Here is a 53991-nt window from a genome sequence, read left to right as displayed (position 1 = left end):
GGATTGCAAAAAATTATTTTTGTGAGGATTAGCAACGGGAAAAAAAATTTATAGCGACGAAAAAAATAATATGTCGCTAAAATTAGCAATGGAAATAATATTCCGTCTCTAAATTTTAATAATAAAAAAAATAAAAAATTAAATTTTTATATAGAGATGGAATTTGTTTTATGTCGTTAATTTTAGCGATGGAACCTTATTTAGTTGTAAATATTAGCGATGGAAAATAAATTCAGTCACTAAATTTTAAAATAAAATTTTAATTTTAATATTAATTTAAATAAAAAAAATAAAAAATTAATTTTAGCAACGGATTTAATATTTTATCGCTAAATTTTAGTGACAAAAAATTATTTCCATCATTAAAAAATAAAATTTTAAATTTAAATTTTTTATTATTAAATTTTAGTAACGAAAAGTTATTTCCATTGCTAAAATTAACGATGGAAAATTATTTTCATCGCTAACTTTAAAATAAAAATTAAAATTTAATATTAATTTAAATAACAAAAAAATAAAAAAGTTAAAAATTAAAGTTAGCGACAAATTATCCAAATTCGTCGCTAACATTAATTTTTAATTTTTAATTTTTTTATTTAATTAATTTATAAATATTTAAATTTGGGATAAATATTTAAATATATAAATAATTAAATTTTATAAAAAATTAAATATATTAATTTATATTTAAAAAATAATTTAAATAAATATATTAGGTTTAAAAATCATAATATTGTTAAATTCTAAATATATCAATTAATATATTTCATGCGCATAAAATAAAAAATATATTAAATGTATAATAATTAATTTATAATATTTATTAAATATGTACAAAATGTAAACAAACACTACATTTGAAAAATAAATAAAAAGTTTAAAAATCATAATATTATTAAAAATTTTATTATTTTAAATTTTAAAAATCATAAAAATAAAACAATATAGAAAAGAGTTTACAAGCTATCTTGCCAATCTCTCTCTATAAATAAGAGAATTTTTCGTTAAGCTAAAAAGTTTAAAACCATAATATATGAATGGCATTGTATTATATACTTGATAACGGTATCATATGTCACTATCTAATATATAGACATTGTAGCACAATTAAATGTACAATTAAGTCATTCATAATAAATAACTAGAGAAGTGACATGTATTATTCTTGTTAAAAAATAAATAAATATTTATTTAAAATATTTAGCTAGCGTTTGTTAAAATGAGTAGAATAAAGAGTATCAATATCGATAAGTCCAGAATGATTTTAGGACGAATATATGAAATAGTTTTCCCCTTTAATAGTTATACTATAAAAACAAATTATAGGGGTTAATTTTTATTTTTGAAGTTTAAGTGTTATGTATAAAATGCTAATGTTGACCAAGAAAAAAATAAATATATTTTCATATAAATTTAAAATTCTAATCCAGATCTCTCTCTCTCGATTTACCCTAAGTGCAGTGAAAGTTTTCGATTTTTATTTTTTAAATTTTTTTTGTGAAACTCGAGATTTACCCTAATAATTTGTAGATGTTCTGTAGGTTTCATTTAATATAATTTTTATTTATGGAAAAAAATTAATTATTTGAGATAACAAACTATTAATAAATAATTCAATATATCAAACTAATCTATTATAATTATTAAATTTATAATATAATTATACTTTTAAATAAATATTAATTTGAAATACAATAATTTAAATTATTTTATTATCACATTTTAGATGATTACAATAAGATTTTATTTAAATTACATTATTTTTATTAATTAAACAATTATTAATATTATTTTTATAAATTAAATTATTTTTTATTTAATTATTAAATATTAAAAAATAAATAAATAAATTGAAGAGGCAAGAATCTCCCTTCCTCTTTCCTGGTCAAATCTCTCCCTACCCAAAAAAAAAAAAATTCCTAAGTCCCCAAACCTCCCCCAAATCCTTAAGTGCCATCTTTTTGGCTTTCTAGCTCGTTCTCTTGCCCTTGTCTTTCTCCTTCGTTCTCGCATCTTGCTCTCTGCCTTGCCCTCGCTCTCGCCCTCGTTGTCTAACTCGCTACTCGCCCTTGCTCTCTTGCTCTCACTTGCTACCTTGCCCTTGTCCTCGCTCTCGCTTGCTGCTCGCCCTCGCTCTCTCCCTTTTGCTTCCTACCTCGCCCTCGCCCTTGCCTTCGCCTCTCACTTGTTGCCCCGCCCTCACCCTTGCCTCTTGTTTGCTGCCTCGCCCTTGCTCTAGCCTCTCGATTGCTCGCGGCTCACCCTCGCTCGCCTCTCAATTATTTTTTATTTTTTGGATATTTATTTTTCTTTTTATTTTTAAAATTTGTCTGTTGCTCATATATGTTAAATTTAGTAAATTTATAGTGTTTTCAATCTTAATTTTTTTTTGTTTAATTCTTTTTATGTTCCTTCCTTTCTTTTTTGTATTATTTGTTTGTTTATATACTTTGCTTGCAACCTTGGCCCGTCCAGTGAGTTATTAGAAATGTTAATTTCTTTTTTTTTATGTTTTTTTCTTTTTTTTTGAATTGTTTTATTAGAAATTTGTTTATTGCTTTGTTTGCTGCTCATATAATTTTTATGTTTCTTTCTTTCCATTTTTACGTAGTCTTGTTTGTTAATATATTTTGTTTATTTTTAGTAAATTATTAGAAATGTTTGTTCGGATTGTAATTTTATTCTTTTTTTGGTTATATTTAAAATTTAAATATTTAAGTATTAATTAATTATTTTTTTAATAATTTTATGTTTGTTAGGATTGTAGTGTTTTTTTCTAATGTAGCGAAAATATTTTTTTATTTTTTAATTATTTTTAATTTATTATTTTTAATTTTTGTATTTTTTAATATGTTTTGGTGACTGATTATTTTTGTTGCTAAATAATTTTTATTTTTTTTATTTTTAATATATTTTATCAACAACAATTTTATTAAAAATATAAAAAAATAGAGACAGAATATTCTGTCGCTCAAATAATTTTTTTTATTTTTTATTTTTTTTTAAAAAAAAATAGCGACAGAAGTATCCATCGCTAAATTAAAAAAAATACATTTAGCGATGCAAATATTTCGTTACTAATCCATCACTAAATTGATTTAGCGACAAATTTTTGGCTTTAGCGACGAAATATTTCTGTCACTAAAACCCGAAATTCTTGTAAAAAAATACTTCAATCAATATGTTTCACGTAATTAACAAGTATAATGCAGCGCTAACACGTTCTATATATGTTTCACTCAACAGTCACAATTTCGTCGTTTTTGAGGCATGCGTTGGTTGGCCGGCAAGAAAATTAATTTAAGTGCATAAATCCTAAACAAAGACTTATTATGATGACCATTAGCTCCTTTTCTATTTCTCTTAAATCTAACTCAAAGGTGAACTACTTAATCTATAGGACATTTGCGGCATTATATATAAGAGGAAGGTAATGCTACCTAAAGAAACATCAAAGCCATTTAAAGACCATAGCCTACCATTCAAAGTAAGGTGAGATAATTCGATCATGTCAAGCGTTTCAACAGTCCCAGCTACTACTCCAAGGTATGCCGCATCTATATGTGCATATGCTAAGTAACAGCAGCAGCTTAATAAATTAAAGTGTTTCATTTCAAAGGAAAACAAAAAAGAACAATAAACACAATCACGAAGATCATCACTATCACAATGATCCTTCTTCAAGTGAATCCTACATATCTTCAGTTCTTGCATCATTTACAAACTGTTTTTGTCGCCCAATTGTAGGCAATATTATCCTACTTAATTTTATTTATTAGAACGCCAAGTAAATTACATGTATACTGAAAAATGGTTAGTCTTATCCAGATTAGAGGGCAAGGTGGCAATAATTACTGGACGTGCACGTGGAATTGGCGAGTCAATAGCAAGATTATTCACCAAACATTGGGCGAAAGTAATTATTGCGGACATCTTAGACGATTTGGGTAATTCTGTGTGTGAGGACTTGGGGCTTCAACTAGCTTCTTTTGTACACTGTGATGTAACAATTGAATCAGACGTAGAAAATGCTGTCAACACTGCCGTTGCCAAGCATGGAAAGCTTGACATAATTGTCAACAATGCTGTTGTAATAGACAAAGCAAAACCCAGCATTCTTGACAATGACATGTCCGATTTTGAGAAGGTAATTAGTGTTAACTTAACAGGCGTGTTTCTAGGCACTAAACACGCAGCCCGCGCAATGATTCAGCACGAAAGGGTAGCATTATTATGGTCGGCAGCGTTTCTTCAAGTATCGGTGGGGTGGCAAGCCATGCATACAGAGCCTCTAAGCACGCAGTGACAACATTGCCAAACACGACGATGGTCGTGATAACATTGCCAAAAGAAAAAGGCAAACTATAGAACTGATAATATTGTTGATGATCAGTGACAACGATGGTTGCCAAACACGACGGGTCCTAACTCATCGATATCGTCTGGGAGTGGCATCTGACTACTACTAGTGTCATCAGGGTGAGGTAGAGAAGTAGCCTCAGAGAAACTAGAGAGTGAGACGTTCTTTGGGATGATGAGAAGTTCAGAACTCCGATTTGGGTTTGGATCAGGATGAGAAATAGGTTGGGGATGTGAAGAATAGTGTACGAATAGTGAAACCTACAATAGAGCTCGATAAACTTGCAGATCACTAACATGTTGTTGAAGAGCAAGAATATGGGATGCACATCCATAGACAGGATCCTGAAGCTGGACCTGAAATTCAATGAAGAGTGTATCGACAGCCCAAAATCGGTCACTTACCGAAAGCTGACCTAGGAGGTTGAAGGCATTTCTGGTACCAAAAACATCACGGATGGAGCCAAAACGAGTAATACCATCCTCACGACAGAAGTAAGGGGCAAAGATGCACAATGGGTAACAGCCTCTATTCAAGACTAGACAGGCACCACATCGAGACCGAACTCTTAGCATGATAAATCTAGGTTCTAGCTAAATCTAAGCAAATCAGATATGGGTCAGATCTAATTGGATGAGTTGAAAAAAATATGGGTTAGATCTAATTGGATGGGTTAAATTAAGTATAGGTCAGATCTAATAGGTCGAATCAGGGATGGGTCAAACCTGAAGCGGGTCGGGTTAGGCCGACCGGGTCTGATCGACCCAGATCTGGCAGTAGCGATAGAAGCGACGATGGTCGTTGTGGCGGTCGGGGGAAGTCAAGCAGTGGCCGGTGGCTGCGTGTGGGAGATCAGGAGGCGGCAGCGGCCGGCGATCACACTGCAACTGGAGGCAGTCGAAGGTCATGGCGATGGGTTGCAACAGCTAGGGACGTTGTGCACGTAGGAGATCGAGACCGTAGAGGCGTAGGTAGGTGGTGCGATCGCAAGGCCGATGGAGTCAGCCCGAGGCGGACGCAATAGCTGCAGCGAAGGCCAGAGGTGGCTGGGTTGTGCACGAGTAGTAGGCGTTCGATCAGGAGAAAACTATAAGAAGAAGGAAGAAAAAGAAGAAGAAAAGAAAAAAAAAAAGAAAAAGAAAAGAAAAAAATAGTGTAGAACTTTTTTTATGGAAAAACGTGTTTTATTATTTCGGAGATTTTGACAAAAAGAAAAAAATTATCCGGACACCCGAAAGTTGAGTTCGGGGCTTTTCGGATATTTATAGTCCCGACCCTATGTTTTGAAACATGGAGCAACGTAGGGTTTGAAATAAAATTATGGGAATTAGGTTTCGAAATAGGATGCTAGGATGTTTTAAAATAAGATGTTTGACAAGCTGTTATCAGATGGTCGTGATGGGACACTCCGAAATAGTTGTGTCCATAATAGGACTCGTGAGAATAGTCTAATGAGAATGATCTGCCATATGCAATAAGAGCTTGTGATAGCACAAAGGATCGGGTTGCATGTTAGTGCAACATGAACGAATGATTACGTGTGGATTACACCAAGGAACAAAGAGAACTACCCGATGTATAACTTGGAGCTGGCAGCTGGGGTATATGCTCTTGAGGTTATGGAGACACTACCGAAATGGTGGGACATTTGATGTGCTCATGAACCACGAGGAGCCTAAGGTATGGGTTCTCGTAGAATGAGCTAAACGAGAGGTAGTGGCGGTGGATGGAGTTCCTTGAGCACTATGACTGTACTACTTCGTATCACCCAGGGCGTGGCAAAGAGGTGCCTGACGCATGACCTGGGTGGATAACTGTGAGTGTCAGATGTTGGAGGCTTGTTGACCTGCTAACTATGAGTATAGTGCCGAATGGATCATCTATTTTTATCGCTAGCCTGACAGTTTAGCTGGATCTGGTGAACAAGATATGGAAGGGATGTGTGGTTGACAAATGAATTTGTCTATAGATTGATGATCATGGCCAGCCCAAGGGTTCTGATTGTTAAGATGTGAGTTGGCATCCTCAAGTGTCGGGTAGGACTTACATGCCTGAAAGTTTGGGAGACGTGTGATTGTCTATAGAACCACAACAAAAAAGGCTATGAAAGACACCGCATGCTCATAGGCATGGGATGTGTAAGGAATACAAACTTAGGGTGTTTGTTAAGGATCGAATCGATATGTGATCGAGGTGTTCAGGTAGTAAGCTGAGTTTTGTCTTAATTACTTGATCAGTCAGATACAAATTTCGATGACGAAATTTCTTTAAAAAGGGGTGTAATACCCCATATCAGTGTGAGGTCATCGCGTAATTTGGGCAAGTTTAAAATACCAAAAAGTGGGTTTGATAGTAAAATAGATCACGGGAACGACCGAAGGGAGTGACTCGGACCCTAGATAATTAATAAAAATGGTATAATATCATCGAGTAAAATAAATTATGATTTTTGGTGATGAAAGAAATTGGATCGGGAACAGTTTTTGATACAGTTGTCGACCGGGCTGAGAAAATCGAATCGATGTAGGAGATGTCCGAAAGTCAACGAAGCATGTCAGTGACTAATATTTTATGTATAGAACAACCCTTAAGTGATTTCGGGTTGAATCGAGTGGATTTAAGGTCAAAACGATCAATCGGGCCTAAGTGTAATTTTTTGAATTTGCCCGATGTAGGTCAAAACAGTAATTTTTTGCAAGTGTAACATCCCGTTCGAGCGATAGGAAGGACCGGAACAACTTATCCTGATGGGCCTACATGAACTTCCCAGGGGGGTCACCCATCCCTGGATTACCCCAGGTTAAGCACGCTTAACTTGGGAGTTCTTTGCCAACATTCAGCCCAAAAGGTATTCAGCTGGTGTTGTTTCCTTTCTTACACTATCCTCGATATATACTAACTTCTCTGGGCTCTCGGGGTATTATAAGTTTCAAGGGAGAAATGAGAAGTACCAATATTGAGAGTCTTAGTGATGGTGCTGGGAAGATCCCTGCTTGAGGATAAGGGCCAAAATGTAAAAGAAAGTTTAAGGCGGGGCAAACTGCAATTTTCAAAAAACTGCCAAAGCATGGCAGATCTGGCCATGATTTTGGCCTGAAAATCCAGAGATTTGGGCAGCAAATCTCGTCAGGGCATAGCCAAGGATAGTCTAGAAGGCGTGGGGGAGAAGTTGTGGTCGGAAATTAGCCACGTGGGGGTCGATTTTGGCCTATAAATAGCCAAGGATTTTAGCCAAATTTGGAGCATCAAATTGCTTGATTTTGAGGGCGAATCAAGGGAAGCCAATAAGGGGCTTTTGATCCTTGAGTCGAGATGAGCGTTTCTAAAAAGTTTGGTGAATTTTCGAGGTGGTTTGAAGCGGTTTCGAGGGTCGACGGAAAGTTGCGGGCGGTGGTCGAAACGAGCCTGATTTTGCTCGATTTAGAGGCCCTCTGGTGGTTGTTTCGGGCTCCGAAGGGTGCCATCGTGATCGACTTGAAGAAGGCTTCCAGAAGGTGTGGTCGGGGTCAAATTCCGGTCCTCGGCCCACGACTAACTCGTCGGAGAAGATGATGCGCGTGCAGTACACGCGTTGTCTTCACTCACAGCACCACTCGCCCACGTGTGAGGGCTCAGGTATTTTTGGAATTTTTTTTATTATTTTCAGAAAATTATTTTATGAATTATTATGTAAAAATATTTGAGAAAATAGTTGTGTAAATAATTATTTTAGATTATTAGTGATAAAAAAAAGGAGAAAAATGAGAAAATGTGAGAAAAATTAAGGAAAAAATTATATTTTGATGGTTATTGGATGATTAGGGTACCTTGCGGCTTAAGGTGAGATGACTCACGCGAAGTTCGAGGTGGGCACGCAAATTGAGGCATACCGCGCTTTTCAAGGAATTTGAATTGCGCCTAAAGGTGAGTGGTTCTATAAAAAAAAACTCGTTTGTGGCATATAAATGGTTTACTGTGAGTGTTCATCCCCATTGCTAGGTTTATTGATAGTTTTACAAATGATTATTTACACCTGTATCAGATTTTGTACATTGAGATGTTAATTTTATGCACGTCACGATTTTTTTGCATTGGCATGTTGTGTTGTCCATGTGGGACGTGGGTTGAAATCCTGTGACGTAGCCCTCGAGTGACAACACTCGGGATGTGTGCCGAGGATTAATGTTATGTGACCCACTTGGGACAGGGCTGAGACGGACTTCACCCTACGGTACTCAAGTGGTGGGGCTGAGAGTGGACACCACCCCGGTTGTTGGCTCAAGTGGCGGGGCTGAGAGTGGACACCACCCCAGGTTCCTTTGAGCAATAGTATTAATACCGAGATGTCGTTGATTCCGGGGATAGTGCTGATGTGATACTCTTGGGGCTAGGGTGGCATTGGATTTTGGAATGCTTTTGAGTATGAGCGTAATGCCTAACAATGACAATGGGGTGATTCCTGGGTTCATATGTCAAGGTTGTCCCTCTTAAGTAAGATTGTGTTTGCCAATGGGTCGATGTGGTTGTGTCGCCTTTAGAGAGATTGCATTTTCCCCGATTAGGGCTAAGTGTTATGTGAGATTCTCTTAGGCTGGGGCATGTCAAGATTTGTCGGTTTTATATATGATTTTGCATATCTGCATGAAAATATTTTTGAACTCTCACTTAGATAATTCAGCATCTAATTTGGACTATGTCCCTAGAATATTCAAATGTTTCAGATGAAAGTAGTGGCGCCAAGGGAAAGAATATCATCGAGATGTAGCTGCTATGTGTAGTGTTCGTAGGTTTTTGTCTATGATTACGATGTTCAGAGGTTATGTAAAATTTTGATATTTTCATGTGAAACATCAATCTGGATATTTAATTGTAAGAGGAATTGGTCGGCTATATATCATTGAGGTTTCAATCTTGCTTTCGCTGATATGATTGATAATACCTGTCTTAGTTTATTAATTTTTAAATTTCGATATGCTGAGAAGGTATAATTGGGATTGTCAGGAAATGATTATAGACTTATGTTGTGTGTATGATGATATTGAAATATATATATATATATATATATTCCCGAAATCTCGAGTTAACGCACGCTTGGGAAAAGTGGGGCGTTACAAGGGGTGAATGTAATATCCAAGAAATTAGGATTATTTGAAAATAAACGTTTTATTAGAAAAATAAAATTTCAGGGAAGATTGGTATCTAAATAGCCCAAAAAATTGATTGAATCGACTGTAGAGACTGCTCTGGAGTCGAGATGTCAAAGGAAAATGATATGGGAGTTATGAGTATTTTGAGGCATGATTTATGGCATCGAAAGAAACCGAATCAGGAACGATTTTTGATACAGCTAAAATGTAGCTGCGATTTAGGCTGCAAAATCGAATTATCGTATGGGGTTTCTAGGAAATCAACGGAACATTTAGGGAGTTTATATTCGATATGTAGGATAACCCTTTAGCGGTTTCAGGAAGAAACAACAAGGTTTACAGCCAAAACGAAGATTCGGGCCTAAGTACAGTTTTTTCGAAATTGCCAGAGAGAGGTCGAAATGATATTTTTCGGAAATCTTCAGGAATGAAATGGATGTTTTAGGACTTGAGGGTCTTAAATGCAATTATACAAAGTTGAGGAGCTTTGTGGAAAGGGTCAAAATGGCATTTCAAAGATTCAATGGGTGAAAGTGTAATTTTCAAAAAAAGCATCCATGGTCGACCAACCTTCCAATCACTGAAATCGACCATGGGAGACCTGAGGAAGTGGCTGGGGGGCTTCGGGGTAAGGCCAAGACAAGCTTCTTGGCCAACAAATGACCAAAAACACATCGAAATCTGGTCAACTTTCAGTCGAAAGTGGCCAAAAGTTTGGTCGTTGAGATAGCAAAGATGGAGTTGCTTTCGGTGGGTTTTGGGGCAATCTGAGGGAGGTAGAGGCTCTAGGGGAGTCGGGTTGTCTGAGCAAGGGCATTTGAAGCATTGAAATGGCCTATATGTAATATCCCATATCTGGGTAAGGTCGTCATGTAATTTGGATGAGTTTATAATATCGAAAAGTAGGTTTGATAATAAAATAAATCGCCGAATTAGCTGCAAGGAATGTCCCGAGGTTGAGATTTCAAAGGAAAATAATATATCGTTGCTAAGCCTCCCGAGATAGGATTTTTAGTATCAAAAGAAATCGGATCGGAGTTATTTTTTGGTACAACTTCAGTTCGGGCTGAAAATTGAATTGTCGATAAGGAGCGTCTTGGAATTTAGATATTTAAAAGAAATGATATATTAGATTATAGTTATTTTTTTATAAAAGATATTATACCTTATCATGTCAAAAAAAAAAATCAGATTTGCAGCGTGAGGCATGGCCGCCTGCTGCAAATTGTGGAAGGCAAAATCGGCCATGGGACAGCTGTTCTTTGACAGGGCATGGTCGAGTATGGGCCGAGGTCGCGAAAGGGCGAAGAAACGACCTCTGTGCAGTCGGAAAACGGGCAAATTTGGCTATAAATAGTCGAGTTTTGGTCGAGGGTTTGCATCAAAGATTTTACTTCAGATTTCTCACATTTGGGAGCAAATCAGAGGTCGGGGATAAGGGCCTTTTGTTCCCCAGGTTGTGAGGAGCAATTCTGGGAATTTTGAGAGTTTTTTGAGTAATGTAGGGAGTGTTTTCGCCTATATATACATTCGTCCGTATATATATATATATACATATTGCATGAGTATTTAAATCGGGTTATAGAGTGATCGATCGAATGATCTATTCAGGGAGTTTGGTGGCGGGTGGCTTGGGCGGGCTGTTTTCGGCCAAATCAGAAGGCTTCCGGTGGTTTTTTCTAACCAAGATGAGTATCATTGGGATCGACTAAGGGAGAGGAGCAACTTGGTGTCGTCGCTTCAATTTTTCGGTGTGCCGTCGCCGGAGAAGATGACCAGAGGTATTTTCTGTATTTTGTAAATGCTGAAAATATATAAAATTTAAGAAAAAATAGAATTAAAGGAATTAAAATTCTGGAAAAATATCCATAAATTCAAGGAAAAGGAATAGTTTATTTTTATGAATTTTTATCTTGGAAATTTCTTGAGGAGATAATTATTTTTTATTTTTGAAAGGAAATGTAAATGGAAAATAAATATGAGGGATTTTTATAAAATTATTAAAAAAATTCCAGAAGGATAAGGAATTTATTTTATAAGTTTTGGTGATTTTTCTTGGAGGATATTCGAAGGAAATCAAGGAGAAATAAATTTTTCTCAAGGAAAAGTAATTATGGAAATTTGAGAAAATAGGAAAAAAATCTGAAAATTTTCCATAAAATTCCAGAGGCTTATAAATATTATTTTATTAATTCTTGTGGAGAAAAATTTAGAAAAAATGCTTGAAGAGGTATTTATTTGGAATTATCGAGAGAAAATTAGGAAGAAAATTAGAGAAAATTTATGAGAAAATTGGGAAAATAGATATTGATTTTCCTTTGAATACATATGATGTCTAGGGTATCGTTGAGGCTCGAATTTGAATTATAGAGCGTCTGGCACGAGAATCGAGGTCGGGCACGCATTTCGAGGAATCTTGAACTTAGCCCGAAAGGTGAGTGTTCGTCCCTATGGTTTGGTTTATTGTGATGGTTTGTCCAAACGATTATTTACACAAGTATTAAATTTTGTATGTTAATTGCACACATTGAAATGTTGATTTTATATGCATGTTATGATTTTCGGCATTGGCATGTTATGTATTATCCATGTGGGACGTGGGTTGTTAACCCGTGATGTAGCCTCGAGTGACAGCACTCAGGATGCGCACTAGGAATTAATTCTATGTGACCCACTTGGGATGGAGCTGAGAAGGACTTCACCCTATAGTACTCAAGTGGCGGGGCTAAGAGTAGACACCACCCTGGTTGTTGGCTCAAGTGGCGGGGCTGAGAGTGGACACCACCCCAGGTTCCTTTGAGCAATAGCATTAATACCGAGGTGTCGTTGATTCCGGGGATAGTGCTGATGTGATACTCTTGGGGCTAGGGTTGCGTTGGGTTTGGAATGATTTTGAGTAGGAGCGTAATGCCTAACAATGATAATGGGGTGATTCCCGAGTTCATGTGTCGATATTGTCCCTCTTAAGCAGAACTGTGTTTGCCAATGGGTCGATGTGGTCGTGTCGCCTTTAGAGAGATTGTATTTTCCCCGATTAGGGCTAAGTCTTATATGGGATTCTCTTAGGCTGGGGCATGTCAGGATTTATCAGTTTTATGATTTTGCATATATTCATGAAAATGTTTTTGAACTCTCACTTAGATGATTCAGCATCTAATTTGGACTATGTCCCTGGAATATTCAAACGTTCCAGGTGAAAGTAGTGGCACCAAGGCAAAGAATGTCATCGAGATGTAGCTGTTATGTTTAGTTTTCATAGGTTTTGTCTATGATTACGATGTTCAGAGGTTATGTAATATTTTGATATTTTCATGTGAAACATCAATTTGGATATTTAGTTGTAAGAGGAATTAGTCGGTTATATATCATTGAGGTTCCGATCTTACTTCCGCTGATGTGATTGATAATACATGTCTTAGTCTATTATTTTCTTAAATTTTAATATGCTGAGAAGGTATAATTGGGATTGTCGGGAAATAATTATGATGAGAGTATGTATATCGAGAGGCTTATGTTGTGTTGAAAAAAAAAAAAAATCCCGAAATCTCGAGGTAACGCGCGTTCTTGGAAGACGGGGCGTTACACTATAAATAGGGGTTTCGCAATGGCCGAATTGGGAGGAGTTTTTGGCTTCAAATTAGGCGAGATTTTGAACGAATTGGCGTTTCAAACCATAGGGCTTTTGTTTCTCATGGCCTAAGGAAACATTCTAGAAAATTTGATGCATTTTAGTTGAGGTTTTGTGGGGTTTCTATGCTTCGCCGGAGAAGAAGGCCTTCGGCCAAGCCGAAGCTTTGGCAGGCCGGTTGAGGGCTCTCGGGTGTTCCTTTCAGGCCGAAACCTATGCCATGAGGATCAACTGGATGAGGGATTTCCAGAGGTGCAAAGACCCAGCATCGCCGGCTAACCGACTCTGGAGAAGATGACCGGTGCGTGGGCCACACGAGCTGGTCAACACGCACAGCCCACGAGCTAACATGTGGGAACTTGGAAAATTGTGCAAAAAAATTTAGAAAAATGTTTTATCGAGGTTTGTGCAAGAAAAATTGGATTTGGCCTTCCCGATGTCTCAATTTTTACATCGATCAATCTCGTTTTACGTGAAAATGCAGTATCCAAGTAAGTTCAGTAATTTTCTCTTGAAGTTCATAGGTTATTATGAATTGTTATGAAAAGAGATTTGAGAAAATAGTCCCGAGGGTATTTATTCGGATTTTTAGAAAGGAAAATAAAAGAAAATGAAGGAAAATATAAAGAAATTAAAGTATTGAGATATTTTGTGATAAAATATCATTTAATAGGATTGTTGTGCTCGAGATAAAGTGATTGGTGCAACTTTTGAGGCCCGTCACGCATATCGAGGCTATGCACGTTTTTAGAGATATTTCGAACTTCATGCCAAGGTTAGTGGTTTTATCTCGAGAACCCATATATAACATGTTTGCTTCATTATGCATGATATTTACTGAAGTTATGATCATTTTATCATATTGCATGGAAAGTCAAGATTTTTGCATGGCACGATATTATTGGCATATTGATACTCGTGCATGGGATTGGGATGTCGCCCCAATAGTGTAGCCATAATTCCCCAAGAGCAAATAATGGAACAACGTTAGGATTATCTTGAAAGCAGGTCAGGATTCTGCCTAGGGTTCTGTGTCGAGCTAGTGGGCCAGGGAAGTTACATTAGGGCATATGATTGTTTATGTTATTGTATCATGTATTCATGTATCATGTTTCTAAACCCTCACTAGAAGATTCATCTTCTAATTGGGTTATGCCTTTGAAACATTTAAACGTTCCAGTTAGGATTTGCAGTTGTGGCAAAGGGATGATTGATGACATGGATGATAGGTTCAGTGAATTGTTCTGCTATATGCTCATTCATGAGGATTCAGGATATGTTTTTAGTCATGTTTAAAAGATTATACTATATTGAAGATCATGTATAATTGTTACAATTGAATGTATTTCTGAGGAATTGTCAGGTTATACAGATAAGTTTTCATGTATTTAAGTATTTGATAATATGATGGTACAGATTCTTATGTTATGATTAAGTGAATTCAGTTATATACTATATCGGGTTTCAATTTTAAGCTTCGGCATTTATGATAATTACCTATCATACCTTATTAATTCTTATTTAGTATGCTGGGAAGGTAGAACGAAATTGTTGGAAAATAATTTATATTGAAAAAAAAAATTATTCTCGAAATTCTTAAATTATTTAACGCTCAGAAAAGTAGGGCATTACAGATTGCCAGTTACCACCCAAGTAGCACCCTCACTTTCCAAGAAAAGCGCCCTCGAATCTCGAGACCACGCGCGACGTAGACCGGCGCGTAAAAGATATTGCCCAGCTTACTCGTCTAGGGTTAACCTCAAAATGACCTAGAGTCATAACCACAGCAAAAACAAAATTGGCTCAATCAACCACCTTGGCCCCATCTAATCCGACTCTCCAAAATTGCCAAGCACGGCAAAAATCGCTCAGGCTCCTCTTTTCTAACTCGAATGCTCGTTGCTCGAGCATCCGACTTGGGGGGCTGTGGACCATCCAGGCCCAATCTCGATCCTTCCCTCAGGCCTAATGCCAGCCCTTCCCTTAGGCCCAATCTCAACCCAATCTGATCTCCCTTCTAGACCTAGTTTTGGCCCAACGCCAGCCTGCTACGACATTATTGCAAACCCACTAAATATTCGTGCAACCGTCTCAGATCTCATCCTTATTAATGGCATATCTCATCCACATTAATGAGGGTCTCGTTGCCACCATGCTACTACCTGGGAATCTCCACCAGCGTCGAATAATTAACCAGTCCCATCACTTGCAAGCTCACGTCTCATGCATGTAGGAGGATATCTCCTCCTCCTATATCAACCAGCTCTATTCATAGCCAATGTATGTTCTAACATCTGACCTACTAATACACTACATCATCTTACTCTCTTACTTACTCGACCATCGGAGTGTTTGCAGGTGCCAGCCGCCCTCAGGAATGATCCGTCATCGGAGCCCGTGCCTTGCCTCCGATCGCCCCCTATTGGTCAAGAAGGAACAATTATTAATTTTGTGTATGTGCGTATTTGTTAAATTTTTTGTATTTAATTATTAATTTTGTTTATGTATGTATGTAATTATTTTGTATATTTAATTATTATTTTATATATTTGATGAGGTGGCAATGTTGACGAGGCAAAGTTAACGCCTCTTTTAACGATAGTTAAGTCAATGATGAAAAATACATAAAAATATTTGATCCAAAGATGAATAGTGAGTACAAAATATTTAGGTCTTTAAAGTCATTTTTTTTATTAGTCTACGGACAAAATAATGCATTAAGCCTAAATTTTATTATGTTTAAATGTCTATTGATAATATAAATTTAGTCATATATTCATGATGATTGTAGGCTAACTTTCAAATGTAATAATATAGGAGACATCTTCATAAGCATTAATAGGTTGCTCATTAGCAGGTAATGATGTTGCGCAACCATCGTAGCCAAATATTGATGAGAGATCTTTATGATTGGAGGTTGTAAATGGGAAAAAAGGGTCGTATGTATAAGATGGGATAAGAAGCCCATGTTATTGTCCTTGTTCATTATTCCTACTACATACCATCACTATCACCACCACTCTTGTTGTTCATTGACCAAATTTGACAAGTTACTAGAGAGTTGGTTAGAAAGATCATGGATCATTTGAACTAGCACATCTAGCTCTTGGAAGATCAAATTCAAAGCACTCCTCCATCATCACACCAGAATCATTCGAATCAGTAGAAGGATTCGACATTGGCATGAGTAGATTCTAGGTTATAATACTTCCTAGATATCTATTCATGGACAATATGTTAGTACTTTAATTCTTTTTGATTAAGATAAATTCATTTATGCGTCATTTTTTAATTTAGTTCATTTGTTTTGTTATTTTAATATGATATATTATGTCTATCAAGTTCAATTATGAAATTTTAGAAAAATATATATATATATTATTTTTAAAAATTAATTTAAATTTTAGACGAATTTTGAGATGAATTTTATCCATCTCAAATATTTGTTTAAAAATCTGTTTTGTAAATCCATCTCAAATTATAGATAGAAATTATCAATTTGACGATTCATCTCAAAAATTAGCTTAAAAAATTAGTCTCAAATTATAGATAAAAAATTTCATTTCAAAAATTTATTTAAAAATCAATCTAAAAATTCATCTCAAATTAAAGACTAAAAAAGTCCTAAAAAATTTGTCTCAAATTCATAGCCAAATCCATCTCAACCTTTAGGACGAGCATTTCTCCAATGACCTAAAGTTTGTCTCAAAATCCTTCATAAATTGAAATTTTGTCTCAAATCAACCATTTTCTTATAGTAAGTCTAAAGACTCTAAACCAGCAGTTTTTTTTTTTGCAAGCGTGAAGTCTCTCAAACTTTCTCCTTTCTCCCGTTATCTTTGCTACTTTCATCTTCTTTCTCACTCCTTTTGTTCTAGAACTATTTCTTGCCTTTACCATTTGACTAAGCCCGAGCCCTTTTCTTTGCTTGAAATTCTCTCTCTCTCGCTCATTATTTTTTGATAGCTCTTCTTTGTGCTTGAGCTTGCAATGAATTGGCCAACTCTGGTAGAGTTATTTGAGTATGGTATTTTGAATTTTCAAGAGAAGAAACTTGCCCCAAATCTTTTAAGTAAACTCACCAACACATTCTCTACCAATTTTTTTTTTTTTTTTTTTTTGTGTGTGTAGAAGCTCTTCACCCATCAATTTGATTTTTTTCACAACATTCAATAGCCTTTCAAAATATTCCTTTATGGTTTCTTTCTTTTTTTTCCATAAGTGAGAGATTCATAGAACAACAAAAAAAACAATGCCGAAACGGCTACACATCAAGTCCAAGGCATATCCCGAGTCGACCAAAAACCAGGGGCATGAACACAATAACGATCACCCTCTGAGCCAAAAGATGAGAGAAAAATAAGCTAAAAAAAAATAAGAAAAACATAGGAAGAAGCGAACATAATATACAGAAAATAAACAGAAGCCTGGGTGTGATGGAAAGCAACAATCCAACTCGGAAGAACAAGCTGCCTCTTAAGTTGGGTCCTTCATGGTTACGGTCTCCTTCATTCTCAAACCCCCTTATGAGATTTAAGACTTGCATCTGTTTGATTTTGTCATTGCCTTGAAATGTTTCTTTGAGAACATCCCGAGCTTGTTTTCAGTGCCACCAACCATAATCCTTGAGAAAACTGATTTTGAAACTACTAAGTGAATATAGGTCTTGGCCATGAATCTCCTTCTTATTGCTTCTGTATGATTCCTGATGCGTGTGATGGTTGGATTTTCATGCAATGGTGGAAAATCATCTGTCTTTATCACATCCTACAAATCACTTGCTTGTGGGTATGACTTCGTATTCACTGTCCAAATCTACTAGTTTTCACCTGTAAAAACAAGTGGTGTTGACATAAAATTGTTTCTCGGTGTAATTGTTTATTTGTCGTACAGGTTTAAGTGTTCAAATTTTATATATGAAAAGGTTCCTTACTGGATTCAATCACTTTCAGACACAGGTACTTAAGAACAATAGGGTTCTGGTACAAATTTGTTGGTTTATCAAAACAAAGAACACATAAGCTGAAAATGAAGTTTTTTTTTTCATTAATAAACTAAAATTTACAAAAGTGTAGAAAATAAATAAATAATTGTAATTGCTTTCTGAATATCTTGATCAAACCTTGACTATTATTCACATTTAAATAGAAAATTCAAACTAAAACAAAATAACTAAATGATAAGGCTTCAAATCCTTCCAACGTTGCTTAACAACCTAATTTGCAGACAACCTGGCATTGATCAAGTCTTCAATTACGGCATCGGAGGCATCTTTCAATAGACCTTGACAATAAACCAAATAAGAGCCTTAGCTAGGTGCATAATCCTAATTGGATATTTCTAGCTGGAACAAGATTACAAGCTATGGAAGAATCATATTAGTATAAATTCTTTGTGATTACAATCTGAATAATTGGGTCAAGAGGAGAGGAAAGGCTGAGGTTTATCTTTTGCATGGAAAAATAGTGTGTAGAAATTGTGCACAAGCGACAAGGATAGCTACATTATATCAGTGTTAAAATCAGATAAGCCTCTAATCATGTGTCCATGCCCCTCCCCAAAAAGGATAAACAGCCACAGGTATGAGATATAAGTTGAGATACGTAGATTCTTCCACGAAGATTTCAACAATATTTACTCTCAAGAAGAAAAATAGGGAGGAAAAGCTCTAAGTGACAGGGTCTTCCTAGAACTGTTTCAAGTAGGTTGCACGAACTTTGGATTACTGGCACATCCTTTACTTGGTCAAATAACAGGAAATGTTTGGTTAGAGCTCTTTGTTCTATAGAGCGGTTGGTGCTATCAACAATTAGAAAAGCCTCTCAAGTTAGAAGCTATATACGTTACTGAGCTGAGGCACCTCAATCGTGAAGAAGTGATCAAATCTGCAGCTTGGAGCCAAGAGAATCACAAATGATGTTCCTTTAAATTCTGTGAAAAGCAAGGTGCCAGCAGGGTCCATGGAAAATTTGGAAAGACGTTGCATTTTGGTGGGGCATCTCCTGGTTCAAGGTCAGTTGCAGGAAAAGGTATGGTGTGCAGTTGGAAAGTGATGCAGGAAAGGAGTGCAAGAATGAATCCGAGAAATTCAAATTCGTTGATTTTCATAGAAATATCGAAATTGTATTGAAAAGAGAATGATAACTTCTCAAAAGTTTTAACAAATTTATTTTTCAAAATCCCCCCTACCTAAAGACAAGCTTGGGTTTAAGTAGTACACAAATATTACCATGCAAATAAGAGGAATCCACGCAATAGTTAAAATAATCAGAACTAAAAAAGAAACAATGATAAATTCAAGCCATAAAAGATGCAATCACTCCTTGGTCCGGTCAAATGCCTCTAAATAAGCCAAAGCTCGATCTTGGGCGCCATCAGAAAGCCTTGAACAAATTATTTTCCTTTATTTGCTAAAGCAATTCATGATGCTTTCCATTCTCGCCCATCATTTGTAGAATTCGGTAAAAAAATATTTGGGCATCGGCGACCAATTAGTGGTAACCTCAAATGGAATTTAGATGAAACATTTTACCAATTAATAAAAATATTTAAGAATTAAAAATAAAATGAATACAAATTTTCTTAAATGTGCTCATTAACATTGCCTTTTTCCACAGATACATCATTTTTTCAAGCAAAATAAGCAATACAATTTCACTTTGATTTTCACAATATTATGGTTGCTTAGGATAGTCACGTTTAACGGCTAAAAGCACACCTTTGACATTAATATGTATAGGGTTGATATGTTACCCGCATCAAATAACATATTGTTGCCCAACATGGGCTTGCAAAGGAAGGGGGGTGTGGGTCTCACTCGCCCTCATGAGGCCCACGCCTCCCTTCTCAAGTTGCTCACATTGGGTAAATATTATGTTGCCCGATGCGGATAACATAATATTTTTGTTAATATATGTGCCAATAAAGTTTTAGTCTAATAAAAGGTTTTTGAAACTTTTTAAATCTCAAGTTTGAGTCTTGTTGTGTGCAAATTTTTTAGAATTTTCCCTCTTACCTTTCTGATAGTAATTGATTGGTATTATTATGTTTCAAGAGTTATACTTTAAAACTTCATTATTAAATTTAATTATATTCTTGAGATATCTATTATACTCGTGATAAAAAAAAAAAAAATTAACAATGAACCTCATTGATTTTGATTCCTTGTTTCATTAGTTAATAGTGTTGCTTGATTCCCCGGTTGTCTTGCTTAAATTTTGGGAAAAAAATATATATCTTGACACTTTGGCAAGTTGGTTTGATTAATTCATGAATAATATGTTTATGTATTATATCAACCAATTCATTTATACTTCTCCACGTTGGCCTTGTTTGCAATCTGATTATGGAGCTCAACTCAATGATGGGAACAAAGGGAAACTAGAAGAGAAAGAAAAGGTGAGCAAGAATTAATATTTATATAATGGCAGGAGAGCTAAACCTATTAGCAACCATAGTCCTGCCCATTGGATTGGAACTTAATTAGTAGGGGCTGGGATTACAGGAGGATTGATTACTCTAATGAACTACGAAAATAAAATTCAGAGCATTTAAGACTATAATATTTATATAATTGCAGTCTTGCAGATGTTACATTAATGATGTTCCAAAGGCTTGGAACCTTATGCTTTGGGAGAATTGCAATGTATGACGTGTCTCGTGTATTTAAGAAGACTCAGAAGGGAACAGAAGACAAAAACTGCTATAATAGATAGAACAATTTGGACCAGAGAGTGCTGAAGCCATGTCCTTTGGAGACTCATTAATTTAGTCAGTTTCATGCTGATCGTGTAAAAAGCCACTCAAAGACATTCTCTTTTAACACTTCAACTATAAGTCCCCTTCATGGATTTATGTGACTTTTCAAACTCAAACCCGTAAGTTTAAACTCTAAAACTTTTGAGCACTTCCTGTGCAGGCGCATGAGTGGAAGCGTCTTCAGACCCATCTCTAATTTGCCCTACATTCGTCTCCTAGAGAGATGCTCGACCATGGACCAACTGAAACAAATTCAGGCGCAGTTAATCACCACTGGGCTAGCTCGTTTCACCTACGTCGCCAGCAAAATCTTGGCCTTCTGTGCACCGTCCGGAACGGGTGACATGAACTATGCGGGGACAGTTTTCAATCAAATTGTGGCGCCCACTACCTTTGATTTCAATACCATGATAATGGGTTACTCCAGAAGCTCAGAGCCCGAAAAGGGTCTCGGAGTCTATGTTCTGATGCGAAGCCAAGGCTTTGAACCAAATGCCTGCACTTTCCCGGCTTTGGCCAAAGCTTCTGCTTGTGTAAATTCAGTGTATCAGATTCATGGTCAGGTGCTGAAGTTGGGGCATGGTTCTGATGTTTTTGTTATAAGTTCCTTCATATGCATGTACTCGAAATATGGAGCAACAAATTTGGCTTACCAAATGTTTGAAGAAAGTTCGATTAGAAATGTAGTTTGTTGGACCAGTCTTATTAGTGGCTACTGTAGTAATGGGTTTGTTCATGAAGCTCGCCAAGTTTTTGATTCAATGCCTGAAAGAAATGATGTTTCTTGTAGCGCTATGGTTTCTGGGTATGTTTGGAATGAGCATTTCAATGAGGCGATCGAGCTGTTTCAAGGGCTCAAGATTTGTGGTAAAGTGAAGTTGAATCGGTCTCTTTTGGTGGGCGTTCTAACTGCCTGTGCGGCTGTGGGTGCTTATGAGGAAGGAAAGTGGATACGCTCTTATATAAATAGGAACTACTCAGTGCATGAGCTTGAGCTGGGCACTGCACTGATACATTTCAATGCAAAATGTGGTCATATAAAACCTGCATTAGATATCTTCAGTAAAATGCCCTTCAAAGATGTAAGAACTTGGAGCTCTATGATCTTGGGATTAGCAATCAACGGGAATAATGAGATGGGTCTTGATCTTTTTGCCGAGATGGAAAGAGAGGGACCTAAACCAAATGCAATAACATTTGTTGGAGTTCTAGCTGCTTGTAATCACAAACCTCTAGTGAATGAAGCTTGGAGATTATTTGGCCGTATGAGTAAAGTTTACGGTATATCACCTGCGATTGAGCACTATGGCTGCATGGTTGATATCTTAGCCAGGGCAGGCCGAATAAAAGAGGCAGAGGTTCTGATAAAGAGTATGCCAATGCAACCAGATGGAGCTATATGGGGATCTTTGCTTAATGGGTGTCTGATGCATGGCCATGTTGAATTGGGGGAGAGAACAGGGAAGCTTTTGATCCAGATAGAGCCTCAACATAGTGGGAGGTATGTCCTCCTGGCAAATATGTATGCTGTAATGGGCAGCTGGGAGGGTGTGGTGAGGGTAAGGGAAATGATGAAAGAGAGGAAAGTAGATACATTTCCTGCTTGGAGTTTCATTGAGATTGAGGGAGTAGTCCATAGATTTGTTGCGGATGATAAATCTCACTCTCAATCAAGAGATATCTGCGGAGTTTGGAATCAACTTATCAAGGAATTTATGTCTCTGTCCCATGGATCAGTTGAGGCAAATATCTTCTAATCTTTGGTGACTTCTGTAGTTTAGTAATACCGTTCAATGTAAAGAACAATGAAACAGCGGCGTTGATTCTGCCAATCAAATGGGGTCTAAATACACCCTACCGATACTTTAGTAGGTAAGCTCCTGGACATTTCGTGGTAAGTTATTGCTCTTGTCATCTATGACTGAGTCTGTGACGTTGATGATAGAGACTTCACATAGGAGGAAATTTTGTTTATAAAGAGGGCAACCATGAACACATAGAGCCTACATTGACCGGTTCCTCTTAAACTTGGAGCAAAGACTTAAAAAAAAAAAATAGTCATCTAAATATTTATTTCAAATGGTTAAAAGATAGTAGGCCTCTGTCGCGACAGTAATGTTGTTCATTTATGACCTGAAAAAAGGTCATTGGCTTGAAATATAAAAATGACTCCTTCACATAAAAAAAAGCAAAAAATAAATTACATATAAATATAACTCTCTTTTAGTCCTCACAAAATGAGGAGTCTCGTGTATTGAAAACACTTGCATTTTATTAAGAATGGAGAAACCACAAATCATAGAGCCACGGAGCGGCACCATTTGTATGTTACTTCTAAATCTTCGAGTGTGCTCCAAGTGTACAGGGGGTGGGGGTGCCAAAAAATTTAAAGAAGCAGGAGATGGTGATGAAACCAAAGCTAAAATGCCTAACAAATCCCATTCACATGCCTTGCACTAACCGCCTTCACCCTCCATCCCCAACAAATACTCCCCATCCCAGCATCACTCAGACCGTCTCCTTTTTGTCTTGTTCACCAACCATTTCCACCTTAAGATGTATTATCAGTCACTTGTCCGCTCATTTTGGTTTCTCTTCTCTTCTTTCTCTAATCTCTACTTTCTTTTGCTTTTGAGTTTTGACGCCTGCTTAGAAGAAGAGCATGTCTGCAGGAATTTTGTCAGTTCCAATTGGTGCTGGGTCAAGTTATATTGGCTTGAATGCTAACCCATCAAAGCTTTTGCCTGCCAAGGCAGCAGTTGCATGGACCAGGAAAACTGTCTCTAATGGCTCTAGAACCCAATGCATGAAGGTAGTATGATTTAGTAGTAATGATTTTTGCTACTTCTGAGCTTCTTCAGTTTGTGTTATTGCTCAGGACTGATCTTTATGTTAACAGACATGGAATCCAATTGATAACAAGAAGTTTGAGACACTCTCATACCTCCCACCTCTCTCTGATGAATCCATCGCGAAGGAGATTGATTACATGCTCAAGAAAGGATGGATCCCATGTCTTGAATTTGACGCGGTGAGGATCCCACATATAGACAAGATGCATTTGCCATTTTCATACCCCCATCATCATATCGACTCCTCATTCTTTGTGAATTATGATGTTGCTGTATGATGACTCCATTTCTAAGATGCGTGCAAAAATTGTCTTTGATTTCATATATTCATATGGAAGTTATACGTGAACATCTTGCGGATTGAGAAGCTAAAAAAGTCGATTTTTTTAATAATATATTTTTTATTTTTTATTTTTTACTTTTTTGTTATTGCTGAGCTAATGTTAAGACAGCATTTTTGCCAACACCAAAAACTATATATTTATGCTTCCTAGTAATAGTATTGTTAAAAGTAGTTCGTTTAATCACTAGGCAAACATGTGTACCACTGCTAAAAGCATGGTCTGACCAAACATTAAACTATTTTGCTTAAAAATTAAGGTGATTCTTCCAAAAGCATATTTTACGGAAGTGATTTTCTGAACGGCCAAAGTAGAATATCAAACGGGCATATCATTTGGACTTTGGACTCTCTGGATGGGAATGCTATCTAATAAGTGGTTTCTTTGTTCTCTTTTTGGGTGTGAAGGTTGGGTATGTGCGCAGGGATAACAGCCGAATTCCGGGTTACTATGATGGGAGGTACTGGACACTGTGGAAGCTGCCAATGTTTGGATGCAATGACTCTTCTCAAGTGCTCAATGAAATCGATGAGTGCAAGAGGGCATACCCAAGTGCTTACATTCGTTGCTTGGCCTTTGACAAGCAGCACCAGGTTCAGTGCATGGCTTTTGTCATACAAAAACCCACCCCCACTGCCTCCTCCGCCACCTAAATGCTTCTCTATCCATCCGTGTCCTTTTCCATTATTGGGTCAGAATAAGGTTGGCTTCTTACGTTTAAATAACTACATCTAATCTGTGGCACATGAGAATGGACCATTGTTTTGAGCTCCTATGCCGTGGGAAAGCGAAAAGGTTTGCTTCAGATATGTAACCAGGCTCTACTTAATTCACAAAAAATGATTTGCTTTCTTTCTTTACGAATTGTTATGTTTTCTATTATGTTATCATTTTTGCAGTTCCCAAACAGTCGAGAGTCGGTCCACTCTAATGTTTTATCAAAATCTTATTTGGTCGCAGCCAAACATGAGAATGGCTTGGACTCGAAACCTTTTGAGTATCATCCCTTGCAGCGTTAAACTTGGGTTGCCACCCACCATGGAGCTTAAACTTTTACCTCAGCACATACAATTAAAAGACCTTAGATACCCATACATCCTATGAATTAACAACCCCCCCTCCATTTTGAATTCCATAATTTTTCCTTCCCACTAAATCTTACAAACCAAAGAAATGTTGGAGATTCAAAACCACAACTGGGGTGGGGTGGGGTGGGGGTGGGGGTGGGGCGGGGCCGAGGCCGGGGGGACCATTTAGCCTACATTTCGTTATACAGTCATCACACAGTTTATGAATCAATTCATCCCCACGGGACTTCAGCAGTATATATAAAAATCAGATACAAAACACGGTGAAATACATTCCAGCCCAATAGTATTCTGAAACTCAAGTGTAATATATTTTCAAGGAAATATTTCATGTTAAAGCACATCCACCAATTGAGTTTCAGGCATCGTAGCTGCAATCTCACTTCACCTCATCATGTCAATTGATACGCATGACCTAAATTAAATCAGATAGAAAAACAATGAGTCAAATCCCACCAAAGAGACGGGGAAAAATGTAAAATCTATCAGTAATCTTCCATAATTCTTTGTCCGGTTTACATTTCAAATACTTATCAGAAGTCATTCATCAAATGATAGCAATGCTTGAATTTACCCTGCGATCAATTATATCCTGGATAAACTCACGTGCCATCAATAATACATTTTAGGTGGACAATATCAAATTATTGTACATGCAACCCACTATTACAAATCATTATAATATCACAAATTAAAAAATGATGGCCATGAACAACAAAAAGTGGATAAGTGGAAGATAACCTAGAGAGAGAGAGAGAGAGAGAGGTGGAAAAAGTCCCTCCCCCGCCCGGGGCCAAAGTCTCAGGCCTTCATGCCGGGCCAAGGCAGGCGTACCAAGCATGCATAAGCATGTGTTGAGCCTCGTCTTTTGCCCATTTGACACGGATAAGCTAGACTAAAATCTATCATCTTCTTTGGGGTTGAGAAGTACAATAAGTTCTGCAGTCAACACCCAAGACCACAAAACTAACCATGGTCCAAAATGAAGAAAGAATGCCAAAGAAAACTACTTGGCCCAGGGCCTTATTTGCGATTCAAATTCCTTAAGCGTGTTGATGATTTCCACTTTACAAGGCCTATTTACAAGGCTAGGGCCTTGATTTTTTGCCTAGAGCTACTCTGTTCCATTTCCTAAGGTCACCTTCTAACAACTTGGCCTATTTACATGACAAATGCTTGAAGAACCATAAACTATGTAATAGACCCATAAATCCTTTAACTCAACCAGAAAAACCAGTGGCACTAGGCCACACATTCTCAAAACCTAAAAAGAGTGAGCTCAGACTGATTGCACCACATTGAGCAAAAATAACATAATGATCAAATCCAACTTGATGCGAACATTAAAAATTAGCATACAAAAAGCGATCCCCAACAAGAGCCTAAAATCTATTCACTGCCTGAGCCCCTTCATTCTTAGGAATAATGACCAAAAAATGAAGTATTTTCAAAAGAGCTTGAACTACGTAAATCCTTAAATCATTGCACAAACCTCATTACTAACAACAGTCCAACACAGTTGAAAGAATGCCAATCAAAAACCACCAGCATGGGCTTATTTCCATCCAAACTCTTATGAGTCTTGACAACCTCCTCTTCAATAAGAGGCTTTTCCAGTCACTCACTAATCAAGACAATGAACTTTAAAATCGAAATCTATGGTGGATTGACTTCCTCTTCTGGGAAGAAAAGAAGAAAAAAAGAATTCAAAAAGATTCCACCACCCCAACACTGAATCAAACTCCTCAAAACCAAACTTCTCACCAAAACCAAACAACATAATTTAATCTTCAATGAACATTGGTAGGGTTGCAAATAAACCGAGTCAAGCCGAGCTGAACCAAGCTCAAGCTTAGCTCACATGAACCGAGCTCAAGCTTAGCTTGGGCTTGACGAGCCAAAAGATTGACGAGCCAAGCTCAAGCCCGAGCTCAACAGAAATGATTAACTTAATATATATAATAATTTTAAACACATTAAATTTAATGATATTATTATAATAATTTAAAGTTTGATAATTTTATGTTAAATAATATATTTATAAAATTATAAATAAATTTATTAATGTATTTTTGAACAAGCCTATTCATGAGCTATTCGCGAACTTCTAATCGAACATGTTCACGAGCCTCTAATTGAACATATTTGCAAGCTTTAACAAACCAATCTTTACTGAGCTCAAGTTCGGCTCGTTTACAAATCAAACTTCAAAGTTAGGCTCAAGTTCGACTCGTTTACCTTAACGAACGAATTCAAATGAAATTTTGTCAAATTGAGCACCAAGCCGCTCGAGAATGGCTCATTTCATTTGCAACCCTAAACATTATCCATTTCATGAAACAACCTTGTGCAACTATCCCCTTGTTTTGAGAAATATAACATAAAATTCAGCTTACATCACATCACTTTTAAAGAATAACTTACTATGCTCCCTTTTCACTTTGATTCTACTAAGCCTCTTATCTACCAAAATAGACTATCTAGCTTCTCTGGCATCTGAAGATATAATATCCGAAGTAATCTATCAACTCTCACCAATATTTTAACTCAAACCCCCTCTTATTCCATTTCTTGAGATCACCTTTTAACAGCCTTAGCTTCTTGTCAAGACAAAAGCTCCAAAATCATAAACCACACAAGAAAAACAGAAATTTTTCAAGCCCATTTCTCTCAAACCCCCTCTTATTCCATTTCTCAAAACCTAACTGGAGTATCCCAACCCAAGCCCATCATTGTAAAGTAAAATAAAATCATTATCTGATCTAATTATGCAATAAAATGGGACTAATTAGCATCTGAAAAATGATCCTCCCAACAGACTAGATAGCATCTAAACGAGACCACATGTCACAACCCTAGGGACAATAGATAGGTAATATTGTAATTGAGCTACATATATTGTTTGTAATTCCGTTAGGCACACATGGTTGCTGCTATTTTTGTTTGTGCTTTCGGTTACAATCACTGGAGAGCAGCCGCCTATGCCTATAAAAGGCCAATTGTAAGAGGATGGGGATTCATTGTGACTGATATTGAATCTTTTCCCTCTTCTTTTCTGTTCTCTCCCTCTCACTCGAACCCTCATTTCTTTCCAAATTCTTGCTGTTCTCCCTATTCAGTCTAACTCTCCCTCCATTTTTCTCTCTAATTCTCGAGTTCTACCCAAATTAGTCACTGTCAGATCTTAGGAATTGATATTTGATATCAGAGCCAGTGGTCCTCCAACCATTGGATGGTGACTGGGTTAGAAGAAGGTGTCGGCTGGGAGGCGATTGTTGAATCACAGAAATCACAACTGTGATTCTGGCAAGTAAGGAAGGGGCGAAGTAGAAGCAGGTCTAGGGGCGATCATTGCATCACAGCAATCACAAACAAAGACCAAGAGATTTTGAATTCGCAGTGATCACGAGCAGATAGCAATCGGTTGCAGGGGTTCCAACAATCGGATTGGATTGGGGTGTGGGTTGCAGCCGTCGTCAATCTTGATTGGCGGCAAGTACAGATTGGAGGAGGCGAATTAGCTGCAGAACAAAGTAGCTGATTGGGTTGCAGACCAAAGAAGGAATTCTGTTGTAGAGCGGGGGTGGCAAATTCAGTTGGAGAAATGGATGAAGGGGCTAGAATGAAACAACTAGAAGTCAGACTCGATATATTGGAAATGGGGCTGCGCCAAACTCGAGAGGAGGTGGGTCTTGGCAAGGCCAAAAGCACAGTGGCTAGGGAGGCGCAGGCATTGGATCAAGATATGAAGGAAGAACTCACCAGACTTCACATGGAGATTGCTAATGTCAACCAGCGGATCAATGGAGTCCTAGAGATCATATCTAGGACACCGCAAGTGAGTCTGCTGGCAGAATTTCCCCCTAGAGCCACTGCAGGAGCTGGGATCTTGCCGCATGCTCCTGATTTACCGGCAATGGATGATCAGGCAGAATTTGAACCAGATGTCCAGGTAAGGGGAAATTATGTTACTCATCCTCATAACCCTATGCCTAGGTTAGAGATTCTGATCTTTGAAGGGGACAAGCCTCGATAGTGGATTCGACGGTGTGAGATTCTTCCACCACTATCAGGTGGTCGAGAATCGAAGGGTGAACTTGGCAGCAGCATTTCTCAATGATATAGGCATATAGCTGACGCTTGGTTCTGAGGGTGGAGTAGGATGAGGAATGAATATAGGTGGCAGGAGTTTGCAGAGGATTTCAGTGAGTGGTTTGGAGAAAGATCTATGGCAGACATTATTGAAGAAAACAAGCTGAAACAAAAGGGTTCTGTAATGGAGTACCAAGAACGGTTTGAGGAGTTGAAGTCACTCATGCTAAATTCCCATCCAACACTGACTGAGGCTTATTTTGTATTGAGTTTCATTAGCGGATTGAATGAGGAATTACATCCTACAGTGAAGATGATGCACCCTGTTGCTGTGAAACAGGCTGCAGAGAAGGCCAGGCTGAAAGAGCTGGCACAGGAGGCTATATTTAGGAAGCACAAGCTGCAGCCGAAGGCAAATCCTGTGAGCAACCAGTCAATTGGAGGCAGTTTAAAAGCTTCCAACCCCGTAGCTCAGAGAGGGACCTTAATTCCTAAGGCCATACCAAGCCCAGCACTGGTTAAACCCCTATCTGTGGAGCAGAAAAGAAAGCTTGGGCTATGCTTTGGGTGTGGGGAAAAATACAGCCCCGGTCATTCATGTAAGAGGCAGCTGTTGCAAACGGAGGGGTTAGAAGAAGAAGTGGAGGGAGAAGAAGGTGTTGCTCATGAAATGGAAAATGCAAAGGAAGGAACAGCAGGGGAGGAAGATGGAGAAATCTCCCTGCATGCCTTGCAAGGCTGTCCATCGGGGAAGATAATTAAGGTAAAGGGGAATTACAGGAAGAGGAGATTGATAATTTTGATGGACAGTGGCAGCACCCACAGCTTCTTGGATGAAGCCACTGCCATGGAACTACAATGCCCCACATTGGCCATATTCCCCTTATCAGTTACAGTGGCCAACGGCAACAAGATGATTAGTAGATATAAGTGTCAAAACTTTCAATGGAAGATGCAAGGGCAGGAGTTCTGCAGAATCCTGAAATTGGGAGGGTGTGATAGAGTCCTTGGGGTGGATTGGATGAAAATGGTCAGCCCTCTAGTGTTTGATTTCAACAAACTAGAGGTAACATTTGAAATGGAGGGGAAGAAATTGACCTTGACAGGGAGTTTAGAGACTGGAGAATGTAAATTAATTACAGGTAAGTGTCAGGACCTCGTGTCCTGGCAGTGGAATCCTCCTCGGATAAGGGGAATTAGGATTAGAAAGAAAAGGGGGAGAGAGAAGAGAGAGAGACTGAACAGAGGAATCTGGGGAGGGAAATTGAAGATAAAGAGAGGGAAATGTATGATTCTCCTATGAATTTTCCATGCCCTTTCATTGAATAGGGAAGCCTTTATATAGCCCCCTCTTCCCGTCACTCCTTGGTAGTTACAACCCTAACAGCCACTTGTTATTCTAACAATACTAACAGTACTAACAGCCCCTCTAACCATCTAACTACCCAACAGCCTAAACCATCTAACTGCCACCCAACAGCCTAAACCCACTACCGTTACATCCTTCACCCATTTTAACCATCTATTGTTACACCCATAGTAAGTAAAAATACAAATTTTCCCCAGAAAGCCATAGGGTCCTGACAGTAAGAAGATGCAGAAAAGGCTCCAGCAAGAGGGCACTTCAGGGGCTCAATTGTACTTTATATATGCTGTAGAATTGGAGGGTAACAGCAAGGAGGAAGTAGTGGCTGGTGAACATCTTATACCTGCAGCTGGTTCTACCTTACACTCTCTTATGAAGGTACATTCTCCAGACCCCTTGCATTTACTTTTGATTGAATTTGAGGATATATTTGCTGAGCCCACTACCTTACCCCCTAACCGATTTTTTTACCACTCTATTCACCTAAAGCCAAATTCTGAACCTGTAAACATTAGGTCTTACAGGTGGATCTGTTGGTCAAAGAGATGTTAGCCAAATCAATTATCCAACCAAGCCAAAGCCCCTTTGCTTCTATCTTACTAGTTAAGAAAAATGATGGAACTTGGCATTTTTGTGTGGATTACCGTCAGTTGAATGCCATCACCATAAAGAACAAATTCCCAATTCCCATCATTGAGGACCTTCTTGATGAACTAACTTCAGCCACTGTTTTTCCAAAACTTGACCTAAGGGCAGGGTATCACCAAATTAGGATGAACCCTGCTGATACCAAAACTGCTTTTAGAACTCACCAAGGGCTTTATAAATTCACTGTCATGCCCTTTGATTTGACCAATGCTCCTGCAACTCTCTAATCCCTAATGAACCATATATTCAGCCCCTACTTGAGAAAATTCATCCTTGTATTTTTCGATGATATCCTCATTTACAGCTCTACATTTGAACAACACCTAGACCATTTGAGGATAGCATTTAAAATCCTTAGATCTAATTAATTGTATGTAAAGTTGTCCAAGTGTACTTTTGCTAAGACACAGGTGGAATATTTGGGCCACATTATATCAGGGGAGGGAGTGCAAACTTATCTTAAAATAGATTGCTGTCATGGTTGATTGACCCAGGCCAAAGACTGTTAAGGAGCTGCGGGGGTTCCTGGGCCTTACAGGCTATTATAGAAGGTTCATCCAAAATTAAGGAATAATTAGCAGGCCTCTAACTGAGTTGCTTAAGAAGGACAGCTTCCAATGGAACCCGAGTCCTGAGGATGCATTCCAAGCATTGAAAGCAGCCATGACTAGGGAACCTATATTGGCTTTACCTGATTTCTCAAAGCCATTTATCCTAGAAACTAATGCATGTGACATGGGGATAGGGGCTGTGGTGCAGGATGGGAGGCCCTTGGTGTATAATAGTCAAGCTTTAGCCCCAAAGCATTTGGGACTAAGCATATACGATAAGGAGCTGATTGCAGTATTGTTTGCAGTGGAGAAGTGAAGACATTACCTGGAAGGGAATCAGTTTGTGATAAGGACAGATCATGAGAGCCTTAAATTTTTTATACAGCAACAATTACATACACAGCTGCAGAAAAAAAGAGTCACCAAATTGCTGGGGTTGGATTACGTGATTCAAGAAAGGTAAGGAGAATATAGTGGCAGACACTTTCTCAAGAAGGGAAGAAACAGACAGCTGTCAAGCCATTTCTACTATAGTCCCTGATTGGGTACAGGAGATTTCAGCTAGCTATGAAAAATGAGAATGGACTAAAAGACCCTTGTGTCACAGCTAGCCATTCAGCCAGCAAGTAAACAGGGATACTCTCTTTCAGCAGGGTTATTGAGATTTAATGGGATGTTGGTGGTACAGGATGATGACCAGTTGAAGGAGCGGATTTTGCAGTCCTTGCACAGCTCTCCCTTGGGGGGGACATTCGGGGCTAAGGGTCACCTATCATAGGGTGAAGAAATTGTTTTTTGGCAAAAACTTAAGAAGGATGTGACTGCATTTGTCTTGACCAGTGCGGTATGCTAACATTGCAAGCATGATCAGGCTACCTATCCTGGTCTGCTGCAGCCATTAGCCATTCCGGGGGCAAGCCTGGTAACAGATCTCCATGGATTTTATGGAAGGATTGCCCAACTCTGAAGAGAAGGATGTTATTTTGGTGGTGGTGGACTGATTGACTAAATTTGCACACTTCTTGAGTCTGGCCCACCCTTTTACAGCTCAAGAAGTGGCACATCTACTGCTGGATTCTGTTTTAAAAATCCATGGGCTGCCACCATCCATAGTTTCAGATAAGGACAAGATTTTCACCAACACCTTTTGGCAGGAGTTGTTCTGGAATTTAGGGGTGAAGCTACACATGTCAACGGCCTATCACCCTAAAACTGATAGGCAGACGGAGAGGGTCAATCAGAACTTGGAGAACTACCTCCAGTGCATTTGTTTTTCGAAGCCTAAGAGCTGGAACAAGGGGCTGTCCCTTGCTCAATGGTGGTATAACTCGAGCTTCCACAGTTCACTCAAGAGAGCTCCCCTTGAAGCCTTGTTTGGGTACAAACCCCCACTGCTACCTGCTGTAATACAATCTCCTAATACTGAAGGGGCGGTGGACTATTATTTGCAGCAGCAGCAAGAGGTGTTGCAAGTGATAAAAAAGGAGCTGGCAGTAGCGCAAAATTGGATGAAACAAATTGCTGACAGAAGGAGAAGTGAGAGGCTGTTTGAGGTAGGAGACATGGTGTATAAGCAATTTCAGCAGCATGCATTCTCACCTTCCCCTGCATCTAAGTTGAGAACTAAGTACTTTGGGCCTTTTCTAGTCAAGGCTAAGGTGGGAAAGGTGGCCTACCATCTGAAGCTACCCCCAGATATACAGATTCACCCTGTTTTCCATGTTTCTTTGCTAAAGATATCTGTTGGCCCTACAGAAATCACCAGTCCTCATTTACCCCCTCCAGCTGAGGACTTGGCAGAAGATTTTGAACCATTGGCAGTGCTGGAAAAGAGAGTTATCTACCAAGGATCAATGCCCCTAACACGTTCTTGTGCAGTGGTCTCACTTGCATCCTGACCATACCACTTGGGAGTATCTTCCTGATCTACTTAAAACAGTGCCCTAGGGTAGTTCAACTGTTATGATTTCTTGGGGACAAGAAATCTTTCAAGAGGGGGGGAATTGTCACAACCCTAGGGACAATAAAGGGGTAATATTATAATTGAGCTACATATATTGTTTGTAATTCCGTTAGGCCCACATGGCTGTGCATGTGGCTGCCGCTATTTTCATTTGTGCTTTGGTTAAAACTGGAGCACTGTCAGTACCCAATAACTCACTCAATTACTCGCCGAATCAACCACAATACATATACAAATCAGAACATAAAAGAAAGACAGAATTGAAATAGTAAAAGGAAGATCAAACCACAAGTCTTGCACGCCGATATTTACCCTAGTTCATGCCACGGAAATGGCACTACATCCAGCAGCTCCATCGAGAGAACAATCAACTAAGAATGAAAGAAATCAGTACAATGAATCACTCGCCCTCTCATACAACCCAAGTACAATACTCTTAAAAAGAATTCAAGAACTATTCTTATCACAACTCTCTCTCTTTGAGAATGAAATGTTTTCTGATTGATGATTACAACTGATCCCTTGCCCTCATATTTATAAACTATGGGGCAGACCAACCTAGGGATATAACCGACTCTATAAAGTCTAAACTACCCCTAGTATATTCAGTTAATTACAGAAACATCCTCCACACTAACTGCCACTTGATTATCATCATTGACTCCTTTGATTTCTTCTAAACTTCCAGCACACTTAACTTGGGCAAAACATCAACAGCTTTCAGTTACAATAAATGAAGAGCAGCCGCCTATGCCTATAAAAGGCCAATTGCAAGAGGATGGGAATTCATTGTGAATGATATTGAATCTTTTCCCTCTACTTTTTTGTTCTCACCCTCTCTCTCAAACCCTCATTTCTTTCCCAGCGCTTGTTGTTCTCCCTATTCAGTCTAACTCTCCCTCCATTTTCTGTCTAATTCTCAAGTTCTACCCAAATTAGTCACTGTCAGATCTTAGGATCTGACACCACAAAGGATAGACAACCCACCAACACCAAGTAAAATCACTGCTTTCAAGTGCCAAATCCATAAGCTCTTCAATTTCGATAAAAATAAATTCGTGATATAAGACATAAAACCATCACAACTCATAGTTGTCAAAGGCGTGCCTGACGCATGCCTAGACACAAGGCACACAGAGGCACAACAATGTTCGCCTCATCACCACTAAGGCACAGCACCATGCTTGAGGCGCTGCCTAGGTGCACGAGGCACACGCCTCATGCAAGGCGCAAGCCTCAAGGCGCATGAGGCACATTTCTTGTATATATAAGTGTATTAAAACCCTATTTCTTGTCCATGTCATCTTAGATCTTATTTTTTGTTGATTTGATTGCATATTTTGGAATATTGGTGAAAGGCAAACCTAGCAGTGTAATCCGGAGGTCTGCCAGATCTCTCACTCACTGAGATCCTTTGGCAGTGATATTCACTCACTAAAGAACTACTCATATCTGCATTTTGCTTCATTTTTGTTTCTTTCTTCTAATTTCTTTTACAATTTAGAAGAAACTAATTCTATGTTGTAATTGTTTTCAGTTGTGTTCTACTCTAATTTGTTTTTCTTTCTTCTAATTTCTGTTGCAATTTAGAAGAAACTAATTGCTAATAAACAAATGTTTTCATTGTGTGATTTACTGAGTTTTTTTTCTCTTCTAGTTTCTTTTCCAATTTCTGTACTTTTTTGTGTTGCATGTTCTACTGTAATTTTTTTTTCTTTCTTCTAATTGCAAAGGAAATTAAAAAAAACTAATTGTTTCCTGTAATTTTTTTTGCAGCATGTTCTGCTATAATTTTTTCTTTCTTCTAATCTTTTTTGCAGTTAGAAGAAACTTATTGCAAAAGAAACTAATTGTTTTTTTGCAATAATATTAGTTGTTATTATAAGGTTAGTCAGTTGCAATTTATGATTTTATGAGCTTGCATCTATCTCCTTATAGGTACATATTGAAAAGAATAGTGTATAAGTATTTTATAAGCATTTTAAATAAATGTGTGCCTCATGTGCTAGAGGCTTGCACTACGCCTTGCAGCTCACACCTAGGCCACAAGCACCAATTTGCGCCTCAGTGCCTTTGACAATTATGGCACAGCTCACTCTCTGTGAAGAATATTTGATAAATTTGCATATGAACTTTTTAACTCTTCAACCCCTATGTTCTTAGGATAAAGGATTTAAACAGTAGCATCTTCAAAAAAGCTAGATCTATGAAAATACTTACTCATTACAGAACCCCATTGCCAACCACACTCCAACATCAATGAAAGAAAACCAACAGAAAACCATCAAGCCTAGGGGCCATTTTTCCATCAAAACTCTAAGAGTGATGATGAATTTGTCTATTGAAAAAGGCCTCTCAAGCCACTCACTTTAATGAAGAGAAAGAACTTTAAATCCAGACTTACAATAGATGGTTTCTGTAATTCCTCTTCCAAAAACAAACATGAATTAAAATTATCCAAGATGTTATATAATCCTCTAGAAACCATCTCCTCCCCGCACTAAACTTATCAATATGATTGACCTTGTATGAACATTAACCATTTTAGGAAAGAAGTTAGTATTCTTATCCCTTTCTTTTAAACAACCCAACCTAGATTTTGCATTTCCCAATGCAAAATAAATAACTCACCTCCCTTTTCATTTTTGTTCTACTGAGCTTCTCATCCACAGAGAGAGATAGTCCGCCTCTCGCTTTTTCTTTTTTTCTTTTTTTGGCTATTTATAGTCCACTCCTTTAAAATCAAAAGATTCAATATCTTTAAGTGGCCTATCAATTTTCACCTGAAATTACCTAAAACTCCTCTATTCTATTTATTGAGGTCACCATTTGACAGCTTGAGCATTTTAGGAAGATGAACCCTCGATGACCATAAACCATATAAGAAACCTCAGAATTAATAACCACTCCACAGAACCAACCTCACTAAGCCACATGTTCTCAAACCTAAAAGGAGCAGGCCCACCATTGTTGGGCAAAACTAGAACATGATAGATGAAAGCTGATGCAAACATGACTTATTAGCATCTGTAAAATGATTCTCTCAGAAAGAGGAGACTTAAAAACAATCTAATTAGACCTAAAGATGGATTATTGGATGACCAAAACCAAGTAAAACTACCACCTTCGAGGGGCAATTCCATGAGCTCTTTATTCTAGATAGAAACCAGAAATCCTTCCTAGACGATCCAAAACAAACATCTAGCTTCCTCTAAAGGACATCTAATACCATAAAAATAACATGGCCAGAAAAGAAAAGGGAAAAAAAAGGTATATTCCAGAACCTATCTACCAAACTCTCCCTGTTCCTTATCAACATCATTATTTGAATTGTACCCTCCAGATAAGATCCATATGAAATTATCTTCAATACGCCAGACTAGATAACAAATAGATGGGAACCAACAATACAAGCCTCTTAGTCATTAAGACACTAACATTCAAAAAGATTTGATAAATCTTCACAAGATAATAAATAGGATCTAATTCATGTGTCTTTAGCTTTGTTGGTGCTCCCATCATAATTTATCGAACATCCCAACTTCTTAAGTTTCTTAACTTGCTTAGGAGAACAAGGCAAACAAAACAAGCTAGATGCAGCACGGTCCTTAGACTTCCTCCTTTTTCCTTCTAACCTCTAGAACAATATAACCACTTCCTAATTCAAAAGCCCACCACCAAAGGACCCAAAGCAATACCTATATCCTTATACCTATTTATAAAATACTTAAAAGAATCAAAGATTCTTTACAATAATTCATGTTAACCTAGTTATTCTTAGAGATCCAAAACGTATATGTAATGTGAATGTATTTATTTATTTTTGACATATATTGATTAATTTATTGTTGGGTAAATGGGGTGTTGTATTTGTCTACATGTTGTCTTATGCTTTTCAAGGAGAATATTAATATTTGAATCTTATAACCGTCTTGTAATGCATGGTTATGCCCATTCCTCTTATTTGAGCCTTTTTTATCTCAATCAGTGGGGACCTGGTGAGACAATCAAAAAAAAAAGAATGCAATACAAAAGCAAGAGCCTACAGAAAGTAACTGTCTTACACCAATTAAGTACATGCAATCCCCTTATTTTAAGGCTAAAATTAGTGGAGACAGAAAAGATACCAACAATTGTCTATGGAAAAGGCATGCATCTAAAAGGGTTGTTTTACATTGATTAAGAGCAAGCTTTCATGTTCCCTCCACATACTTGTTGCGTGTTATTCCATCTTTTATTTTAAAAACCCTTCAGAAGTTACAAGGAGACCACCTAATGGTGAAGAAGGTTAAATTATTGTTTCATGGCATGCAATATGGTTTGTACCTCTTCAAGATGGGGCTAAAATTTTCTAACAAACTCCATAAGTTTAAGGGCCTTGGAAATTAGCCATTGAAAAAAAAAAAAAAAGATACTCTGCGAGGATGGTATCAGCTAAGGTTCACATTTCTATTTCCTATAGGTACAGCTGCAGTTAAACGAGGTGGGATGTCTGCTGCTTAGGGTTTTCTTTTCATATTGTAGCGGGCAAGGCAACATGGAAGATTATCTTTGAAGAGAAGGTAATCAATTTGTTTTAGATTATTCCCTTGATACAAGATCATCAAAATTGAAGAATAACGGATCTTTTTTTTCCTTCCTGGATAAAATGAAAACACAAGAAATGATACTCTAATTTAAGAATTCCTAAAAATAGAGAAAAACCCAAACCCTAGAAATACCCACTGTCATATCATCGCTGTTCTCTCCTCCTAATGATTTTATATCAGTCTCTTATAACTGAGAAGGTTACCCATAGTGTTTAGCTAGCAAGGATTTTTACACTATCTATAACCTCAATTTTCAAAATTAATAAGTTTCAAAATGTTAATAACACATTTCTAATGTAAGTGGCTGATCAACAAACTTAACAAACTCAATTTCTAGCTTGTATTTGTCAGTGCTCTTGAACGACGGGAGAAACCCAGACACCCGAATTTCGCAATTAAGGGGTCACAGTAGAGGTGTAAATCTTAAGTTAGTCTAAATCAGAGCAAAATCCCAACATAACATCAACAAAGTAGTAAGTACTATTATACATTCAGAGAAAGAAACAACCCTAACCTTAAAAAACAAGAAATTAGCGATTCCTTTCGGCTGGCAATGGCCGATTGAATCCACCACGTCGATTCATATACTGCCTGGGCTGCCGCTTGGTCACCGCTCTCACTCCACTCGCATCCGCCCCAGCCACATGCTTGCCCTTCGTTGAATCAAACCCCACTGGAATTCCCAAATTCTTCATCATCTCTATCTCGTCCGCATCGACGACCTCTTCCTCAGCCCCCCCACTGCCAACGCCACCGTCCACCGTGGAGCCCTTCTTCAGCTGTTCCCTAGCAATGACATCGACGAAATCCGACACGGCAGCCGCCGCCGCCCTCTGCCGGTCCCTGTCATCCTCGTCGCCGCGCTTGTGGCGCTTCCGCGGCGGCTCCGGCGAGGGAGTGCGGTGGTGGTGGTGGAGCCGCCTGCGGTCGGGAGTGCGGGAGCGGGAGCGGTGGCGGGATCGAGTGCGGTCAGGTGTGCGGTCGCGTTTGCTGCGGTCGCGTTCCTTTCGGTCGCGATCTCGATCTCGATCTCTGTCGCGATCATCCCTCTCTCTTCTCTTGTCTCGGTCTCGGTCTCGGTCTCGGTCGCGACCTCGGTCGCGTTCGCTCATTTCGGACGGCGGCCAAGGCAGAACGAGTGGTGCTGGAAGTGTTCATGTGATCGATCATTTTGGTTTTTGAAGGCTGAGAGAGAGAGAGAGAGAGAGAGAGAGGGTTTTGAATCTAATGGGACAGCTTAGGTGTCCAGGTGCAAAGAAATTACACGGATATGGTAAATATAATTTTAATATTTATATTTATTAGGTAATATATATATAATTTTTTATATTTAGTTTTATTATTTAATAAATATTCATCAAATACTTGTACACATTCAACTTAAATAAATAAATACATTTATTTTTATCTTAAAATTTTAATTAAGTAAGATATGGGGTTAGTAGTCTTGGATTAACTTACTTGATTAGGTTTAGACTTAGGGCGCGTTTGATAGTCCAAATTTTTCAAGGAAAAGGTAATTTTTTCATCTATTTTCTAACTTTTACATTGTTTGATAGCATTTTTTTTCTAGAAAACTCATTTCCCCATTAATGATCACGTGAGGCCATTTTCTTTCAAACCATGAAAATCAAATTTCTTAGAAGAGAAGATAGAATTTTCATGGCAATTGAGAAAGGCAATGGGTGGGCGACAGCTGGGTATGAAGGAGAACGGTAGATGGGTGGGGAGGGTTTGTAAATTATTTTATATTTTATATTTTTAATAATTAATAAATATAAATGTATAAAAAGGGAATATGCCAAAAATTACATATAAATTATTTTTAAAAAAAATAAAAAAAAATTAATTTTGTAGTTTTATTTCTTTAAGAAAATAATTTAATTAATTTAAAATACGTTATTATTTTAATTTTTCTATACAAGATTTAATATTTTTTAATACATTTTCACCAATGAATTCCATGGAAAATATGTCATTTTTCATGAAAAATAATGCTTATCAAACACGAAATGCCAGAAAAATGATCAAATTCTATGAAAAATATTACCAATCAACACCAAAAGATGGAAAATAACATCATTTTCTAGGTAAAATATTATACCAATCAAACAGGTTAAACTTTCAATTTCCAAGAATTCATTTTCTTTGCAATTTAATTCCCTGAAATTCATTTTCTTTCCACTTAAATTTCATCCTTACAATCAAACGCACCCTTACTTGAATAATGCCATTTAACACTACTAAAGGTTGGTTACGCGTGGTTTAGGGTAAACTTTAAATTTATGAATATTTTTTAGAATTAAACTTATGAAAAATTATTTGATATAAAATATGAAAAGCTATTTATTAGATAAAAGTTCATTTTAAAGTTTTGTCAAAAACTCAAAATATAGATTAAGTATTTCACTCAAAAAGCAACTTACTGTTCTGTAACTAAACATTAAGGTGGTGTTCTCTTTTGTATTTTAGTTTTGAATTTTGTGTGTTTGGGTAATTGTTTTGAAATTTTTAAAAATACATTCTTTTTGTTATTTTGAAAAATTATTTCGTAAAACAGAAAACTAGAAAACGCATTTATTTTGAAATTTTAAAAATAGTTTTTTTATTATTATGATATTTTATTTAATGAATTTGATTCAAAATAAATTATAAACATTTATTAGTAAATTGTAAATTTAATTCAAATACTTTAAACGATAAAATAAAATTCAAATAAAATAAAACAAATAATCAAAATCTTAAAAATATCATTAAAAAAATTAATACAAAAAAATCATATCACATATTCAGTTTAATATTTAAATAAATAAAAAAACAAATTAAATAACACAACAAAAAAGAAAAAAAACAAATCGCAAAGGAGGAGAGCCGTAGTAGACCCATATTTTTCCATCTCTTAGGGCTTTCTGCTCATCCTAGCGCCATCGTCGTTGCCTCCTCCTTTCACCGTCAGCCACTTTTGTTTCTCCTCCTCATCATCGTTGATCGCCCCATCTCTTTCCTCACCCATCATCGCAACGGCTCTAGTTGCCGACTTTCTTCCTAAACAACGGCCACAAAAGACTGTTATTCGAAAGGAAATGGGGGAGGAGACCAACTCCATGGTCGAGAAGGAGCAACTCAACCAATCAACCATGGCAATGGCTTTAAACCATCGATTGGCAAACAATAACGAAGAACAATGATGACAACCAAAACGATGACCCACAATAGAGAAGGTAGCAAAGCCCATGTTCATCAGTGACACCGATCGGATTTGATTTCTGCCATGGCGTGAACAGAAGAGATGAGAAATGAGAGAAGAGATGAGACACTACAAAAAATCTATTATTTAGTGACGAAATTCTTCCGTCACTAATTAGAAACGATTTGGTGTCGCTAAATTGAAATTCTACTGCAAAATTTTTTTAATTATTTTTTAAATTTAGCAACGGAATATCCCGTCACTAAATATTTTTAATACTTTTTATTAAAATTTTAAATTTAACGACTAAATTAACCATCGCTAAATAATTAACAAAAATAAATAAAAAACACATTTATTTAGCGACGAGCAATCCCATCTCTAAATAATTAAAAAAATAAAAAAACAAAATGAAATATATTTAGCGATGGGAAATCCCATCGCTAAATAATTTAAAAAAATAAAAACAAAATGAAAATTATTTAGCGACGGAAATCCTGTCGCTAAATGATTAAAAAAATATAAAAAATAAATAAAATTTATTTAGCAACTGCCTATCTCGTCGCTAAATAATTAAATCAAATAAAATCAAAATTAAATTTAGTTAGCAACGGGAAATCTCGTTGCTAGATAATTAGAAAAAATAAAATCAAAATAAAATATATTTAGCAACGAGGGAAATCCTGTCGCTAAATAACTTAAAAAAATAAAAACAAAATGAAAATTATTTAGCGACGGGCAATCCCGTCACTAAATAATTAAAAAAACTATACAATAAATGAATTTTATATAGTGACGGGATATCCCATCACTAAATAATTAAATCAAATAAAATTAAAATTAAATTTATTTAGTGACGGGCATTCCCGTCGCTAAATAATTAGAAAAAACAAAATCAAAATGAAATATATTTAGTGATGAGAAATCCTGTAGCTAAATAATTAGAAAAAACAAAATCAAAATAAAATATATTTAGTGATGGGACTTCCCGTTGCTAAATAATTAAATCAAATAAAATCAAAATTAAATTTATTTAGTGATGGGTAATCCCGTCACTAAATAATTAGAAAAATTAAAATCAAAATGAAATATATTTAGCGACGGGAAATCTCGTCGCTAAATAATTTAAAAAACTAAGAACAAAATGAAATTTATTTATTTAATAACGGGATTTCCCGTTTCTAAATAATTAAATCAAATAAAATTAAAATTAAATTTATTTAGCAACAGGCAATACCATGGCTAAATAATTAGAAAAAATAAAATCAAAATGAAATATATTTAGCATGAGAAATCCCATCACTAAATAATTTAAAAAAATAAAAACAAAATGAAATTTATTTAGTGACAGAATTTTTTGTCGCTAAATAAATTAAAAAATAAAAACAAAATGAAATTTATTTAACGATGAGAAATCCCACCACTAAATAATTTAAAAAAATAAAAACAAAATGATATATATTTGGTGACGACATTTCCTATCGCTAAATAATTTAAAAAAATAAAATAAAAATTATTTAGTGACGGGCAATCCCGTCACTAAATAATTAAAAAAATAAAAAATAAATAAAATTTATTTAGCGACGGGTTATCCCGTCGCTAAATAATTAAATCAAATAAAATCAAAATTAAATTTATTTAGTGACGGACAATCTCATTACTAAATAATTAGAAAAAATAAAATCAAAATGAAATATATTTACCGATAGAAAATCCCTTCACTAAATAATTTAAAAAAATAAAAACAAAATAAAATTTATTTAGCAACAAGTAATCCCATCACCAAATAATTAAAAAAAATAAAAACAAAAGGAAATTTATTTAACAACGGCATTTCCCGTAGCTAAATAATAAAAAAATAAAAACAAAATAAAATTTATTTTGAGACTAGATTTTCCATTGCTAAATAATTAAAAAAATAAAAACAAAATGAAAGTTATTTAGCGATGGGATATCCCGTCGCTAAATAATTAAAAAAAATTAAAGCAAAGTGAAATTTATTAAACTAAATTACCAACAATATTTGATTGAAAAATGGCCAAAACTATGTTAATTTTAAGAAATGTTATAAGGTTACAACTTTACTCTCCACACTTTATTTTTTCATATGCTACAAGGCTACAAATTATTTAGTGACGAAACATTTTCATAGTTACAAAATAAAAAATTAAATAAAATTAAAATTTTGATTACATTTTTTACTACATATATAAATCTATCCACCAAATTAAGTTGTTTACTGAATATATATAAATCAGGACCATTTAACAAATTGGTATAAAATAGTGCATTAGAAAATGAGAAATAATTTGTCAATTTAATTAATTATATAATTCAAAATCTTATCCACTCTAAATAAAATAAGTGTAGAATGAGATATGGACAGCTTGCAACATGAAAAAAAAAAAATCACTACATTATTTATGCCGGCTAGGGTTGTTATCTAATCAAAATATGATTACGTGACAAAAAAATTATATACAATTGAATACAAGTTTTCATATAACAATTTTTTATTGAATGGTTTTATGATTCAAATGAAACCATGCATCTTATAGAAAAATTTTTCACTCATCTGTTGATGCATCATTAATTTTCTTGATAATAAATTAATATTTAATAATACCAATTTAATTACTTGAATCCAACCAGACATGTTTCTTAATTAAGCTTTTTGATATCTCTTCAATTTTCTTATGTTCAATGCATTATTAGATAAGTCAATACATACGGGTGATTAAAAGATTAAGATGTGATATTACATATGACATTTTTTCAATTTGATATGAGCATGCATGCTACGCATTATATATCTCACCTAAACAACAAATGTTACAATAATTTAGTTATAGATATTAAATACAAAAAATTCATCATAAATATTTGGATCATATCATTATCTCAAAATATTTTTTTTATTATTTTGAAATTTAAATGAGATTGCAAAGATTAGCAGGATCATTCACGTCCTAGAGAAAAAATATATATACACACATGAAAAAAAATTAAATTAATATATTGAACAGTGATCATATGGACAAATCCATCCAAAAAGACATAATATTACTTAAGTAATTTTGATATATGTTTTCTATACAAATTAAGAAGCACTTCTCAAAAAATATATAGAAATTCCTAAAAAAAAACTCTTTTATCATTGGAATTGATGCGTCAAGTTTTTTGAATAATACTCATATTAAGATTATTTTTGTTTGTAATATTCTATAATTCTATATGTATGAATCAATCAATCAAGATTTATAAAAACTTTCAATATCAGAACAATATCATACATTTGACAATGCTTGACATGTCTACCAAGTAAAATGAAATTAAGAATATAACAATTAATATTAAGTGCCTTTAATAAAATAAAGAAGCATAAAGATTCAATAGAATAATCTTGATCCGTAAGAAGTATAATTTTTAATTCTATATTTGATTTATTTGTGTATTTATATTTTATTATTTTTTTAAAATTAATTTATATTATATGATTTTTATATTTATATTTTATAAATAAAATATTTATTTTTATTAGTATTTATATTTTAATTTTTAAAAATAAAATATTATATTTTAATATTTTAAAATTAAATATTAAACTAAATAATATTTATTTTTATTTATTTTAATTCCCCACACCCAAGCGTCTGGTCCCCCCCCCCCCTCACACCTCTCCCCCGCCAAGTGTCCCCCTTCCCCTTCCCTACGAGTGCGATTTTGTTCATCCCATTTAACGGGGGTGACCATCACCCTCAATGATTTTGAGGGTAAAACAATAACGAAACGGCTACATGAGATAATTTTAATTGTCGTTTCGTTATTGTTTTACCCTCAAAATCATTGATGGTGATGGTTACCCCCGTTAAAGAGAGTGAGCAAAATCGCACTCCCTCCCTACCATCCCTTGGCCCATCTCCCCCACCACACCACGTGTCCCCCTCTCCCCAAATTATTTCAATTCCCCGCCCACCTCTCCCATTTAAATCTCCACCACCATTTCCCCTCCCCGCTCCTTTGCACTGTTTTTTGCGTCTCTCCCTCCCTCCCTTGCTGTGACGATAAATTTATATTTTGCAATTTAGTCGAATATCACTGCTTCTTTAGGTTTTTTTTTTTATATATATATTTTTATTTTTTTTATTTTAACTATTAGTTATAGATTATTTTCTTTTAACTGATATGTCAATTTTATTTTAATATCTCTGTTATTAATATTTATTGCATGCATGTTATTTTTTATTTTACGTTTATATAATTGTATATTTTATATATATTATTGTGTATTGTGTATATATTATTGATGATTTATACGAAAAATCATTAAAAAATATGTACAAAATTATTATGTCAATCAACATTTGTAAAAGAAATATTAAGTATTTATAAAAAATAACATGAATATACAATTTTTTTAAAATAGTGTTGGATGTAGTTATTTATTAAATATATTATAATAATTTTAAATAAAAAATTTAATATTTATATGTGCCATGTGTAATACATATATATAATATATAATTTATTAATAACACTAAATTATTTTTTTTGTAGGCATGAAGAATGTGGGCTTGGAGACTCAAATTGGATTAAAGAATGAAGAATTAACATTCATGAAAAATTAAAATCCATGAAGAATTAAAACTCATGAAGAATTAAAGTCCATGAAAAATTAAAGCCCATGAAGAATTAAGGTCCAACTTGAGCAATCCATGAAAGATATTATTTGGAGAAGGCCCAAGCATTATTTTTAATCCTAATGAAGATCAAAAACCCAATTATAGAAATTTATTTTATTTTTGTATATTTATTTTGTGAGTGCTTTATTAGGTGTGTTTTTTAGTTAAAATCCATTTAACTATTAGGTGTGTATTATAGCTAAAATCCATTTAACTTTATGAGTGCCTTATTAGGTATGTATTTTAGCTAAAATTCATTTAATATTAGGTGTGTATTATAGCTAAAATCCATTTAACTTTAAGTGTGTGAGTGCCCATTAGATATAATTATGTCTAGTTGAATAATTGAAATTGTGTGGTTTGTATTGCATATTGTTGGCTATAAATAGCTCACTTGATTGCATTTGTAAGAGTGATTATTATTCTTGAATCAAAGTTTAGTTATTTCCTTATAATTCTCTCTTTGAGAATTGCTTTTGTTTTCTCTTATTTTCTCTTGTGATCTTACTTCATTCCTTTATTCTTTTAAATTCTTATGTCATTTATTGTTACTTTATTATTCACCGCCTAAATGACCGGTTAATTTGTGCCTTTAAATTTCTACAATTTTAATTCTAGTCTTTTAATTATCTACCGCCTAAATGGCTGGTTAGTTTCTACTATTTTAATTCCTGTCATTTAAATTCTGTTATTTAAATTACGTCATTTAAATTCTTGTCAATTAACTTTCAAATGGAAATGAGTAGTTAAATCTAATCTTGGATTAAGGCAAGGACAGTGTCCAACGCCAATGATTCCCAAAGAAAGCTGCGTTTAAAATGAGTGACATTAATTTAAATTTCAGTATGGGTGTATAGTAATTATTGAGAAATCACTAGGTTTGGATTGGAGCGTAAGCCTAACTTAAAGCTTTCATGCCATGTATGGAAGTTACTAGAACTGGAAACGCTATCATACCCAAATCTGGATGATTAATTTAGTTGTTTTGTGTATTAATTGTGATTAGATTTATGGTAGTTGCTTAAATTAGAATCCCACATATCATGTACAGGGATTGCTTAAACTAGAACTATCATTATCTCTAATTACATTTAATAACAAACCATCATATCTGAAATTAAATTAATGTTATTAATCTTGTCTGCTAAAATTTGGGAATTAACGGGTTGGCGCTGAAATTGTTTTAACCCAAATACTATCCAATTTCATATTCTCACGTTCAGTATTTATTTCAATTTCTGCCTTGCTTTATTTCCTAGTATATGTTGTCTAAAAAAATCATAAAAACCCTTGTTGCCAATTTGTCTAAATGCATGTGCGTGTGTGTGACATTCTTTTTTTTTTTTGTCATAAATAAATCTCTCAGTGGACGATTTGGACTCATCCAGAAAATATAAATTTAAATTTGGACTACAACTACACTCGTACGCTGATGAATATAAACCTCTCACCAAAATAAAGAAAAGAAAAATATAAAATTTTTATTGTGTTTTGTATTGTGTTTTAATTGCAGAGTGAGAGTGCAGTCACCAAGGTCACAATGCTAGAACTTGTGGAAAGACAAAAGGAAAGGTAAACTAATTGAGTGATTTATTATTTGTGTAATACCCCAAGTCATTATGAATAAATTTAATTAAGTTATGCTTATATGATATGTAATTAATTTATTTAGTTTAAAATAAATTTTGCTTACATGATATGTAATTAATTTATGCTTATGCCGGGAATTATATAAGTATATAAAGATGTAAATATAAGTATGTAAGTATAAGTAGGTAAATGAAAATAAGTATGTAATAGGTATAAGTATAAATGTATAGGTATATGTTCGTATGTATATAAAGGTATATATATGTATACATGCATATATCCGTATAAATATATATATATATATATAAAGGGGGAAATCGCCAAAAATCTGGGTAGGCGCACTGCCAAGCATGGCCGCGCCTACAATCGACAATCAGGGTGAGGGGAGGTATTAAATGAGGTATGGTCGTCGGAAATGATCTCTAGGGCACGTGGGTGCCTCAATGGGATATTCACGGCGGGGTTTTGGCTATAAATAGCCGCACTTGGACAGCCCTATTCATCCGAAAGTTTTCTTCATAGATCAGTCGATTGGAGTAGTGTTTGGGAGATTTAAGAGTGGGGTTTTAGTCCTTGTTTCGTGGGCAACGTTTCTGGAGCATTTGGTAACCAACGGAACAGTGAAGAAGGAGATCCAAGCTCACCGAAAAATCGCGCCATTCACTAGAGCCAAGGTTTTATCACGCGATTGAGGTATTTTTGTTTCGTTTTTCGCAAATTTAAGGCTTTTATTATGTTCAAGAGGTCGGTTATAGGGGATTAGAAGCTTTTTTTGAAGCTTTTGGGGGCAGCATCGTCACCGGAGGCGTGTTCAGCCGTCGGAGAAGAGGAAGAAGATGGGTGCGTGCAGCCACGCGCCCGCGAGTAGGAAGAAGGAGCGTGGCTTGCATGCCCCCGACAGAAAATAGAAATAAAAATAAAAAGAAAAGAAAAGAAATAAAGAAAAAAATAAAAATAAAGAAAAAATAAGATTTTAATTTGAAAAATTCCAAGAAATTTTCAGAATGTTAGAAGTATTATTTAAGGAATATTAGAAAAGAGAAATTAGATTTTATGAAAGTCTAGATAATTTTTATGCAATTTTGAACAGATAAAGCTTAGAAATAAAAGAAAAATTGAAGAAATTATGAAAAATAGTAAAATGATATTCTAAAAATAAGTTTACTGTTTTAGGAGTCCTTAAGGGCGAGAAGATTAAAAAATAGCCGCTCGGCATGATTTTCGAAGCCGACACGCCTTTCGAGACAACTTAGTTGTAAGTGTACCGTTTCAAACTTAGTACGGTTATAAATGTTTACCTTCGAACGCCTACATCATATTGACATGCTATGATTTGTACCCAACATGTAGACTGCATCCATGACATAATTATGAAATGCATAAATACACGTTGATGTCATTGATCACCCGTATATGAGGCCTAGGGAGTACGAACTGGCACCGCTGCCTTACCAAGGGTGCACCTATACACCTCGGCTTCGATAGAGGTGGCTGCTAAAATGGTAGGTAGCTTGAGGGTGCAGTTGATACCTACGAGGTAAGACATTGCATACACACATGACATAGCATTATGTACCCTTACTTAGATGGTTCATCATCTAATTTGAGTTCGCCCCTGGAACATTCAACGTTCCAGTCGGGACTTACAGTGATAATACCGAGGTTGGAGATATGTAGTGATGCGAGATGTCAGGAAATAAGGAAATGTGCCATGTTATGATGTAATATGAATAGTTTAAGAATTATGTACATTTATTTTATTTCAGAAGCTTATGTAATAACTTTGTATTAAATACTATATCCAGTTATTCATGAATGTATTGCCATGAGCAGGTTCGATTCAGCTTCCGTTTGTATTTATTTTCTAGTGTAAATATTTTGTCTAACACTAAATAGGTCTTAGGAAATTTCGGGAGCAAAAAAAAAAAAAAAAAAAAAAGACCCAAATTCCCTAAGGCATAACACGCCCTTGAAGAGGTGGGCTCTTACAATTTGCTTATGGCCTTTGACTTGTACTCGACCTTTCTTTTTTTTTTTTTTAAGCTCACAATATCCGCTTCTATCATTCTTTAAATACAGGTAACAACTACTTGCCCAAGCGAATCAATCTAGGGAGATGAGTGACAATGATGATGGTTTTAGTTTTTCATTTATAGTGATTTTTCTGATTGTAAGTTGCATGTCCTACAGATATTGTTTATATGGTCTAAATTGCTATAATCTTGCATACAATTGCTACTAAAAGTACTTTGATAATGTATTGTTGTTTTGATATTGATTCATGTTGTTAAGCACAAGGCTAGGATAATATGATTTTGATAATAACAAAAGTTATTTATTGAGATAAAAATAATAACAAATAAATTCAATCAACTTAATGTAAAGAAGAAATGAAATCATGGTTGGGTAAGTTGAGTCGATTGAAATAAAGTAGTAAGTTCGTATCTAAACTTGCATAAGTTTAGTCAACTTAAGTTGACTGAAGTTAACCAAAAACTTTAGTTTTTAATTTTAGGTCGACCGATCTTCAACCAAAATTGTGCAGGAAGTTTCTAGACAACTTAAATCAATTGAATTGGGAACTTAAGTCGACTAAAGTCCAATAGACATTACAGATAAACTCAATCTTTTATTTTTTTTTACTACATATTTAAAAATAAAATAGATAGGTGTTATTGTCAACTTTTCCTTTAAAATCATAATTTGATAAGTTTATCTTTCCTATATCAAATCTCATACAAAAAGTAAAATTACTTTTGAAAAGAAAAGGTAGTTTGACTTCAAATCTATCCCCCATACATATTATGTTGAGTTCTCTAAAATTCTTGTCTCTCACTCTTATGAACTTTTTATCTATCAAAAGTTTATGTTTAATTCTGATCTCAGGTGGTCTCCTTGTGTCTTTTCCTATCTTTATCTGATTTGTCTTAAGAAATCATTTTGAGCCATATATTTTTTATGTACAAAATATATTTATGATATTACTTCTCCTATTCCAATTGCAATCACCAAATATTAAGATTAAAATTTAAGAGTTTTCAACTAGAATTAAAATTTTGAGTTTTTGAAAAACCCAATTCACTCCCCCTATTGGGTATTTTTTGGGAAACACATGTAAATGTCAACCCTGCGCCAATTACCTTACAAGCTGTAGTCTTAAAATTAGCTTTCAAATCGCATTTTCAAAAGGAAATTTATGAGATGATTTCATGATTCATAAAAGAACAAAGATAGCAAAACCAGAACTTCCATAATTAAAGCACAATGAGGTTACTCTACAATACATGAACCTTAAATCTTCGTACATCCAAAAAGGTTCAGAGCACTTGTTAATCAAAGCTGGAAAAAGAAACACTCTGCAAACACCATTCTAAGCTTTCTCTACATAGCAAACCAACACAACTCTCTATATTTTCTCAGCACAGTAAACCAACACAACTCTCTTTATTCTCTGTACAACAAACTCGATCTCCCTGCTCAACAAATCAAAATCTACAAACAACCCTCTTGAGAACCAAATAATTCTACACAATAGAAAACTCCCGACACAGAACTCAAATTCGAACACACAATCCCAACAACTCTCTCTCTCTCTCTCTCTCTCTCTCTCTCTCCTGTTTCGATTATACACGTCTAAGAGACAAGGTCGAATTCAATTGGGTCAACATTTGATTTTCTGCACTTGTTCTCCACCACAATTAGGAAGAGTAATTGGGTGGAAGTGGAGGAATTAGGACTGGTGATGTTGCTGTTGACAACTGGAGTTGGGATTCTAGATTCTGCACAATCGAAGTCCACTTTTATGCCATTCTCGAAATTTACAAAACAAAATTTATTGAAAATTTTACTAAAAAAATTTAAATTGGGAAAAGAGCAATTTTCAGTCAAAAAGGTTAGACTCAAATTGCAAAATTATTTCACAGAAGTAATTTAATACTCAAATAATTAATTTAGTGAAATTTTACAGACAAAAATTAAATTGGGAAAGGGGCAAAATTAAATTGGGAAATCATTTTTATACCATTATTGAGCACGTAATCTACATGGTTTGGGCAGCAATGATGGAGGGATGAGTGTGGAGCAACGGATGGCGATGGTGACGATGGGCTAGGCAACTTCGTTGTGGAACGGTGAGAGGAGAATTTGGCTTCAAGAGATGGGGCTTTGAGGGAAGAAAAAATGAGAAGTCAGCTTCAAAATGGCGAAGTCGTGAGGGAGGAGTGTGCAAGAGAGAGTGAAGAAAAGGGGATGAGTGGGCTAGAGATGGTGAAAAAGAGGGAAAATGATAGAAGAAGTGGTGAGGGAGGAATGGGCTTTGGAAGTGGATCATGGGTTCTTGTTCAAAATGACGTCGTTTTTTTTATGTAAAATATTTTTCAAGAATTAAAACTAGAGAGGCAATTCCGTTTCAACCGTTGGATGAAAAATTATTAAAACAATACAAAAACATCTTCTAAACTTGAAAGAATACTGATAATTTGGCCAAAAGTTTTGACTGAAATTGTTAGGCCAAATGGCTTACTTTCTCTTCTTTTTATCAATTATTAAGACAAAATGAGTTTCAAAATGTTAGGGGTTATTTACTTGTGTAGAATATTTTTTATTTTCTATTTCCAATTTTCATTTTTATCTCTATGTTTTTTATACAAAAAATTAGAGAAAAATAATAAATTTATTTATTTTTATCAAATATAAAATCAGTTTTAGTCTTTAGAAAATGAGAAAAAGTGTTCAAAATCAAGAAAATTTCTACTTGAAAACATTAATTGAAAATAAACTAACATTGATTTATCCTTAACTTTTATTTTTCTATCCATTTTGCAAACTGTTTATTGTATTTATATTAAGTGAACAATAACTGTAACTGGTTCAAAATTGCTTGTTTAAAAATTTTTGGCAATAAGTTTATGAATTGTGTGTTTTTCAAAAAATAAATCATTAATACAAATCAAAATTTATTTTGTGTTTTCACAAAATAAATTGGATGTTTTTCACAAAATAAATTATCAATATAAATTGTAAATCGTTTATTATCTCTCTTGAATTGGACGACGCATCTACAACTCACGATAATGGACAACAACAACGGATGATGATGAAGCTGAAAGGGAAAGGTTGGCGACTCAAGATAATGACAGATCTACAACGATTGGTGAAGGATCTGTGACAATTGGCAGCAATGGGTCTATGAAGCTAAATAGGAACAATCGTTGAAGGAAGTTGAAGGGTCAACAACTCCTAGCAATGGTCAATGGCTCATGGTGAGGGATCTACAACGAGGGGGGCGAAAGACTTGCAAATCTGAATAGGAGAAGTCAATGGAGAAAGAGGAAAGGATGGCAATAGTGGACAATAAAGACATAAGCAATGGTCGACGATGCTCGACTCAATGAGAGTGCATGTGAAGAAGATGACTACAAGGGGAAAAAAAAGACTTTTATGTAAGACATTTCTCTTAGATCTCGAGAGAATCTAATTAGACCATCAGATTTTGTGAAGAAACTAGTTCAATCTCGAGATAATCCCGTGGAAAAATTATGAGAAATATGACAAATTTTAATAAAAGAAACATTAGAAAGCATCTTTTCAATATAATTTTGGAAAACAAAAACTTGTTTTTTGATTTTGAAAAATATATATATATATATATTGAGCATAGTTTCTAATTTTCTATTCATGTGAAAAAAAAATTCTGAAAAAATACTCCATTTTTTTGTAACTGAAGGACCCCTCATTTTTGTACATGAAGCAGTTAAAAAGCAAGGAAGGGCAGGCCGTGAGGCTATTCAATGCGCGGGGGGGGGGGGGGGGGGAGTTGTTTCGTAGCCCGCCCTTCTTAACTCTCTCTCACTGACTCACGGCTCCACCAACCAACACCACCACTCTGCCACTACTAGTACTACTACTGCTAATGCCATCTGCCTTTGTCCTTTTAACACTTCTCCTAAGTTTCCAGCAATTCTCATTGATATGTCTTTTTTTTCGTAAGTTGAGGGCATTTGATTATTTTAGTAGATTATAAAAAAAAGGGGTTTGAAAAAATCAATTCCAATTTAATTTTAATATCTTAAATAGCTCAAATCGTATACATTTTAGTTTGTTTAGTTAAAAATCAAAATATTAAATAATAAAACCGAACTAAAACATCAAATTTTTTTCTCCCTCCCCTA

At 35.6% G+C, this 53991-nt stretch overlaps 4 protein-coding genes and 1 pseudogene across 4 annotated transcripts; 4 read left to right on the top strand and 1 right to left on the bottom strand.

Annotated features, from left to right (window-relative positions):
• Window positions 1–3796: 3796 nt before the first annotated feature.
• On the top strand, window positions 3797–4368 carry LOC127805644 (secoisolariciresinol dehydrogenase-like; annotated as a pseudogene).
• Window positions 4369–20826: 16458 nt separating this feature from the next.
• LOC127806459 (pentatricopeptide repeat-containing protein At5g66520-like) lies at window positions 20827–23684 on the top strand. The gene is made up of 3 exons (XM_052343768.1): window positions 20827–20904; window positions 21033–22744; window positions 23545–23684. Exons 1-2 carry the CDS (start codon window positions 20894–20896, stop codon window positions 22627–22629), a joined length of 1608 nt encoding a protein of 535 aa, XP_052199728.1. The 5' UTR covers window positions 20827–20893; the 3' UTR covers window positions 22630–22744; window positions 23545–23684.
• LOC127806461 (ribulose bisphosphate carboxylase small subunit, chloroplastic 3-like) lies at window positions 23535–25014 on the top strand. Its single transcript, XM_052343771.1, has 3 exons — window positions 23535–23684; window positions 23772–23903; window positions 24473–25014. Exons 1-3 carry the CDS (start codon window positions 23535–23537, stop codon window positions 24716–24718), a joined length of 528 nt encoding a protein of 175 aa, XP_052199731.1. The 3' UTR covers window positions 24719–25014.
• A 92-nt stretch (window positions 25015–25106) lies between these two features.
• On the bottom strand, window positions 25107–39554 carry LOC127806460 (uncharacterized). The gene is made up of 2 exons (XM_052343770.1): window positions 38877–39554; window positions 25107–25568 (listed from the first exon to the last, which is right to left on the bottom strand). The coding sequence occupies exon 1, from the start codon at window positions 39472–39474 to the stop codon at window positions 38893–38895; it is 582 nt and encodes a 193-aa protein (XP_052199730.1). The 5' UTR covers window positions 39475–39554; the 3' UTR covers window positions 25107–25568; window positions 38877–38892.
• On the top strand, window positions 29316–31486 carry LOC127805643 (uncharacterized). Its single transcript, XM_052342394.1, has 3 exons — window positions 29316–30387; window positions 30904–30989; window positions 31136–31486. Exons 1-3 carry the CDS (start codon window positions 29316–29318, stop codon window positions 31484–31486), a joined length of 1509 nt encoding a protein of 502 aa, XP_052198354.1.
• Window positions 39555–53991: the final 14437 nt, after the last annotated feature.

The sequence above is a fragment of the Diospyros lotus genome, chromosome 7 (genome assembly GCF_014633365.1).
Source record: "Diospyros lotus cultivar Yz01 chromosome 7, ASM1463336v1, whole genome shotgun sequence".
Taxonomy (NCBI): domain Eukaryota; kingdom Viridiplantae; phylum Streptophyta; class Magnoliopsida; order Ericales; family Ebenaceae; genus Diospyros; species Diospyros lotus.
This window is presented reverse-complemented; position numbering and strand designations above follow the sequence as displayed.

Excerpts from the sequence above, each read along its gene's own strand:
- LOC127806461 (XM_052343771.1), top strand. The coding sequence starts at position 23,535 with ATGTCTGCAGGAATTTTGTCAGTTCCAATTGGTGCTGGGTCAAGTTAT. Across the intron at positions 23,685-23,771 it reads CTAGAACCCAATGCATGAAG|ACATGGAATCCAATTGATAA; the intron begins GTAGTATGATTT and ends TTATGTTAACAG. Across the intron at positions 23,904-24,472 it reads CATGTCTTGAATTTGACGCG|GTTGGGTATGTGCGCAGGGA; the intron begins GTGAGGATCCCA and ends TTGGGTGTGAAG.
- LOC127805643 (XM_052342394.1), top strand. The coding sequence starts at position 29,316 with ATGAGGAATGAATATAGGTGGCAGGAGTTTGCAGAGGATTTCAGTGAG. Across the intron at positions 30,388-30,903 it reads AGAATGTAAATTAATTACAG|AATTGGAGGGTAACAGCAAG; the intron begins GTAAGTGTCAGG and ends TATATGCTGTAG. Across the intron at positions 30,990-31,135 it reads CCTTACACTCTCTTATGAAG|GTGGATCTGTTGGTCAAAGA; the intron begins GTACATTCTCCA and ends TAGGTCTTACAG.
- LOC127806460 (XM_052343770.1), bottom strand. The coding sequence starts at position 39,474 with ATGAGCGAACGCGACCGAGGTCGCGACCGAGACCGAGACCGAGACCGA.